The sequence below is a fragment of the Saccopteryx leptura genome, chromosome 6, assembly GCF_036850995.1.
Source record: "Saccopteryx leptura isolate mSacLep1 chromosome 6, mSacLep1_pri_phased_curated, whole genome shotgun sequence".
NCBI lineage: Eukaryota > Metazoa > Chordata > Mammalia > Chiroptera > Emballonuridae > Saccopteryx > Saccopteryx leptura.
This window is the reverse complement of record NC_089508.1, coordinates 147,231,542-147,303,630: the sequence shown is the minus strand read 5'-3', so window position 1 is coordinate 147,303,630 and position 72,089 is coordinate 147,231,542. Positions and strand designations below refer to the sequence as shown.

Below are 72,089 nucleotides of genomic sequence, written 5' to 3'. Positions count from 1 at the left end.
TGGAGTATTCTCACAGCATTGCATCAGCCACAGCTGCTAGGAATGCGCTCTGCACTCCACCCACATCTTCCCCTTCTTTTTAAATTAAGGCCAATTGGACTTGATGAATGACAGCTTGCTGTTGTTGTAGCTTCTGAATGCTACACATTATGCAACAGAACCCTAGTAGAACTAAAACAACTATAATATCTATTATACTATCTGCTAATTGATTAGCTGGATTAAACAATGAAGCAAGCTTCTGTAATATTTGACTAGTTAGGAAATAGAACAGGGGTCTTAAACAGGGGATTCCTCTTAGGGGGTTGGGATGTCATTTCCATCCCATTGTGTTACAGAGACCTTCTAGGTGCCATTAAACACAGTTCCATTTTGATTGTAAAAAATGGATGTAGGTCCATGCACGCCCCCTTCCCACAAAGGTCCCAGCATCCAAACATGAAACAGATGGCTTGCTGCGGGCTGCGTACTGCATATGGTTGCATTCTGTCTCTCAGCCTCCAGTGCCAAACTCTGAGGTTGATGGTCTGCGCATCTGGGCCAGAGGCAATGCGGCAGTTTCTCCAGGGAATTCCTTCTCTCGGGAGTGTTCTTAGATGTTCATCATATAGGAATGGGCAAAGAGGTGACCCTGGGAAGGCAAGGTTAGCGGGGCAGGCCCAGCTGTTGGTAGCTAGGGGGAGGAGGGCTTGTAGGCCAAGTACTGAGGCCTTGGTTGGAATACCATTTTCAGCAAAGTGCCCTGTAGTATGATTTTGAAGGAGGATCCACCCCTCCAAGGGGACAGTGTTATTCAGAGTAAACTTAAGTATGGCTCAATGAGGTTACCCCATATAGTGCCATTCCACTGTTGGGATTCCTGGCCACTATTGTCACAAGGGAGACTAAGGGAGCAGTTACTGGAACATACTGCTGAAAACTGTAGGCTATTAACTTCAACAGGCATAATTATGCCAGGGTGGGGAACAGTCACCCAAACGTGAGGATCTCCTCATGCCTGGGAGTTCGCTGTGATAATGGCACACATGAGGAGGAACAGAGTAAGGACCTCCTTCAGGCAGCTGTTCAAGGCTGAGGCTGGCTATCTCCTGAACTGGAGGGTTCGCAGGTGTTGGAGGCATCATCGGTGGGGTCATCTTGGGACACTGGGAGTGGCCGTACATTTCTTCCTGGGATCCAAATTGGATGTGAGCTATTTTATGGAAAAACACAAGCATAACCTCTCCCTTGTGTTAGAAGGGCATGCAGTCCCTGCCACTGAGCTGTGGCTGGGTCCTTCCAGCATACTAATGGGAATGGGTTGGTTGGTTATGATGGCCTCCCCAATGTTTATAAGCAGGTGCTACTCCTTCAGAATATAAAGTTAAATAATTGAGAGTGAATACAGCACTGAGGAGCACTTCTTCGGGTGAGGCCTGGGGCATATCCCCCCTTTCTTTTTGAATTTGAAGCTTAATGTCTCTGTGTCACCGTTCTACAATAGTTTGTCCTTGGGGATTATAAGGAATGCCAAGGTGGTGTGTGATTTGCCATTGGGAACAAAAGGCTTTAAACTGGCTGCTGGTATAACAGGGCCCATTGTCAGTTTTAATTTCCCAAGGTACACCAAGGCAAAGCATGGCCTGTTGAAGGGCACAAATTGCATGCATGTGTAGTTTTTTCTCCTTCTAGGGCCGTGGCCGAGATGGTTCCGGAGGTGTCTACTGCTACGTATACGTAGCGAAGTTTGCCAAATTGGGGGACATGCATAACGTCTATTTGTCACACAGCATTAGGCTGTAAGCCTCGAGGATTGACACTCTGTGGTTGTAGGGGTCCTAAGGGTAGTAAGGGCCTGCACTGTTTACATACGTGAACAAGGTGTTTGCAGGTTGCGTGAGTGAGATGGGGAGAGATTTGAGAGAATGGGCAGACATATGAAACCGGGCATGAAGTTGTCTGGCTTGCTCAATAGGGGAGACTGTTTAAACTAGATGATCAACTTGTGTGTTGCCTGCCGCTAGGGGGCCAGGCAAGCCAGAATGGAAGCAAAGATGCTGAATATACCAAGGGTGCTGACGCTCCTCTAATTGTTCTTTAAGCTGGCTGAGAGCCCTATCTAGTAATGTCTGCTTGGGCTGGAAGGTGGAATGGGCAAGGCCTTTGACTGTTTGTACTGCAAAAGCACTATCTGAAAAAAAATGTTAAGGGGGCCATGTTGCCAAAGGTGTAGCACATAGTAAATGGCTAGTAGTCCACCTACTTGTACAGATCCCTCATAAATAAATTTGTGGAATTTAGTGCCTTCTGTTTGTGCTTTGAACACTATTCCACAATAGGACCGGCTGGCATCTGTAAATGCAAGCATGCTGTGCGGAAGAGGGGTAGATGCTGGATACAAATGAGGGGTGGTTTGTAGGGGGATTCTTTGTAGGGTCTGTAAGAGTCGATCATTGAGGAGGTGATTGTCTACTTGTCCAGTATAGTTAGCTAAGAGTGTCTGCATTTCTAAATCATTGGCTAAGAGAAATTGTATATGGTTGAGAGGAATTGGCAGAATAAGTACCTCAGGCTCTTGGCCATACAAGGTGACACAAGCTCGCCACAGCTTCCGGCCAAGAATGCAGATTGCAGTCTTGCTGGGGGTGATTTTAGATAGCTGACTATACCCCTTAATGTACCCAATAAAGGAATTTGTTTTGAAACAGGACATCAGTAGGAGTGCCTTTTGTGGCTAAGACAATAGCTGAGATTGGCTGATCAGGTTCTAATCTAGCTGTCAACACAGAGCCAATATCAGTGTTGATATTCACTATAACCTATTTTGCTGCTGTAGTTAGACGGCGGACACTAGTAGGCTCTATGTCGCCCTCAAGGAGGGAGAATAGGGGGTCTAATTTGGCAGTGGAAATAGATAGGTATCCACATATCCAGTTTATTTGGCCGCATAGCTCTTGTAATTCATGTAAAGAGCATTGCTGAGGGACTGTGAGCATAGGAGAAATAGGTGTTATTTCTTCCCCTATGTAGTACCCTAAGAAAGTAAAAGGCAGCAAGGTCTGTGCTTTCTCTGGTGCTACAGAAAGCCCAATGGCATTCAGATTAGTTAAGAGCTGCTGGTAACATTCTTCTAAGATTGTAGGATCGACATGAGCTATTAATATGTCATCCATATAATGGTAGATGAGGCACCATTCCTGTAGTGGTTGCGTTGCCGTGCTTACATAGTACTGGCAAATGGTGGGGCTATTCTTCATGCCTTGTGGTAGGATTGCCCATTGATACCTTTGAGCTGGAAGGGCATGATTAAAAGCAAAATAAGGCTTGTCCTCCGGATGGAGGGGGATTGAGAAAAAACAATCTTTGATGTCTAGAATTTTAATATGGGCAGCCCGTGGCACCGCAGAGGGATGTGGCAAGCCTGGTTGTAAAATGCCCATCTTTTGCCATGAGCTTGTTAATAGCCCTTAAATCATGAAGGAATCTCCATTTTCTGGATGCCTTTTTCTGAATTACAAAAACAGGCAAATTATGAGGACTAGTGGAAGGCTCAATATGTTTGGCTTCTAAGTGTTGCTGAACTAGTTTGTGTAATTCTTTTAATTTAGAGGCTGTTAATGGCCACTGCTCAACCCAAATTTGTTGATCAGTATCCCATGTAAGTTTGATGAGTTCCAGAGTTTTTAATTGAGCAGTGGCCTTTAGAATTGGGGGGGGGGGGGGAGGCTGGCTGGTAATAGAGACACGGAGTAAAGACAGCACATCCCATCCCCAAACTCTATGTGGCAATTCAGTCATAAATAAAGAACTGAAAACTCCAGTCTCCCCATCAGGATCTGTCCAGTGGAGTGGCTGGATGGCTTGTTGGGCCGGTCATACTCCACTAACTCCTTGTACTAAAGGAGTGGCCCAGCCTTCCTTTTAATCTTCCTCTCTGATTACAGAAACATCAGCACCAGAATCTATGAGCCCGAGAATGGGATGACCATCTACTCACAGGGTTAGAAAGGCCTTATTCTGGGTTAAGGGTAAGGTCCGATAGACTCCTGTGTGGAGATGCTCTCTTATGGGCAGGGCTGAGAGCTGACCTGCTTCCTGTTTAAAGGCTCTAGAGGCTTTTCACCTGCGGTGGTGGTTGAGCGACAATCTTGCTTCCAGTGAAGTCCCTTTCTACAACAGGGGCACACAGAAGGTGGCTTTTTTTTATTATTATTCATTTTAGAGAAGAGAGACAGAGAGAGAGAGAAGGGGAAGAGAAGCAGGAAGCATCAACTCCCATATGTGCCTTGACTGGGCAAGCCCAGGGTTTTGAACCTGCGACCTCAGCATTCCAGGTCGATGCTTGATCCACTGTGCCACCACAGGTCAGGCCCAGAAGGTGGCTTTTTATCATTCTTTCCTTTCCGGTTAGGGCACTGCTGTGCAAAATGTCCCGTGCCCTTGCATTCAAAGCAGACTCCTTCTGTCAGTTTGCTTCCCTGGTGGGAGACACTTAACTGGGCTGCAAGAGCTGTAACGAGGGCCACCGCTGAGTTGCTGCCTGCATCTCGGCAGGCGAGGACCCAATCATCTAGGACTAGGGGCACAGCTCTAATTGGCCCTATTGCCTGTCTACACTCTCCATTGGCACCTTCCCACACCAATTTTTTTAGTTAGAGCATCGACCGCATCAGTATGCGTAACTTTACGTTTTACAGCTTCTTGGACTCTTCCTAGAAAATATGAAAAAGGTTCATTGGGACCTGAAGCAATTTGGAAAGCTTTAAGGACCTTCCATGAGCATTAGTTTGGGTAAAGGCTCTAGTGGCACATAGGCGCACTTGATCAAAATACTGAGGGGGTCCGGTAGCCCGTACAGCAGGGGAGGCAAATTGCCCTTCTCCTTTGAGGGCTTCCGGGGGGAGGTTAATACCAGCCCTTTGATTTCTTTCACCTATTATTTCACATTGCTCGTTGTATAAAGCTTTCCATTGAATTAAGTCTCCCATGGTAAGGACTGCTCGGGCTAATGTTTTCCAATCATGGGGACAATTTAAATCAATACTGATATTTTCAAGTAATTGCTGAACATAGGGGGAATGAAGGCCATCTTCCTGGATAGCTTTTCTGAGAGTAATGACTGTTCTTTGGTCATGTGGATACCAAGCTTGTGGTCGTGCGGCGGTAGGGTTAATATTGACCGGAAAAAGGTGAGGGGCTCTAGTCCTGATGCTGCACGGGAAATATCTCTTTGCTGACACATGGGGGTGTATAGGCTGGCCCACGGGTCTGCAGCAGGAACACATGTTGGAGTTAAAGCTGGGGTAGAAAATGGCATCTGAGAGGCTGGGGTGGGGCATTGAGCCCTGGCAGGGAATGCAGAAGTAGCAACTTTTGCTCCTTCGGGTGGCGGAGCTGATGGCGTGGTTTCTAATGTATCTAGTTTCGTTTCTGCATGCTCGGCTGTAAGTCCATCAAACTCGGTGGCCCAACCCTTTTCTTCCTCTACAGGGGGAGGCAAATATGGAGGTAGGGGTTCCTCTGAAAGAGGAGTAGCCCATAGGACCTTAGGGACCGGCGGAGGGTACCCAGCAGGAGCACCAGTCAAGCATGCGTGTATTGCCAATAAGGCAGGAGTGAGGCCAAGAGGGAAGGCTTGCCCCCCCCCCCCACCATGCACCTCGGCCAAATGAATGCATCGGAGAGCTCGGGCCTTAGTATCCAAGTCCCAGAGGGGCATGTCTTCAATTCAAAGATTGAGACCAGAGAGAATCTCCCAGTAGGTACAGAGATCCTCTTCACAAACTTTGACTTACCTATTCTGCAGTAGGGCATGCAGGGCTCAAGCCTGCAGGGCTCGAGAGTGAGGGAGGTTTCCCATTGCAGAGAGTCACTCACCCGTCCCTTGGATGCCAGTTAGGTCCCTGCCCCATGTTGGGCACCAGTTGTGGACAAGTCCTGCTGGGGGTGATGACAACGGAGACGCAAAGACCTGACTCCGGGGACCAGGTTCAGTGATGCAGATCCACTTTATTCAGGAAGTAGGCTAGCTTATATACACAGGTTCAGCCTATAGGGTGTTACAACGTGTTCCTCAAAGCCAATGGCTGAAAAGATCAGGGAGCTGCATGGTTGGCACTGAGTCACTTCCTTATAGCGGGTGAGCTCCCTTCCTGGGTATGCCCAGGAGGGTTCTGGGAGCTGGAGTATTCTCACAGCATTGCATCAGCCACAGCTGCTAGGAATGCGCTCTGCACTCCACCCACAGTTTCATTGCTTCCCCAAAGCAGAACATAAGATAAAGAATTGGATTCTGGTAGTTTGAGAGGTGATTCTAATCAGAGTGAGAAAATAAGTCAGAGAAGGGAAAACATTGAATTAAATGTATATAAATGAGTTGAAAACCCCCTCATAAATTATGTATAATATTTCAAAGATCTGTCCCTCCAAAGGAAGGGGAAACTGCCGTTCATTGGTTAAAAAATATTTTTTGAGAATTAGATCTGGGATGTCTTGCGGGTGGGCTGAGAAAAACCTTGTGGCATAAGAGAAAGCTCTCAAAGAAGCAAAGTAAAGAATGATATGGGAGGCTGACTGTAAATAGATACTGTCTACCACAGATACATGGGGAAATTTGAAGTGAGCTCAGGGAATACAAGGTTGGGCATTAACAGCATCTGCTAAAAACATTTGAGTTCATAATGATAATTGTAGTAAAAAACCAAAACCCACCTCATTGGTTACCTTTTGAGGAACCAGTTCATAATTTCAAAAACTGGTACAGAAATGGAAAGATTCAAGTATTTATCATGATTTTTCTATGTGATGTATACCAAATTATTGTCACATCGTCGTGGAAAGGATGATTCTTAAATAGATATATCTTGGGTAATAAATGGTACACAAATAACTAGAATTTCAATAATTTTAACTCCAGTTGATTAACTGATCTTGGCAAAAATCATAAATGTGAGCCATCATCACAAAAATAGACAGCAAAATATTACGTACCTCTTTATGGAGGTATGTAAATCCACCAATAGTGTTACCCAAAATATTAAACCAAAATTTAATCAAGCCTCTAGATTTAACCTTTATATAAACCTCTAGATTTAACCTTCATATAGTACAAGGGAACTAACAACCTTAGGGAGATAATCAATAAACTCCAGGATGTGGGAGTGTCCAGGACAAAGGAGAAAGTTCATTCAACATAATAAGTTCAGTGAAAGGGGGAAAAAAGAGATTGGGGGGGGGGGAACTCCAGAGAGTAAGATAGACCTAAGAGACATATCAACCAATTGTAATTTATGAACCTTATTTAAATGATGACTTCAATAGATTTTATTTTAAAAACTGAGATACTGTTGAAACATAACATTGTATTAGTTTTAGGTGTACAGCATAATGATTTGATATATATGTATATATTGTAAGATAATTATTACAATAAGTTAACATCCATCACCATACATAGACACAATTTTTTATTCTCATAAGAACTTTTAAGATTTACTCAGTTAACAACTTTCAAATATAAAATGTAGTATTGTTAATTATAGTTACATGCTGTACATTAGTTAAATGTCCAGGACTCATTTATCTTATAACTGGAAGTTTGTACATTTTGACCACATTTACTCATTTTGTCCACTTCCCACCCCTTGACTTTTGGGGCACCATCAATCTCTGTATCTTTGAGTTCATTTTTTATTTTTAAGATTCTCCATATAAGTGATATTACACTGTTTGTATGTCTCCTTTGGGAAAACGTCTACTCAGCTCAGATCCTCTCCTCATTTTTTAATTAGTTGTGTTTTTTTTTGTTTGTGTGTTTTTTGTTTGTTTTTTTGCTATTGAGTTGCAATGAGTTCTTTATATATTTTGGATATTGACCCATTATCAGATACATAATTTGCAGATATCTTTTTCCATTCTGTAGGTTGCCTGTTTATTTTGTTGTTGGTTATCTTTGCTGTGCAGAACCTTTTTAGTTTGATGTAGTCCCACTTGTTGATTTTTGTTTTGTTGCTGTTTTGCTTTTTGTTACCTTTGCTTTTGGTGTCAAATCTAATAATCATTGCTAAGGCAAATGTCAAGGAGCTTATGTTTTTTTCTAAGAGTTTTATAGTTTCAGGTCTTATGTTCAAAGCTTTAATCTATTCTGAGTTGATTTTTGTGTATAGTATAAAACAGTAGTCCAGTTTTATTTTTTTGCATGTGGTGATGAAGTTTTCCCAACACAACTCATTGAAGAGAATATTCTTTCCCCCTCTAGTGTTCTTGGTTCCTTTGTTATAAATTAATTGGCCATATCTGTATGAGTTTATATCTGTATTCTCTATTGTATTCTGTTGACTTGTGTTATGTTTTTATGCCAGTACCATCTTGTTTGATTATTATAACTTTATAGTATAGTTTGAAATCAGAAAGTATGGTGCCTTTAGCTTTGTTTTTTTTCCCCAAGAATTCTTTGACTATTCAGAGTCATTCATGGTTCTATACAACTTTAAGATTGTTATATTTCTGTGAAAAATGACATTGAAATTTTGGTAGAATTGCATTGAATCTGTAGATTGCTCTGAATAGTATGGCCATTTTAATATTAATTTTTCAAATTCATGAGCATGAAATATTTTAATTTATGTGTGTCTTCTTTGTGTGTGCATGTTTGCTGTGTGTGTGTTTCTTTAGTTTCTTTCATTAATGTCTTATAGTTTTCAGTGTACAGGTCTTTCACCTTCTTGTTTAAATTTATTCCTGGGTGTTTCACACTTTTTGATGTGATTATAAATGAGATTCTTTTCTTACTTTCTCTTTTGATAGTTCATTATTAGTGTATAGAAATGGAACTGGCCCTGGCTGGTTGGTTCAGTGGTAGAGCATTGGCCCAGTGTGTGGATGTCCCAGGTTTGATTCCTGGTCAGAGCACACAGGAGAAGTGACTATCTGCTTCTCCACCCCTCCCACTCTCCTTTCTCTCTCTCTCTCTCTCTTTCCTCCCACAGCCATGGCTCGGTTGGAGCAAGTTGGCCCCAGGCACTGAGGATGGCCCCATGGCCTCACCTCAGGTGCTAAAGTAGTTAGGTTGCTGAGCAAGGGAACAATGGCCCCAGATGGGCAGAGCATTACCCCATTGGGGGTTTTCCGGGTGGATCATGGTCAGGGCACATGAAGAAGTCTATCTCTCTGCCTCCCACTTTTCACTTAAGAAAAATTAAAAAAAAAGAAAAAAAGAAATGCAACTGATTTTTGTATATTGATTTTTATACTTTGCAACTTTTCTTAACTTATTGGTTTTAACCATCTTTTTGGTGGAGTTTTTTAGATTTTTACTTAAAATATCATGTCATCTACAAATAGTGACAGTTTACCTCTTGCTTTCCAGTGTGGATGCCTTTTACTTCCTTTTCTTGCCTAATTTCTCTGGTTAAACTTCCATCATATGATGAGTAAAAGTGATGAGAATGGGTATCTTTGTCTTTTTCTGGTCTTAGAGGAAAAACTTTCAGTTGTTTTCTTTTTTAGCATTGAGTACCATATTTCTCTATGTTTAAAATGCATCGTTTTTCAAAAAATTTGGGGTCTAAAAACTGGGTGAGTCTTACACAGTGGTTGTAGATTTTTTTACTTGCATTTCCCACTTTTTCACTCTTGTTTTTGTGCTCATTGTTGAAGACAGTGATTAGTCATCAGACACAAACAAAGACAAGCTAATGGATGGGAGTTTTGATGGTGATGAGTTGTATGAATTTTATGATGAATAAAACTTGAGTTCAATAACTTTATGTAATACAATTTTTTTTCAAATTTCGGGCCCCAAAATTAAGTTATGTCTTATACATGGGAGCATCTTATACATGGGGAAATACAGTATAATGTTAGGTATGGACTTACCATAAATGACTTTTATTATGTTGAGCTATGTTCTTTCTAACTCACATTTGTTAAGAGGTTTTTTTTTAATCCTGAAAAGATGTTGTTAGATGTTTTCTCTGCATCTATTGAGAGGATCATATGATTTTTATTTTTTATTTTGCTAATATATATGTATATAAAAATATATTTACATTGATTAATTTGTGGCTATTGATCCATCCCTGTATCCCTGGAATAAATCCCACTTGATCATGGTGTGTGATCCTTTTAATATATTGTTGAATTCAGTTTATTAATGTTTTGCTGAGGATTTTTGCATTTATATTCATCAGGGACATTGGCTTATACTCTTCTTGTTGTATCCTTATCTGGTTTTGGCATCAAGGTAATTCTAGCCTCTTAAAATGCATTTAGAAATACTCCCACCTCTTCTATATTTTAAAGAGTTTAATAAGGATTGGTATTAATTCTTTTTTAAATGTTTAGCAGAATTCACCAATGAAGCCATCTGGTATTAGCCCTTTGTTTGTGGTGAGATTTTTGATTACTGATTCAATCTCCTTATCAGTAATTGGTTTATTAATATTTTCTATGTCTTCGTGATTCAGTTTTGGTAGGTTGTATAGTTCTGAGAACTTATTCACTTATTTTAGGTTGCCTAATTTGTTGGCATAGAATTGTTTATAGTAGTGTCTTATGATCTTTTGTATTTGTGTATCAGTTGTAATGCTCCCTCTTTCATTTCTGATTTTATTTATTTCAGTCCTCTATTGGTGAGTCTGGCTGCAGGTGTGTCTGTTTTGTTAGCTTTTAAAAAAATCAGCTCTTTTTAAAATCAATCTTTTCTATTGTGATTTTAGTCTCTATTTCATTTATTTCTAATCTTTATTATTTCCTTCTTTCTGTTAGCTTTGGGTTTAGTTTGTTCTTTCTCCTTTATGTGGGCATTTATCTCTATGCCCTTCCCTTTTAGAACTCTTTTGTTGCATCCTATAAGTTTTGATATGTTGTATTTCCATTTTCATTTGTCTCTACATATTCTTTGATTTCTCCTTTGACACACTGGTTGTTCAGGAATATTTCCAATTTTCTTCTTACAGCTGATTTACTTTTATACCACTGTGCTCAGAAAAGATGTCTGATGTGTTTCAATCTTTTAAAATTTATTAAGACTTTTGTGGCCTAACATATGATCTATCCTGGAGAATGTTCTAAGTGTGCTTCTAACAAACTTTAAAGAATTATGAAACAACTGAAGAAATTTGCATACTGGCTAGATATTTGAAGATATTACAGTTATTATTTTTTAGGTATGAGGAAATATACTATAACAAAATTTGAGTTTTATTTAGAGTGGGTGAGAATAAATTCCTTCTCACCTCTGATATTTTATCATAGGAGTTAGCTCACTGGTAATGTTGAAAAGTTGGAATGGATGCTACTACCCCCGATAAACAAATGCACATAGACAGATGGGTTATTTAAATGTCAAAAATTTTTGATATGGAGGTAACTCTGAATACAGACATATTAATATTCAGATCTGTGATAAGGTCAGAAAACAAAAAAGGAACCATCAACTATACTGTTAAACATTGATATTTTTCTCATATTATTCTGAAAAACAGAGAAAGGCTGAGAAACTAGTTCCTTTTAGTCTATTTAATTCAAGACAAACATACTGGTTCAAATGAATTGAAAAGGCCTGATTTGTTCTTTTTGCTAAAGCTCCTTTGAACAAAGGTGTGAATTCATACAACTAGAAGAACTGAAAACACATGTTTTCTAAATTTCTAATGATCATTCCTAGTACGGGTCTCTTAGGGAGTGTCAAGTATAACCTTTCTCTCCGAATACCTTAGATAATCACGTGTGTGCCATATATCTCTATATATCTACATTCTTTTCTACATTATCTTTAAACCAATGGATATAGAGAAATTTTTTAAAGTGAGATTGGATCCATATATGCTGATTTGGCACCTGTGCAGTTAGATAGCTCAGTTATTTCTGCGCTATCTAGTCTGAGGAAGGACACAGTCCAACCAAAGAAATTTCCTTGGATCTGTTGGGCAAAGCCCCCTTCACCAGGTGTGGGTGCTGAATGTTTTGCAGGGTGTAGCCTAGGCCCATTACTCCATTTCCCGTGGTTCCATGTACATCAGGAACCTCTGAGGAAAGCTCAAAGAGGCCTCCAGGGAGAGAAGTCCATCTCTGGTTCTTTTCATGGTTTTGCTCGTGGCAGTTTTTGGGTTGCAGATTTGTTAGTGTGCCTTCACCTCCCTCTTTAGGTTCTTTGAAGTCTTTTCTCCGACTACCTCAGCTGGCCGAGGGGGTGGCAGTCTGCATTGCTTGTTATTTTCCCACTTGGAGGCTTTGTACCTATGCTTTCTTAGTTTCAGCTCTTGTCCCAAAGCTACAGGCAGTCATTTTGATGAGGCCGATACAGTCCTTCCCAGCTTTACCATGTCCTCAGTGAACAGACTACATCAGCTGTGGAAGAACCTAAAAATAGCTGGAAATGCTCTGGCTAGTCTTGCTCAAGTAGATGGGTCAGAGGAGGCTCTAGAAAAGAGAACCACGGAACCTGACGTAGAACTTCCAGGACTGCTAGCAATCGTTTACCCAAGCCTGTGTGTGATTTTGGCAGAAGAGCAATAGATTCCACATTCATACCCACTCATACTGCGTTCCTGTTGCACACTCAGTGACCAAGCACTGCAGAACCTCATGGAAAAAAAAAGTGTTAAACTGAGGCTGACAAACAGTGGCTTCTCAGAAGGGCCCCCGGGTCAAGGCATGTATGAGAAAGCAATCAATGAACAACTAAGGAGACTATGGAGCTGTACTGAAGAATTGATGCTTCTCTCTCCCTTCCTATCTGTCTGTCCCTATCTGTCCTTCTCTGTCTCTGTCACAAAAAAAGAAAAAAGCAGGTGTGTTTGGCTCCAGGTAATGATTAGGTCTTAGGGTGCAGTTAAACAATCTGGTACAGTTCCTGCCTCACAGCACTGTGTCTAGTGGTAGAAACACAGAACAACTTGCCAAAGAAATTGTTTTACCCATTGAGTTCTATTCTTTACTTGTCAAGATTTAAAGTGTCCCTGGGCATAATATAGGATTGAAATAGCTTTTTAAACTATTTCTGATATATACATTGATTATTTTGCTATGTTTCTACTTTCAAAACCAGCGTAGAGGGGAAGGAATGAGTTATTTCTCTCTTTTTATATATACACACATGCACACACACATTTACATATACACTGCTAAGTAAGTTGTGTTTTAGTTATGTGGTTCTCAGTTTTATCAATGGACCAGGGCCTTCAATAGCAGAACTTTTGCTCTCTTCACCCATCTCCAAAGATGGAAAAACTAATTTCCTGAGGATTCTGGGCACAGGACTGTTTTGACTTACAAAACCAAGACTTTATAATTCCATTGATACAAATGTCATTAAAATCCAAAATTAAAGGATAGAAATGGAACACAGTTGTGCATAAAAGGAAAAACGCAACGTGATCAAAAGGAATTGACTGCAAAATTTAAAGTTCCACATATTAAAAGATCAAGAGCAAAATAAATTTTTCTGTAGATTTTAAAATTTGTAGAATATCCAGTATCTATTCAATACACTTTTCTCAATTTTTAGACTCTTAATAAAACAAGATTTTTAATTCTAAAAAAAATAATGCTTATTTCTTGGTGCCAGTAATAATACTTGCCCCTTGCAGAATACACAAAAACTTTTTGTACGTGAAAATGGTTGCTAGGTGCCTCTTTAGAGATGTTTTTTCAGGTTATCATTAGTGCAGAGGAGAGGAAAGAACGTTTTGGCGTATTAACAGATTTGCAAAGCCTGAAAACAATATAAACTGTACCTTTTCCCTGATTAAAGTCATTCTTCTCTTTGCTCACTGTAGGGAAAACAGCGCCCTTTCCTCCCTCAGGCAGGCTGGTGCGAGAACAAGTCCCATCAGCCTCTCGGAACCATTGTTGGGCATCTTTGCCCGCGCCTTGCTCTCCAAGCAGTAGGGAGAGCACTACTGATGATTCTGAGGGGAGGGAATATGGTATGCAGCACTGAGGGATAAAGTCCTTTGTCAGTGTTTGGACAGTGGTTTATACAAAGCACTGGTTCTCAACCAGAGATGACAGTCTGTTGAAATTTTTTGTAGCATATAGAGGGTGAGATTTTGGATTGTAAACAGGTATGAGGGCTTGATGCCATGACAGCTTTTTGGCAACTGTTCTTAATTTGGTGTGTCCTTGCAGTGCCCTAGTGGTATGGGATGGGTTACTTACTGATGGTCCCTTCTCATCCTGAGTGTAGCCCTTCAGGGGCCTGGTTTATCAGAGGATTTTTTATTTGTTTACCAGGTCTTGTCAGGCTCTAAAAATTGAAGGTCAGAGTCCCCAGGTTTGGTAAATGCCAAGACAAAAGGCTTCAGTGACTGGTTCTCACTTCAGAGCCCCATTTTCACTTGGATTTTGACCTGGTTATTCTTAATGTCCTGTTAGTTCAATACTTTTTAGTTAAAAAAAAAATTACCCATTAATTCTTGTTGTTTTTAGTGGGAATGTGGTCAGAATTATCTAGGCTGCTTACAGTTCTGGAAATACAACCTTCTAGTTATAAAAATAGAGAAAGCTTTTGTCAAAAGTTTGGTATTGCAGCCCTGGCCAATTAGCTCAGTGGTAGAGCGTTGGCCTGGCATGTAGAAGTCCCAGGTTCAATTCCCGGCCAGGGCACACAGAAGCGTCCATCTGCTTCTCCACCCTTCCCCCTCTGCTTTCTTTCTCTTTCTCTTCTCCTCCTGCAGCCAAGGCTCCACTGGAGCAAAGTTGGCCCGGGTGCTGAGGATGGCTCCATGGTCTCCGCCTCAGGTGCTAGAATGGTGCTGGTTGCAACAGAGCATCGCCACCTAGTGGGCTTGCTGGGTGGATTCTGGTTGGGTGCATGTGGGAGTCTTGTCTGCCTCCCCGCTTCTCAATTCAGAAAAATATATTTAAAAAAAGAAATTTAGTATCGCTAGATTGCATAGAGGAGTCCTGGAGTTTCTTCTTAACCTTCCCACAGCACATGGCCAAACTTCATTTTACTTCCTAAGCTTCTGATTCTCCGACTTAAAATAGCCACCTATTTTGGAATCCATACCAGTGAAGTTCATAGAACCCTTTGAGGAATGAACTAAAATTATTTCTTTGTCTTATTTCAAAAACAATTTAAGGTAATTAGAAATCTTCAAATTCCCAAAGCACTACCAGAAGTTCAAACGGACGGAAGGGCACTTGGGAGCACGGTCCCTGAATTCTAATCTCTGCTTTGCAGTTAACTGCAGTTCTTGACCTGGTCTCAGGAACAACCCCTTAAGTTATATGCAAATTGTTTTATTTGTAAATGGGAATTTTTCTGTGAACAGAGTCCATAGCTGTAAGCAAATCCTTAAGAGGAACTGAACTGCATACAAGGTGATCTTAGGCAGGGAATTCACCCTCTTTCCACTTTAGTTTCCTAGTCTAGATTTTGAAGAAACCCTACTTCATGAATTTACTGGAAAGATTTTTCAAAAAGACAGTATGTGAACATGCTTTGAAAGTTATCTCTAAAAAATAGTAAATGTTCCACAATTTTGAAATACTTACTAAAATATTCAAGGTATATTATAGAAGGTATCAAAACACTGTGAAGTGTTTATCTTTTTATTTTATTTGTATTTTTCTGAAGTTGGAAACGGGGAGGCAGTCAGACAGACTCCCGCATGCGCCCGACTGGGATCCACCTGGCATGCCCACCAGGGGGCGATGCTCTGCCCATCTGGGACGTTGCTCTGTTGTGACCAGAGCCATTCTAGTGCCTGAGGCAGAGGCCATGGAGCCATCCTCAGAACCTGGGCCAACTTTGCTCCAATGGAGCCACAGCTGCAGGAGGGGAAGAGAGAGACAGAGAGGAAGGAGAGGGGGAGGAGTGGAGAAGCAGATGGGCGCTTCTCCTGTGTGCCCTGGCCGGGAATTGAACCCGGGACTCCTGCACGCCAGGCCAATGCTCTACCACTGAGCCAACCGGCCAGGGCCTAAAGTGTTTATCTTAATGACATTTATTCACTAAATATTTGACTATCTGTGCTGAGTGCAGGAGGCATAGACGAATACACCATCCTGTGTCCCCTACAAGGGGACTCATGGATTGTGACTGGAGACAAGAGGAAGGGCATGTTGGGTGGGGATAGCTGTGAGCCTGCAGAATGCTTCTTAGATGGGTCACTTACTGCCTATAGTGAGCTGGCCAAAGGCAGGCATCCTGAGGGGTAAGCAAAAGCAAAGACAGAGAAATGGAGAAAATGGTGTAACAGGTCTATGTGCATGTGTATGGGTGAGGCAGAGCAAGTCAGTGTTGCTGGCACAGAAAATGACATGAGGCTCTCTGTGCAGCATGGGCCAGATCCAGGCAAGTTTTGTCAGGTAGGCTGGATCCTGAGCATTAACCAGTAGGCTAAGAGGAGCACCATGGGCTTTAAGTAGGGGACTGAAATTGTTAGACTTTATTACAATACTCTGGTAGTGGAATGAGAAGAAGGGGCTGAGGATAGAAAACCTAGTTATTTTTTATATAGTTTCAGAAAGAGATTTGTGAGCCTGAAATGGGAATTGGAGAGAAGATAGATTACACAGTATTCAGTAATTAGGTAAGTCAATGGGACTGTGAGGTTGATCACATGTGTGGGGAAGAGGGAAGTCTCACTTCAGTGGTTGGTTGAACACCACCCAAATGAGGCAGGCAAACAGGAGAAATAATGACTGACATTTGGACTTCTTGCATTTGTGTAGATTTCTGGATAGAAATGCATCATAGACAGGTAGGGAAATTCAGATTTCTGGGCTAGAGATATGAATGCATGAAGGCTATAGTAGATAAGTGAGAGCTGAGATCAGCCAAGGTAAATACAAGGATAAATGGAACATGCCAACATTTAAAAGGTAAGTGTGTGAAGAATCCTAGAGTAGGGATTCACAATGTTACAACATAGCAAACAAAGCAGTTTCCAGGAGGAAGATACAGGAGAATTCCTCCTGGGAGAACAACTCAGCATATTCATTTGGCAATAAGTCATTGTTTTGTTTAATGAGGGATGAGAACCAAAACAGGAAGTGAGGCCATAAACAGAGGAAATGTACTCAGTTCAAGAAGTCTGAACATGAATGCAAGAAGGGAGTCGGAGAGCTGGTGTTATTAAAGGAGACACTTTTTTTTTTTTAAAGGACAGGAGAAACAGTAACATGTTTGTTTATTGGCTGAGGAAGGAGGAATGGAAAGGGAAAGGTTGAAGGTTGAGAATTGGTTTTTCTCAGACTCAGAATTCTTGTAGAAGTCTTCAGCCTACTCAGGAAGACCTAATCAGAATTCAACTTTTGGCCACTTCATCAGGAGAGCATTTATGCACAGGAGCTAATTCATCTAAATAAAAACTGTTCAAATGTCCTCCCTCCCCTTAGATTCAAAGAGGTTATATAGCTCAGTAGCCAATTTCAAAATTAAAAATTTAATAACAGTGGGTCAAGATAACTTTTAAATTGAATTGTTTCTAACCAAAAAATGAGTCTTTTCTCTGGGCTGAACATAAATTAATATAAACCAATGTTGTATTTTTCTGCAGATTATGTTATAAACAGGTAGATAAGTTGATTGGCAAGCTACACTACTCACCAGGGGAGCAACAAGAGTTCTAGGAAGCAGGAAAAGCCTCAGGTCTCCTATGATATACCAACTAAGTCACTGCATACCTGTGAGGTGAGTGCTCAGTCAGCCCACGTGACTGCAAACTCCTGATTTTCACGTTAGTTACAAACATTTTGGTGAACTTGGTAACTTGAATGATTCTAAATTCCTAAGAACATTTCTCTTTGCTGGAATAATAACTATTTTAATAAGTTTTAATGGAATAAAGAACTTTGAACCAAATAAAAATGAGTTGTCTCTGGAGAACAAATGGAGGAACTTTTGAAAAAAAATAAAATAATTATGAAGAATATGAATACATGGGAGTGGTGACTGATTTTCATTGGCTGAAGAATGCTTTGGCTGGTGTCTTTAAAAAATAAAATGTAAATCTTTTTTTTTAAACTTTTTTTTTGTATTTTTCTGAAGCTAGAAACGGGGAGAGACAGACAGACTCCCGCATGCGCCTGACCGGGATCCACCCGGCACGCCCACCAGGGGGCGATGCTCTGCCCCTCCGGGGCTAAAATGTAAATCTTAAAACATTCAAAACGACCCCCAAATTTAAAAGTATTTCAAGGCTTTAACATTTAGGCCAGTATCATTAAAAGGGGTGTTTTTAGCTAGCTAATGAAACCAAGACATTTTTGATCTAGCTAGATTACTCCTTCCCTTCATCTATTTAGTCATCCAATACTGCTTGAGTGCGTGGTAAAGGGCACCGAACCCCTGGCGACTGCACACGAGCACTTTCCATCAGCTTCTACCTGTCCTGACGCTTGGCCGCTCCAAAGGGCGAGCTCCTTTTGCAGGCTACCTGGGTCAGTCCTCACTGCCTGATGCCTTTGAGGTCCGTGGCCCCACTTGTTGCTGGTTCCAGATCCCTTTCACCATTCACTGCTTTAGCACCCAACTGTTTTCCTCTCCACTACTTCTGCAATCTTCCTGGACGTTTTATCGTCTACCTGTACAACCCTCTGCTCTTTTCAGGTCTCGTGATCTTGTCTTCAATGACCTTTACTTCATTTAGCCACTGCAAGATCACACCTTGGACTTGCTCCTCTCATATCCCTAAATCTATGCATCCACGTGGGGTCTCAGTCTAGTGTTTCATGTCCTAAACCTGCTTGTTCAGCTCCCAACAGGTCAGAGCTGTCATCAGACTGTCCACTGGTCTCCAGCTTCCCAATGCTTCATGCTGCCTTCACATCTTCACCTATACAATTTAGGTATTGTAGAATTGTTACTTCCACAACTCAATTATTTCAATAACTATTCAATTATTGTCTTTTTCTTCCAAACTTATCTAGTAAAACCCTACGTACTTCCATTTTGTGTCTGTACCCAAGCATCACAGAGCTACTAGGAAGGGAAGGGAAACAATCATAATATGCAAATTTTCACTATAAATTCTCAATCCAAGGACTTGGGCCGTCCACACTATTCTGTAGTCCTGCTATACCTCTAGTTCCTTTATTCTCCCCAAGAATGGTTTTAGAACCTCAACTGAAAAAACTCCAGTCCCCTCTGGTCTCTGACTTCAGAGAAAACCTGTCTATATACCAATCCTCTCTTCCTTTCTTCTAGAATAAAAGCACCCCCTTCCACTTAAGGGCCAATCCCTCCACCAGTACTTTGGCCCCCACCCCCCTCCACCTTCTCTGGAACCCAGTACCACCACTGACCTCTTTTATCTTCAGCTTCTTCCTCTTTCCTGGGTCCTTTTCAGAAACAAAGCAATAACTAAAAATGGAAAGGCAGACACAGTTGCTTCATTCTCTCCTCACATCAAAAACTCAGTTGTGAAAGGTAGCTTCTTTCTGACATCTGCCTCCTCTGTACCAGGAAATCTGAGCCAATTGTTTCCAGATTAAATCCAATAGATGCTTTTAACTCCTCACTCTACTTGATTTCTTCACAGCATTCACCACTTGAGCAGAAACACTCTTCCTTTGGCTTTCAAGTCTTTATTCCTCCCACTTTCCTTCCACCTCTTGAGCTACCGCTTGCCAATCTGCCTGCTCAGCTTTGGCCATCTAACTTTAGTGATCCTCTGGTTTTGCCCTAGGTCCTCTTTTCTTTAATCTAAAGCAGAAATTGGCATTTTTTTTTTTTTCTTTAGAGAACCATACAGTAAATTTTTTTAGGCTTTGCAAGCCATAATGCCTCTGTCACAACTATTCAACTCTTCCACTGTAGCATAAAAGCAGTCGTAGACAGTAATTAAACTATGGGCACAGCTGTGTTTTAATAAAACTTTATTTACAAAAATAGATGCTGGGCTAGATCTGGCCTGTGGCTTGCCACGCCATGCTCTATACTCTCCTTGGAAAAATATCCTCTTCCGTCTCCAGTTGCAAGCTATAATCAAATTCACATCTTGAGACCCTCTGTCCCCAAATGTCTCTCCAGCTACCTAATCCACATTTAAATGTCTCAAAGGCATCTCAATCTAATTAGAAATTGTGCTTTCTCCCCAAAGCTGTTCTCTCGCAGGAAGAAGAAAAGCCATCCACATAGCAGCATAAAGAAAACAGGAGTCACCTTCGATGCCTCTCCCTCTCATTCTCTAATTCTTTGAACTGAAGGAATACCTAAAAAGGCAAGTCTGGAAATATGCCATTATTGGGAAGCACACAAATTTACCATTTCACTAATATAGCTAAACTTTATTTCCATGTTTATTAAATGTTAATCTTTGATGTTAATACATATTAGAATTAATTTAACATACATCTTTGGAGAAAAACTGACATTCTCCACTGAATGGGTTAAAAAGAAATGTAAAACTATAAAATACTTGTTTAAGTGTTGGATTCTAAATTATGGCAAACAGAATAATACCTTGCCATTTTTCTTTTTCTAATTTTCCAAATTATAAAATATTTTTCACAACACTTTATTTCAAGAAAGGAAATAAGGGATAATCACTAAAACTATTTTAAGCATAGAGTACAAACAAAGAATCTTAACGTAAACTCCTATCTCCCATTTAAAATACATATACTTCATGAATCGAGAGGGATTACCTGACATCAACTGTGAATCTAATGATTTAAGGAAACCCACACATGCTGTTTGCTTTAGTCTGGAATAGTTAGGCTGATCTAAGTGTGATACAGCAGAGTTCTAGTTGATATCTAGGTTAACCACTGCTACTCAGATGGTGATGGCTTAATACTAAATGCTTAGTGATGGAAATTCAGGATTAATCAGTTCCAAGTGGCTAAGAGCTAATAGAATTAATCATTCCACCCAGCAACCTATGGCCAGTCTAAATGTACAGATTTTAGCATTCACTAAAAGTTTTAAAATAAAACTTCTCTAGATACTCTGAAACTGTTGAAATTCACAGTACACAAAGAATACTATCTGCAGTATAATTCCAGTGTTTAAACAAAATTAAACTCACGGGTGGTATCACTGTGACTAGTGGTAATAGCTTCTTTTAATTCTAAATCCCTTAGCACACTTTGTGAAAAGATGTATTCTTTTTAATAGTATACATCTTTACTTAGACATATTTAAAAGTACTAGCTTAAAATTATTTCCTACCAGAAATTACATGAAAACTTTTACTAAAAGTAAATAATGCTTATTATTCTCTTTAAACAAGTTTTAGAATCATCTGCAAAAACTTATATGTATTCTTTTTAATGGTGCTTATAAAAGACATTTAATAAAGGTAATTCACCACCCATTAGATTATTCTGATAAAATACTTTCTCATGTAACTGTTCAGAAAAGGTAATTTATGGCTTTTCAATTTTTAAAGTTTCACATTGTCATGTTTTTAAAGCTTTTCTAAAACAGTCTTCCCAGATCAAATTCTTAAATGAGAAAAGAAAGGACAAAAGAGAGACGAACACTTTTATCAGCTTAGCTTCTTCCCTTCCCTAAAAATCAACATTTCTCTTAAAATTCAAGCCATGCTCCTAAAGGGTAGATAATAAACATTCCAGGTGTTCTAGGCCATGTGGTCAGTGTTGCAACCACTCAGTTTCTGTTGCTGTATGAGAAAAAAGGCTAGTGATGAGATGTTATTAAAAGAAAAAAAAAAAGGCAAAGCAGTGCAAATTTGGCCTGTGGGCCATAGTTGTCTAAGCTCTGTCTTAGAGGAACAGACATAAATATAAAAGAATAATCTATAAAACCTAAAAAACAAAGTCTCCTGTTAGATGTGATGACTGAATCAGAATTTGGCAGTTAATCTAATCACTCTAGAACATTTTGATGTTGGCTACTTTGAATTTAGCCAACTTTCTACTTTTGGTTAATATTCTTCTATTTAAACTCATGTCATGCTTTTCATGGGGGATAATTCATCTTCATTTAAGAACCTGCTGTAATATTATTTATTAAGAGATTCAGTTTAAAATTAATAAATGATGTCCATTCAATTTAATATTCAATTTAATTTGTTAAAAACTTAATAGAAAATATAACAGAATCAAAAAATTTAAAATAAGTACACTCACTACCCATTCCAGTATTAAGTCATATCAACTATAGAATAGGAAAAATAAATTCAGAAGTGTAATTACTTTAAAATACACTCCTTCCACTTTTGTCAGTATTTTACATTTGTGTATACATTCTATAGTGGAAGCAGAAATTCTTTCTAAAAGCATTATTTCCTTAAAATCTCGAGGTGCATATTATAGCCACAGGCAACATCTGACATATAAAACTGCAGTACAGGCCTTTCAAATTTGGCATTTCACAGGTACAATACAATGATCAACGTATATAATCACTGCACTGTGTTGAGACATTCCAGTAAGAACCGTTCCTTTCTTTAATGTAGAATGATTACATCATATTCTACAAGGGGCAGTGACGTTAGTGATTCTATAGGATGTATCCCGACATATTTTCAAATTGTACAACACAAACAGCTTTGTTAAGGCCGTGTTTTATTTGCTGATTAATGGACAAAAGGCAATGTAATTTATTTTCAAGTATCTTCTTGAAAGTCTGTGCTCATAAAAATCATGAAAAGTTGGAAAGACTGTTAAGTCACTGAAACTTTAAATATATTGTACACAATCTTGTTTGTACAAAAATACAAGTTAAATATAAACATAAAGCAATCATGATAATTTTATGTAAATCTGTTTTGTGATCTTTAATTATATATAAAAGTTTTTCAGTTCTGTTGAGAAAGATCAATACCAGATTAAATTACTACCTATTGGCAAAGGGCCCTAAAAAGCTTTCTTTAGCAATTAATTTTTTACATGGTCAAGTGTGTTTCTTAATTTGAGATCACCTAAACTCTGGAAAAAAGGAAAAATGAAAGGGTAGTATGTCCATAAACCAACAAATAATTTGGCTGTATGTATCATAAAACAAAGAAACCCACACATCTGTACACAAACATTATGAATCACACACTCCCACACAGTGTATACACATGTGCACGCACACACACAGGCAAGCACACCCAATCACAGAACAAAGCTTAGTGAGGCGCTGCTTCCAGTTCAATATCCAGCTTTGCATTTTTTCTTACTTCGTCAAATGAATAGCTTTTTGTCACTTTCCCGTTCTTGAAGACAGTATGGAGAAGATCCTGCAAATATATAACACACATTTAATGATTAGACTATGAAGCAAAATACATAAACAATCCTTGATGAATTAGACTGACTTGTCAAATACAGAGATGATGAAATGAAATGGTTTTTATATAAAAAGAATGCTGCTGGTGGAGCAGGCAGTGAACAAGGCACTATCTAAAATGGCTACGTAGAAATATTTAACTTTCATGAACTGAAACGATCTATTTTTACATTCTTAAAATGGTTTTCCTTACAGGATAAACCGCCTTTCTGTTTGTCAGGTGGAAGACACACTGTCCAGACTATGGCAGTCGCTAATAGTCACCTGACAGTGAGATGAAGAAAACCTGCCGGCCTTCCCTATTCCCAGCCAGCAGACTCAACACTAGTTAAATGCAATACCTGGAATTTCATAAATTTGCTGGTGACCGAGTTTTTGCCTTAAAATAAGCAAAACAAACAAAAACCCCCAAACAAAACCCAAATCCAAACAAATAAAAATAATTATTGATTTATTACCTAATGCACAGTGACTTTAAAGAACTTTGTGTATACCCAAGGTCACTGATACACATAATCCACCTGATTCCTATATGGGTAGCAAAGGTAAATTAAGAAATTAGAACTAAATTCCCTTTTGGGTCTAAGAAATTACCTGCCTCTAATTTCTCTTTGAAAAAATCCGTAAGTAACCTACCATGTCTAAATTTTTCATCTAGTCTAAAGATTGTGACTAGATATCTAATATTTCTATCATTGTGTTGTTTAAAATCACATGCTCTAGAGGTAGCATTTTCTTTCATAAAGTTAAATATAATCAAGGAATGGTGGATCCTAGTCTTAAATCAAAATACTTTATTATAAATTAACCAATGCCTTAAATAGTCTAGAATATCATTCACATACTCTTAAAATAAATACCTTTTTAAAACTAGTATTTATGACTATGTCTAAAGTAATTCAGCAAAGTCCTGGTAGCTATAAGAGTTACGTGAAGGCTACTCAAAGAAACTGCATTAACAGGTTATATACAGGAATCTAATTTGAAAAGTTTGTTTAGAAATTTTTCATTAAAGGTAACAAAAAAATGTTATTTCATGAATTCCGGTTTAAAATCTTAAAAAAGAACATAATAAAAGTAACAAGCAGAATATCTGATATGGTATAACAAATCTAAGGTAATAAATGAGTATTTATGTTTAGTATCAACTTCTCAGAGAATATAAATATTCATAAGTAGTTTCTCTCTAAAAATGAGTTTTGTTCAATCCAGTGCAGTGGTTCTCAACCTGTGGGTCGCGACCCTGCGGGGGTGGTACGACCAAAACACAGGGGTCGCCTAAAGCCATCGGAAAATACATATTTATTATACAATACATTTTAAAATAAAATATGTATTTTCCGATGGCTTTAGGCGACCCCTGTGTTTTGGTCGTTCAACCCCCGCCGGGGTTGCGACCCACACACAGGTTGAGAACCGCTGATCCAGTGACTTAAAAAATAAAAATTTTATAACTTTTGATTTCATAATTGTAAATGTATTTTTGATGTTAATGACCACTAAGATCAGTGGTTTCCAACCTTTTTACACTTGGGGACCAGTGAAAATAGAATTATTTCAGGGACCGCTAAGGCAGAAATCACCCTGAGCATAAGTGAACTAATTCAATTCAGTTCACTTATGAACTAATGAAGATTACAGGCCCAATGATCTTGAATTAAGATCATTGGGCCTGTAATCTTCATACAATATCAGGGTGGTTGACTCTTTTGTGGATCAGCACAAAATTCCTGGTGGACTGGTGGTTGAAAAACACTGCATAAGATCATATGAACTACTCTAGCATACTATGAATTTTTCCAATTTAGCTGACTTGAATCAAAAGACTTGGTTAAGTCCAGTGTTGGGCAAATGAGTTTGTAAAATTTGTGGGTTTTTATAATTTTTTTTTAAATTTATTCATTTTAGAAAGGAGAGAGAGAGGGAGAGAGAGAGAAGAGAGAGAAGGGGGAGGAGCAGGAAGCATCAACTCCCATATGTGCCTTGACGAGGCAAACCCAGGGTTTTGGACCGGCAACCTCAGCATTTCCAGGTCGACGCTTTATCCACTGCGCCACCACAGGTCAGGCACAAAATTTGTGTTTTTTGAGTTTGCTCACTTTTATTGTTAAAAATGGCACTGGTCTGTGAAATTGCTAATTACCTTCCTGCTTGGGAAGGGCCATTGTTATGTTAATATCTGCTGGAGGAGGGGTTTTTGTGCCAAAAAGTTTTAAAAAGAAAGGAGGAGGAGGAAGAAAGGAAGCCAAGAGGGCAGGGTGCTGAAGGAGAAGCCAGTTTGTGCAGAGAGGAGAAGGGAGAAGGTGTGCAGATGGGGAACCAGAGGTGACTGAGACTGGTGGGGGCCTTTGATTCTAGGAAAAACTGGAGAAAATTCTCCTGGTTGTGGAACCTGAGAATGTGTCAGGGTTTTGGAGCCCTGTGTGTGTTTATTCGCCAGCCAGTGCGAGGCTAGAATAAAGGAATGGCCCACCATTTTTGGCTCCACTGTTTCTTTGCCATCTGCCAGAATCCAATGGGAAACTGCATGTGCATGGCCTTGACAGCCACGGCTGTTGGCCATACATCCAGGTTTCATCATTTGTTTGTTATGTGATCTGAATCAAGTCACAATGGGAAAATGCCTGTGTGTCTTATGGAGTGAAAAATATGGTATTTTATTAAATATTTTAACACACCGTTTGGTTCAGAATATTTTTTTTCTTATTGTCCTCCTTAAAACCCTAGGTGTGTCTTATGATCAAGTGCGTCTTATGGAGCAAAAAATACGGTAGATACATAAAGAAGGCACTAAAACAGGAATAAGTTAAAGGACTTACCCCAAGGCCATTGGTTACAACATGGCAGTAACCATTTTATACCTTACATGATTAACATAACATAATTTGCCTTTTAGCCCATAGAGTTGCTGTGAGAATCAAACGAGACTAAAGAAAACCATCTAAATTAATTTCTATTGCTTTATGAACAGAACTATCTTAAACAGCATTTTAGAATTTGGAAAGCCTTTGTTTTATCTATTAAAATTACCAAATTTACTATAATATAAATAACTATGAGAAGTATAAGAACAGCATCCTTTAAGTATTCATCTTCAGAAACAATCATTCTGAAAATAATTTAAAATTAAAATACAACATAAAAGCCTCCATTCTTAATTTGGAGAGCCAAGCAACTACGGTTAAAAAAAAAGGGGGGGGGGCAAAACAAACCCAATCAGCATAGATACATACATGACCATATTCTTCAAGATCTCCTTTTCCTTCCTCAACTGTGACAAAGTTCCCTGCTGGTGTCCTATGTAAAGATAATCGGCCCTTTTTGGACCTTTTGTTGGGATCAGCAACCGGGTCCTTGAAGACATTAATCTGGAATCCAAATTTAGAAAGAGAAAAAGACTAATTGTCAGAAATGGCCATTCAACTCCTATTAAAAAACAACAAAAAAAACTATACATATAATTTATATATAAATTTTAAGGCAGTTTATAGGTATAATGAAACCATTCCACACTGGGCTTTTAGAAACATAACTCTGGCCTGTTTTAGAGGACAGAGTTAGTCCTTTGTTAGGAAAAAACAAAATCTAAATCATGGCTATCCTTTCTTACCACCGAAGAATACTAAATACTCCTTCTGTAGGAAGTATTTGAGGTTAACATGTGATCCTTAAGGTTATCCCTTTTATATTATAAATTGTCTTTAAACTGATCTAAGTATAGCACAGGCATGATACTGAAAAACAAATCTATGTCAATTGAATGATATAATCTGTGGCTGCAAAAGTAGGATTTTACTAAGGTAAAGACTTTCCTTTCAAAACCTTCCCATTTTCTTACTTTTTACTTGATCACGTTGTTACTATCAGAAGCAAAAAAGACCTACAGAACCTAAGAGCTGAATGTTTGTTTCAGGATCAGAAGGTAAGAGGCAAAACAGTAAGTGACTAGTGATAGCTTTGAAAGGAGAAGCCAATGGGTCAACCCCAGAGCTCTCCAAAGAAAAGATGAGGTGGATAAAGCAGGGGACCAAACCACAGACTCTCAAGAGCGTATGAAGAGATGGGGGATTGCTGCTCAGCTGCCTAGCAGCTTGGGTTCCCCTATTCTAAGGGTACTAGAACAGGATTCTGGTATCACAATTCCAATCCCATACTCCACCTTCCTAACTATGGTCAACTTTTTGATCCAAAGTTATATACCAAAGCAGTGGAAAAGGACTGACCTGCATTGTCTCCTAATCTCTCATCTTATTTTTCCTAGTCTCCTAAACCAAGTTAATTACCTCATGTTTCTTTTCTTTCCTTTTTTTTTGAGTCAAGGTCAGTGATACCTGACAATGTATTAGTGATTCAGGACCATATTATCCTTCGATTCTTGCATTCAATAACTGCATTCTACCTATTGTATTTTTCACTCCATAAGATGCACTTTCCCCCCCCCAAAAGTGGAGGGGAAAATGCCTGTGTGTCTTATGGAGCGAAAAATATGGTATTTTATTAAATATTTTAACACACTGTTTGGTTCAGAATATTATTTTTATTATTGTCCTCCTTAAAACCCCAGGTGTGTCTTATGATCAAGTGCGTCTTATGGAGCGAAAAATACGGTAGATACATAAAGAAGGTACTAAAACAGGAGTAAGTTAAAGGACTTACCCCAAGGCCATTGGTTACAACATAACTACACTTGAAGGAACAATTCAGGAGATCTCTTGTTAATTTCTGTAGCAAAGCTCCACCAGAGCCAAAGGAAATATTTTCAATACTCCATTTTTTTTGTTTCATGCCTTCTACAATCTAGAAGGTTAAAAACAAACAAACAAAAAACCTAAGTAATCTGGAAGAAAAAGGAGGTAATTTTCCATGGGCCATACTGATGAATAAACCATTCTAGAGTTGTCATATAACATAGTAATTGATGAGATAAAAATAAGGCCTATACAAAGGTAAATCCCACAAAAAAAGGTGACATGAGGCTTAAGTGTGGAGGAAAGAAATTTCATTCATAGTCTCTGAATTTACATTGTTATCAGCATTGCAATTGTGGTTAGGGTTGGAGAAATAAAGGAAAAGAGAAAGAGTGAAAATAATTGGCTATAAATATCTAAGGCTACTTGGGTAACTTCTCTTATCTGCTTCCTACAGTTGCTGCACAGAGGCCTGGAGCACAAGCAATGGCACCTAGATGTTTGCCCCAAAGGACTACACTCTGGGAATGACTCTAATCACTCCCCATACATAACAATGCCTGTATCACATGTCATAATGCATATCATATTTAATGGGGCATTTAAAAAAAATTAACAGATATTGGTGGCAAAACAATAAAAAATACTCTCTCCTACATATCAGTTCAGCCAATGGCAGAGTGATTTTATTCTCGCTAGAACTCCAGTACCATAAACAAAATTATGAATAGACTGGGCATTAACATTTGTCATTGGATCATTTTTGGCAGAATGATCACCTACAAGTCAGCTAAAGAGACCTGTGTGAACATATAGTTCAGGCAGCAAAAATAGTTTTTCAAGGGGTTAAAATTTAAAAGTTATATATAGTATGCAGGCGATGTTTTTTGAGTTGTACAGTTAAAACCTATACCCCAATAAATTCAAATTAAAAAGCTGCATTAGTTTATTAAGCTTAATTATTGTCATTTATATTTCTTTTTCTAAGTAGGAATTATCCACTTAGGATTTGTCTTATTTAACATATTCAATCACTTTTATGATAGAAGATTACAAGTGAAATCAAATTTAGTAACCATTCCTTTAATTTCATGAGAACAGACTAAAGGAAGTATTGGAAAGTCTGATTCCATTTTATTGAAACAGAACTTTAAGAAGTGATTAGAAAACCATAAGCATTAACAATTGTATGTAAATCATTAATATAAATTCACCATACTCCCCTCAAATATTAAGCATCTTGATCTGACATCTATCATTTTCAACAATGAACAATAAAAATATATAAAGTCCAATGATATTCATCTTTTAATAATCTCACATTTATAAAGGCAACTTTCTTCTTAAATCCAAACCATCTAAATTTACTACTATATGGAAGAATCAAGATGAAAACACACAATTTATTTTAAAGTGATGTTATTATACCTAAATGAAAAGTATCCAAAGGGCTTGAATTCAGATTATTCATTGAAATGATTGTGAACTAAAACAACAATAAAAACCTTATAAAATAATATGAAATGTAAAGCATTCCAAAAGAGTGAATTTCAATATGGAAGAAATGCATAGAGTAAAAAAAAAAGAGGAGGAAAAGAAAGGAAAACATATAGATGGAGGATAAGGTGGTTTTAGTCAAAAAGAAAAAAAAAAAAAAGGAAACCGTTTTAGACCTGTCACAGGATTTTAAATATGCCTCAGAAGTATAAGAAGGAGGAAATTACAAAGAACAGTAATCACGTAACGTCATAGTTCTGTATTTCTGGCCCAGTTTAAGATATTCTTCCTATAGTTGCACCAAAAGTTACAAAATACAGACAATTTAAAGTTTAAATAAACTCTTGTGTTAGAAGTACAGGAAATTACAGAATTAGGGAAAAAACTACTTAAAAATATTTACACATATCAGAAGGAAGTCTGACTTGACAAAACGTAACTGTTAAACAGACATTACTTTTCATTTTCTTATTTTTTTTTGCCCAAGGTATCTAACTGAAGTAAGTCATGTTATGCAATTTAATAGCATTTAAATTATGATTTTTGTTATCACAACCATATATCTGACTCATGCATTATGATCTATGTGTTTTCACAATACATTATATTTAAATAAAAAAATTAATGTGTTCCTCTAATTAAAATTTACATACATTTTCTATTTAGTCTCTGGACAAAGCTGTGAGGGTCAGGAGAAATTTCCTAGAAAGGTAGAGAAAAGGGTTCTAGGGAAAGAATAGGATAGCTAACGGAAAGAAAAGTGTTTAAAAATACATGTTACTTTATTGCAAAGAAATCTTCTCACCAATTTTGACAATTTGTTATCATTTTAACATTATTAGCGACACTCCAATGGACATGTTTCCATGATAATCGAGATGACTGAATCCTAACTGAAACATATACAAATAGAAAGACAATCTGTGTTTTGTCCAACACAAAAGAGGTCTGTGCCTCTTTCTGTAAAGAAGCAGACTGATTCTGGTGCACACAAAGGAGAGCAGGCTCCCACTGTGAACTTCCTGGGGATGGCTCAGGGAAGACTGACTGAATAGCAACCCAAAAAGTTAGGCTAACAGTCAATGAAAAAGTCAGTTGTTTGAAATAAAATATATTTTTCATTCTGTCAAAATTAAGTCACCTAAAAAAATATATACATATACAAACAAAGCAAAACCATTGTATAAATTCTCCTTTCTGCATCTAAAAACTTATTTTGACCCACCTCCAATATGAAGAAAGTAGGTCACCCTTTTGGTAAATTAACACATGAGGACATCTGTATTTCACAATGACCTGACTGAACAAGCCAACTTAAAAAGCTCACCTCTGGAAGACGGCAGGGCAGACATCAGTGGGAAAAGCATGGAGCTAATGGTAATTTTTGGAAATTGGTACAGTACCCTGCCCACATGTCTTCATCTGAAAGGGGGAAAGGAGGGTACCTGCTAAACTGTCTAAATGTAGAATGGGTAATAGTTCTTAGCTGATGCCAGGAAAAGAAACCTTTAATTCAGCTGAGCTAAGGAGACCCCAGCAGTTACATGTGCCAGCTGAGACTCCAGTAACCAGGTCCTCCTCCTCCTCCTCCTTACTCCACTTTTCTTTTATTCTTCTTTTGCTTCCACATGAAAGCCCCTAACGTCCCAACACCAAATGTCTTAGAGGAGTCTGGGGGAGTTTACACTTTTCTCAGGCAAGCACTTTGGGAGATTTGGTGGAAGAAGCTTCATTTCTGTTACTGCAAGAAACCTATTCCAGGCATCTCGTTTTGCAACTCTAAATCCACACCACCACAGAAGTACTGTTTGTTATAATCAGGAGCTCTACCTCTTTTTTTTTTTTTTTTAAGATTTATTGATTTTAGAGAGGGGGGTGAGAGAGAGAGAAAGAAACAGGGGGTGGTGAGGGGAGAGTAGGCAGCATCGACTCATTGTTGCTTCTAGTACAGTATGTGCCTTGACCGGGCAAGCCTGGGGTTTCAAACCTGCAACCTCAGCATTCCAGGTCAATGCTTTATCCACTGCGCCACCACAGCTCAGGCAGTAGTTCTTACTTTTAAATAAGTCTTTGGAAAATAAACTATATTTTGGGTACTGATCTTACTCTAACCACACCAAACTCTTCAAATAGAAGAATTTTTGGTAAGCTGTGTTAAACAAGTGGACACCTCCAGAGACTGATATATGTAATCATTGTTAGTGGTTTATAAAGCAGACAGTCCACACTATGAAATCAGCAATATCCTTAACTTTTAAGAAGTATACTTTATGAAATTACATCTCTTCAGGAGCTTACTTGAGAATAAAAGAGGCAAAAGTTTTAATATAATACTTAACACTATTTGGCTAAATCTAACAAAAATAGCGATGATAGTCCAGGCTTTATTTTGAAGAACAATTTTATAATTCTGAAAAAGCACATATTAATACCATTTGAGTTTCACATAATGACAGCATGTGATACTCCATTCTATTAAAATTGAAATCTATGTGAGCAGTGTCAAGACTTTTTGTTTTAGACACAAGGAATGTTTCTTGACTGGCATTTTCTTGTTTCACAGTGATATTTCCTTAGACTTACCATTCAGGGTGGCTAGTGAAGACAATGTACATGTGATCTGGTTGGTACTTCTATACTTTAAGTTAGTATTATTTACAAATCTTAAGCAATTAACAGAAAATACATATACCATTATAAACGCGAAAAGAATCACAACTGTGCTAAATGTGTTGTTTATGAAAGTAATAAAAAGGAGCTTAATTATGATTACCTTATTAGAACATTTCATACAAACACATACCTCTTGTAAAGTATTAATATCTACTCCATCCCCTTGAATAACTCGAAGATAAGGTGGTAACAACTTGTAGCCCTTTGAGTTCTCAGTAACAGGGAACTTCTTACCTAAAATATCCAAAACCTGTATAGAAAAAGACACACCCAATACAAAATAACTAAAACTGAAAAAAAAAATTGTAAAAACTTTCCAAAGTTAAAAAAATAACTTTACTGGATAATCTTGAGAATATATAATTTAATTAATTTACTTAAAGAACTTTACAACACTATATACAAATCTTCTAAAATTAAGTCTCAATTTCTTCTTTTAATGTTAGAAACAGACATGCTATTTTCTATCAAGTTATTTTATACCATAAATGGCTCAATACACAAGATTTTCCCCTTATATCTTTGAAATTATATAGTCAGGAAAAAAAGAAAAACCCTTTAACATTAGGAGCTTAAAACAGTAAATGTAATAATAGTTTAAAAAGGTATAGAAAGTATCATTGAACAAACTCATATTATACCTTTGATTTGGATTTATTCTGCTTGTGCCCAACAGTTTGGTTTAGTTTTGATAAGACAAATATAAATCCATTGGAATTACAAAGTTCAGAGAAATGTGATATGCAGGCAAAGTTAGAATGAGCTCCCAGTTTAAAATGACACCCATTTTTTAAGCCAAACTGCGTAATATGTAAATCATACCCCTCATTAACTACTAAAGGTTTTGTTACAGCCAGAATACCTAAACATTGACTTAAACTTTCTCAAAAAGTTTGGTCAGAGATTCAAAAGATCAATCAGATAATTTTTCTCCCAACAATCACTCCCTTTTCCTAAATAAAGTGATTTAAGAGTGACAATGAGAAAATTCCATATGGATGACTCCATTTATTCTTAAAACTAGGTCTATACATTTTTTGTTAGGTAACAGGAAAAACATGAAACAAGTTTGCTAAAATCAAATCCGTTAATACTGCTGGCTAAGATAAGACTTTAAAGTTGGCCTACTACTTAATAGGACAGGAAAAGATTTCCTTGATTCCATATTCCCTTTTGTTAAGGGGTAATTTATCCTCTAATCATTAGCTGGGAAACTGCAGTCAAGTGAGAAGGTGACAATGGCTTATTTTACATGTTGTTTGACCTTGAGCAGTTACTTTTAGCCTATTTAAGTCTGTTTCTTTATCTGTAAGAGAGAATGTAATATTTATCACAAGATCTTTACAGATTAAACGACACAGCTTAATTAATGCAGTATTTTTCTAGGAGTAAGGATCCAATATCCTGCTCTTGTTTAGTGCTTTTCAGAAGGCAAACCAAGTACTGAGTACTAAAGACAAGCCAACATTGTTACACCGATGATCAAAGTATCTTTAAAGAACCATTACTTGAAAAGTATTTTTTCCCCCACATCACCTTGCACATATTTTTTTTTTGCACTAAGAACTTCAAAGGTATAGCAATGACTGTGATAAAGGAAAAGAAACAAGCCATAAACTCAGTAACCAGATCACAGAATTCATTAAAATGGCAATAGTATTAATTACTTTTGAAAGTAAGCAGAAAATATTCAATAGTACTTAACTGTCTATTTAACAGAACATATAAATAACCCATAACTCGGGTCTCTTTTCTGTTATTAATGTGTGACCTTGGGCAAATCTATTACTCTCTCTGGGCTGCAACTCTACAATAAGGGGGTCTGGTCCAGAGCTCTGAAATGGTATGTGTATAAATAAAATTAAAAGTAGTGTTGATGGAGCTGGTTGATAGGCATTTTAATAAGCAAGTTACATATTAAAATTTACCTTTAATACAGTGTCAAGAGGATTTCCAGAATCAGGTCTGATTATTAGTGGTGCCTCTGTACTTCTTGATACTATTAAATGTCTTAGATCTTCACCCCATATTTTTTCACACGCATTATAAATATCATAGCTATCGCTGACCACTGATACAGGCACTGATGAAAACTGTGTTACTATATGTTCAAAAGCATCTTTTTCATGGTCTTTCCCCCAAGCTGTTATGGTACTAGAAAACAAAATAAGAATACAGATTTACTTAGGCGGCTATATTACCTGTTCCTGAATCATATCTCATGTTTACTATACTGTATCATCAACATGCAGAGAAAGTGAGTGATTTAGTTTAATGAATGCACATCAGAATGTTAGTTGAATGACTGGATCAAGCTACCCCTTGAATAATTTTTTTTAAAGACTGAAAGTAGTATTATTCCTCTCCAATAGTTACTTTAGATTTTACGTCATATTCAATTTTTGGGGGGTATTTCTGAACCCGCCCAATCAAACTCAATAAGATAAAAAGCAATTACTGAATGCATTCCACTTGTTATGCTGAGAAGTGAGAAAGAAGGACGAAGACTCTCATTATCTGGTGGGCAATGGAAGCACCTGGCTCCCTCCTGTGAATTTTCAAAACCATGTATGGATAATAGTAAGCATACATTTGATACTTTTTTACCTTTCAAAATCTTACACTTAAAGGCAATTACTTAAACTATACCATAGAAACATATAGTCAACTAGCTCTTTGCCTGTTCTATCTTCAAATGGCCAGTAACAGTCATTTACTTCATTTATAGATTAATATATGCCCCAAGGAATAAGAATTTTAATATTCAGTTTGAGCAAAACATAATTTAGATGGAAAATAAAAGTGTGAGAGGTTTATTTTTTTTTTTTTGTATTGTTTATGTATAGCAATATGGTTTTTATTTATTTATTTATTTATTTATTTATTTATTTTTAAATAAATTTTTATTAATGGTAATGGGATGACATTAATAAATCAGGGCACATATATTCAAAGAAAACATGTCTAGGTTATTCTGTCATTAAATTATGTTGCATACCCCTCACCCAAAGTCAGATTGTCCTTCGCCACCCTCTATCTAGTTCTCTGTGCCCCTCCCCTTCCCCCTAACTCTCTCCCTCCCTCCCTCCCATGTCCTCCCTCCCCCCACCCCTGGTAACCACCACACTCTTGTCCATGTCTCTTAGTCTCGTTTTTATGTTCCACCAATGTATGGAATCATATAGTTCTTGTTTTTTTCTGATTTACTTATTTCACTCCGTATAATGTTATCAAGTTCCCACCATTTTGAGGCAAGAATATTTAGTGGTTTTTACAACATCCTCAATAATGGTTCTTCTTATTGACCAGATTAATAACACACAACTTAAGCAGTTGTTGGTTTACTAATACTGGGGTGGACAAAAGTAGGTTAATAATAATAAATAACACAATAAATAAATAAGTACAGAAATAAACTGTTTTGTATATTCACAACTGTATACCTACTTCTTCCCACTCCTGTACACAATTTTTAAAATTCTTAAACAGAATAAATTTATAAATTGCCATTTCTTCATGACAAGCAATTTTTCTTTCTTCTCTAATTTTCTAGCCTGTGCCTCTACCCCATGTTCATAAGTAAAGAAAAGCAGACAACCCATTTACTACAGAACCCCATGCAGTGACAAGTTTACTCAAAGCTGCTTGAGGAGTCATACTAATTTATGTTTGTAACTTCTTTTATTTTTCCTTTTTTCTCAAGGACTTGAAAAAACAATTTTCCCATGCTGTCAATGGGATGCTGGGGACAGCAGAGCATGCTCCCTTCAGGGATATAAAGACTTGACCACCCAGAGAGACTACTCTTGTCTGAAATGAAAAGAGAGTACAGTGAACACTCTTCTAAACAACCATGGAGGCTGACACAGCAAGCATCTGCAGCTAAGGGAAGATCAAGAATACTACTGTCCTCCTTAGAAGGCAGACGATTAAGACCAAAGAATAGCAATACTGGAGAGCTTTGTAACTGAAGAAGGAACTCCTGCAGTGAGAGCTCACTGCTTCTGCATCTAGCGCTGTGAGGTGGTTATCACGTCCAGCAAGCGTAACTGCTCATTTTTAGCCTTTATCTTATTTGCTTTCTCTATGGTATTTGAACTTTCCTGAAGTTTTCTTTCCCATGACTTTACAATGACACCTCCTGTGTTTGAAAAATTTTCCCCAACACCTATATGGCTTCTTTTCAGTCTCCCCCAACTGCTACATTCTCTCTGCTCCCTTCAATCTGATTGAAGGCTCTGACCCATCTTCCTGTATATACCTCTGTGCGTGAAAAACATTAAGCTTTTAAAAAATACCCTTGTGGTTAGGGTTTCCAGGTTTTGCTTCTGTACTCCAGATGAACTCTCAGGTAGGAAGATGAACACCCTCATTTCCTCATCCCACATACATTTCCTATAGCACTCTCTACATAATCCAAGTGTCACATCTGCTCTCCTAGTATGGTATTTGGTAAATAAAGATCATAAATATTTATTCAATGAATTCTACTCATGCTAATATTCCAATTTCCAGTACCAAATCAGATAACTTTTCCAAGTTTAAGGGAAAAGACATGTAACTGAATATTTTAAAATCCAGATTCATGTTCCTTAAGAAAATATGACAATGGCAGTGCTGTACAATTGAGAGTTCTCATTTTAAAGTTATTTCAAATGTTAGCTCATTTATTCTCAATGACCTTCTGGTGTTAAAGATGTAAAATTTTAGCTCCTCCATTTGTTTCGTTGGCTGGAAGAACTGAAAAACAGAGAGATAAGTGACTTGCCCAAGGTCACCCAGGATGTCAGCTGTAAAGTTCGAGTCACTATACTAAACTGCTGTTTATAAGACTTTTCTAATATTTAAGGATATCCGAAATATTCTTCTATACTGAGGAGTCAAACACTTACAAACATCTTAAATATTACATGACTCTAGAACTAAAATGGATTTTCACCGATCTAACATGGAAGCCCAAAAGAAACTATATTTATTCTCAGATTTATAGTACCATACTCATGATGTTATTACTTTGAAATAAGAGTCGAATACAAGGATACTACATTAAGTTTCAAAAGATGTATATACATCTAAGTCTAAAATAAAAATACTGTAACCCTAAGACCATTATCTGTTGATCAATTTTCTCAGTTTCACTAGGTTTAAATGTAGTATTCAGAGTAAGACCATATTGATACAGCAACCCTAATAAATTTTAGTTGAATCTACTCTCTCCTATGCCCCAATTCAAATCAAGTGCTAGCAATTTCATCTCCCAAGCCACTGCTCGTTTATCTGCTTCTTTCCAGGCACTTAGCCACCTGGTTTTGAACCTTGTCATCTCTCAAAACTCTGCAATGGCTTCCTATAAAGCCTCCACTTTCTCATTTCTCTTTTAATTCAGAAGATATCCTACTGTCAAAATAACGTTTCTGAAATTATTTCTCTGACATTGCTTCTTAGCTCAAAAATTTGAATGCCCACTCCCATTGGAAAGTGGAATTAGAATAATCTGGCATGAAGCTGTGGGCCTTCCCTCGCCTGACTTCCAGCTTACGCTATTTTCCCTGTTTTACCTGACTCCCTAAGCACATTCAGTCTCCTCTTCCATTCTTGCTCTGCCTGACACATGGTGGCATGCATTAACTGTGGTCCACAGAGTATGAATGACCCTGTGGCTGCCATTAAATTTTACCATTCCTTCAAAAAGTCAAGAGTTCACATACCATCTGTATAAAATCTTTCTTGATCCTGCCAGTGGAATGCATTCCTTCCTTCCTTCCCTTGTCCTTGTACCACTAGAGTACTATAATTGCACCTCTTTAAAAGTACTTAATCAACAGAGCAGAATGTTGCCAGTGTACTATTTCACCATGAAGATAGGCTCAGTTTTTTATCTTTCTAACCCTTGTAGTACTCAGTAGATTTCTTTTCTTTTTTTTTTCTCTTTTTTTTACAGAGACAGAGTCAGAGAGAGGGATAGATAGGGACAGACAGGAATGGAGAGAGATGAGAAGCATCAATCATTAATTTTTCGTTGCGACACCTTAGTTGTTCATTGATTGCTTTCTCATATGTGCCTTGACCGTGGGCTACAGCAGACAGAGTAACCCCTCGCTCAAGCCAGCGATCTTGGGTCCAAGCTGGTGAGCTTTGTTCAAACCAGATGAACTCATGCTCAAGCTGGTGACCTCGGGGTCTCGAACCTGGGTCCTCCACATCCCAGTCTGACGCTCTATCCACTGCGCCACCAGCTGGTCAGGCTCAGTAGATTTCTTAAATAAAAGCTTAGCTTCTGAATCATATAAAACAAGTGCTTAATAAATATAATTCATTTTTTTAAAAAAGCTCAGCTTTGTCTGACCTGTGGTGGTGCAGTGGATGGGACGTTGACATGGAATGCTGAGGTCACCGGTTCAAAACTCTGGCTTGCCGGGTCAAGGCACATATGAGAAGCCACTGCTTCTTGCTGCCCCCCTCCCCCCATCCTGTCTCTCTCTAAAATCAATAAATAAAATCAATAAGTAAATAAAAAGCTCAGCTTTATTCTAAACTCACTACTGGTTTTGGAACCCTACAATATTTAAGTATAAATAACACTTAGTAAAGAACCACCCCAAACAGTAAATAAATGTTGTAAGAATGAGAAAAGGTTTGGCATATGTTAACTCTAGAATCAGAGCAGCTGCTACCTAGATCAGGGGTCCCCAAACTTTTTACACAGGGGGCCAGTTCACTGTCCCACAGACCATTGGAGGGCCAGACTATAAAAAAAACTATGAACAAATCCCTATGCACACTGCACAGATCTTATTTTAAAGTAAAAAAACAAAACGGGAACAAATACAATATTTAAAATAAAGAACAAGTAAATTTAAATCAACCAACTGACCAGTATTTCAATGGGAACTATGCTCCTCTCACTGACCACCAATGAAAGAGGTGCCCCTTCCGGAAGTGCAGCAGGGGCCGGATAAATGGCCTCAGGGGGCCGCATGTGGCCCGCGGGCCGTAGTTTGGGGATCCCTGACCTAGATTATAACTGCCTTCTAGTCAACGTGAGGTGGTATAGTGATCAGATAAGGGAACATAAGAAGAGTCCGAACACTCTTCCTTTCCTCAAAAGGGCTTACTGGCTCACCTACAGCTAAGGCAGGGGTCGGGAACCTATGGCTTGCGAGACAGATGTGGCTCTTTTGATGGCTGCATTTGGCTCACAGACAAATCTTTAATAAAAAAATAATGTTAAAAATATAAAACATTCTCATGTATTACAATCCATTCATTTCCTACCACTCATGTTCATGGTTGCGGGTGGCTGGAGCCAATCACAGCTGTCCTCCAGGAAAACACCAAATTTTTATTGGATATTGCCTAAGGTACACGGGTCGTTGTATGGCTCTCACGGAATTACATTTTAAAATATGTGGCATTCATGGCTCTCTCAGCCAAAAAGGTTCCCGACCCCTGAGCTAAGGGCACTGGGTCCAGATGACAATTTGCAAAGAAAAGATAGGTGAGGTTGTGCAGAAGAGCAAGGAAAGGAGAAATAGTGACCAGGTTTTCTAGATTTAATTTAACACATAAAATCTATCTGCATTTGGCAATAGAACAGTTATAAAAGTCCTTTGAAAAAACCTATATGGCAATACACTAGTGGAAAAAAAGTTCTTAAATTGTTTATTGGGATGGTTAAAAGTTCTCTTTCTCTGATCCTAATCTTTATACAAAGTATACATAATGAATTTGTATTAAATTCATGGAGATTTACTGGAGTACATGGCTCTGCAGTTCAGCAAAACACCACTGAATTAACAAACTAAGAGAGAACAAACTTACTAATTACAGAAAACATTACATTCAGGTAACGAGAGAATGAAAACAGAACTTTACCTGTGTTCTGCTGCTGGGACAGAATAGCCTGGAACAGGATCTTTTGTTCCATAGTATTTTTTAATTAAAGCAATTCCTGCTACTGTATCTGTTCCTTTGAAGTTAACCAAATGAGCAGAAGCTCCTATGCCAGCAGTCTGGAAAATAAACCATAAACCAAAATATAAAAAAGAAAAAGACCCATACTTGAGGTACAGGGCATAGCTCCCAAAGAATTATTAGCATCCGATACTCTCACAGATATTTAACTATTATCAGAGATAATAGGTCCTATGACAAAGATCCAGTTTTTCTTAAGTATTTGAGGATTCAACTCTTACTTCCTTAATAGTGACCCACCTCCTTTTCCCAACATCCTGTTTTCCCTTCTTTTGTCTAATGCATTTCTGTAGCACAATCTGCCATCTGCTATATTATTATGTCTATCTGTCCATAAGTCTACCCACCCATTCAGCTAATACATCAAAGCTAGAAACAGTTGTTGAAGGCTATATTCCATGTCCTTTGAATGGAGGCTAACACACAGTAGGTACTTACCGTTGACTAAATCTCTGGAATTTCAAATTGTGCCCTATGTAAGACCAATTATCAATACCTTAACTTCCCAGAAAGTCTGTGATAGTCATCTACTGACAATTTACATTTTATTCAATGAGGATCATTTCAGAGCTTCTTACCTCTTGGGAAGAGACTCCTCTGTAGCCAAAATCATGCAACTTGTATTCCAGACCATCTAAGTTACCAGATGTTTCTAACAAATATTTGGCCAATATTTTCTTCTGCTCTCTAGAATTTGTGGCCACAGTGATTGGATACCAGGACTGAACAAGAATAGTCTGTAGTAATAAAATTAACCACAAATATTAATACATAAAAATACTGGGTCCTTTCTGCGGAAAATTCTAGTTTTCTCTGGAGTTATGTTCTGACTTCCATACTACAAGAACAGCACTTAGTTCAACTGTATAACAGGAAGCCAGCACGTGCATTCCAGAAACAGTGCACAGCTCGACTCTCATATCAGCAATACAAAGGAAAAGCACACCAGGCCTTTAATAGTTGTGAGCGTCACATTTCTATCAAAGCTCCAAAGAAGCACATATAGGTACCAGAAAAACCGTCTGTGATGAAGGACCAACTTTTAAAAATACTTTCAATCTGTCATGGATCCATAGTTTTATGAATACACACATACTTGGATGGTGATGTAATTACCATAAAAAGTTTCTAAATGCTTATCCTTGGTTTCTGTATTTAATGTGAACCTGCATCAAATAGTTCATGGACCAACTGTGGTCCATGGACAACACCTTGAAGAATATGGATCTAGCGTTATTAATTTACTCCTCTAGGTAGACGTGGGCCTAATTTTTCCTTGGATATAGTATGACTATTGGTAGGTTATATACTTGTGGTATTTTTGCTTAGCACTAGAGAATGCTACTTATTGAGTTATGCTTCATGTCCTTGGCTTTTATCAAAAGTCATTATAAGAAGTCACATGAAACATTTCTGCATTATGTTGTAAAACTCTAAGGCCAATATTTTATAACTTATTATCTATTTAAGTTCCCAAATGAGGACATGAAAAAACTATTAGGTTCCTATTTTTCTGATAAGATCTATATCTTGCTTTCCTTTTATCCTTGGCTGCCAAAGTAAGTCTGATGCTTAATCATGGCAACCATGTTAATTATTATGGCTTGGGAATTCAGTCCTTCTTCATAATAGGATAATTTTCTATTTTATAGCCTTTTATTAGAAACAGCCTCAAATTTGTTTTAGAAAGACCTGACAACAATGTCTGAGCTCACTCAAAAAGTTATTTAATGTATAAATTAAATCTTACAAAACTATCTTTTACTGAATACTAATTAAGTGATAAATAAGATGTAAAAAAACAAAATTAGTTAACCTTGGACTTCCTAACTAGGTCACCTACAAAGAAAAACAAACAACTGTAGTATTAGACTCCCATGACTAATTAAATATAGCCCCAAATCTTTGTAGCTTCTTTCATCAAGAGATAATCTATTTCTTCATCCCTTGACTCTGTGACTCTTGTGATTTGTTTTTAACTAACAGAATGTGGTGGAATTATTCCATACGTAAGTGGGACATGAAAACGAGACTAAGAGACATTGACAAGAGTGTGGTGGTTGGGGGGGGGGAAGAGGGAGAGGAGGAGGGGGAGGGGGAGGGGCACAAAGAAAACTAGATAGAAGGTGACAGAGGACAATCTGACTTTGGGTGATGGGTATGCAACATAATTGATTGACAAGATAACCTGGACATGTTTACTTTGAACATATGTACCCTGATTTATTGATGTCACCCTAGTAAAATTAATAAAAAAAATAATTAAAAAAATATCCCCCCCAAAAAAAATGTGGTGGAAACCATACTGTATGACTTTCAAGTGGTCTCGAGTTCTCTTTCTCTGAGATCCTTGAGACTAGTGTTGTGAAGGAGTTAAGTTATTGAGGGTCCCTACTATCTCAGTGAGGCCCCAGACATAGGTATGTGGCCCCACTTTAGACTGTCATGACCTAGCTGAACCCTCAGCTGAATTCAGATACAAAAATCCAAGCAATACCAACAGGGAACCATCTAGCCGGCCACAGACTCATGAGAAATAATAGCTATTTTATTTGGGGGTAATTTGTTAAATAATAGAAAACTAAGGCAATTACTAACTTAACCCTTTCAGTTGTATGAACGTTCATGTACATCCTCACTCAAAGGGTTAACAAAAAACTCATTCTTTTGCATGTGGCTTTCCAGTTTTCCCAGCACCATTTGTTGAAGAGGCTTTCTTTTCTCCATTGTGTGTTGTTGGCCCCTTTATCAAAAATTATTTGATCATATACATTGTGGTTTTATTTCTGGGCTTTCTATTCTGTTCCATTGGTCTGAGTGTCTATTTTTCATGCCAATACCATGCTGTTTTATCGTGACTCTATAATATAATTTGAAATCAGGTATTGTAATGCCCTCAGCTTCGTTTTTTTGTGTGTGGGTGGAGCGCAGAGCGCACTCCTAGCAGCTGTGGCTGATGCAATGCTGTGAGAATACTCCAGCTCCCAGAACCCTCCTGGGCATACCCAGGAAGGAAGCTCACCCACTATAAGGAAGTGACTTAGCGCCAACCACGCAGCTCCCTGATCTTTTCAGCCATTGGCTTTGAGGAACATGCTGTAACACCCTATAGGCTGCACCTGTGTATATAAGCTAGCCTACTTCCTGAATAAAGTGGATCTGCGTCACTGAACCTGGTCTCCGGAGTCGGGTCTTTGTGTCTCTGTTGTCCTCACCCCCAGCAGGACTTGTCCACAACTGGTGCCCAACATGGGGCAGGGACCTAACCGGCATCCAAGGGACGGGTGAGTGACCCTCTGCAATGGGAAACCTCCCTCACTCTCAAGCCCTGCAGGCTTGAGCCCTGCACGCCCTATTGCACAGTAGGCGAGTTGAAGTTTGTGAAAAGGATCTTTGTACCTACTGGGAGATTCTCTCTGGTCTCAATCCCTGGATTGAAGACCCGCCCCTCTGGGACCCGGATACTTGGGCCTGAGTTCTCCGATGTGTTCATCGTTTGGCTGAGGTGCATGGGGGGCAAGCCTTCCCTCTTGGCCTCACTCCTGCCTTATTGGCAATACATGCCTGCTTGACCGGTGCTCCTGCTGGGGACCCTCCACCGGTCCCTAAGGTCCTGCAGGCTACTCCTCTTTCAGAGGAACCCCTACCTCCCTATTTGCCCCCCTCCACTGAGGAGGAAAGTAGTTTAGCCTCCGAGTTTGTGGCTGAGTGTGCAGAAACGAAACCAACCGCATTGCTAACTGCGCCATCAGCTCTGTCGCTGGAAAAAGCCAAGTCGCTACTCCCGCATTCCCTGCCGGAGCTCAATGCCCCACTCCAGCCTCTCAGACGCCATTTTCTCCAACATATGTTCCTGCTGCAGACCCATGGGCCAGCCTATATGCCCGCATATGTCTTTTTTCTTTCTGTTTGTCTGTCTTGTCTATTTTTCTGTATCTCTCTCTCTCCCCCGCCCCTCTCTCTGAAATGATGCTGGAAGGGCCCAGCCACCGCACAGTGGCAGGGATCACACTCTTCTAACGCAAGGGAGAGGTTATGCTTGTGTTTTTCAGCCAATTTGGATCCCAGGAACCCCCCAACCTGCTTGACAGGGTTTCTTGGGCACCCACTAAGTGGTTCAGTCTTCACCCATCCAAAGCCACAGCCCTGGCCTCCTCCACACCAACTACACCTGAGGGGAGGAGGTCCTCAGCACTCCAGAAGAAGACCTCAAGGCCGGCATGCACGCCCCATCACCTGGGGGGGGGGGGGGAATGTAGAGGCTTTGGCGGGAGGGCCCAGAGAATTGCCCCTGACGGGCCCCCAGGCCCTGGTGCTCTGCTCTTGCTTATGTGTGCTATAGTAACCGCTGACTCCCAGAAGCAGGCAGCGGCAGCCCGGGCTTGAGCCCAGCAGCTCGAGCTGGTGTTTGCAGTTCTTTGGAGGATGAAAAGAATTGGGCCGGAGTCATGATTCACAAACTCCAGGAGGTAAACGGTGGCAGCTGCAGAGGGAGGATGAACGGAAGCCAGGCTTGCATCGCTGAGTGGCCACTGGAATGGCAAGGAGTGCTGGCTTAGCCGCTGGTGGGTTCGCTGACATTTTGGGACATAGGGTGAATGCCATCATGCTCTCCAGAGCAGAGATGGAAATGCTGACTGCCATTGCCCTGTGCTCCTCCTTGGGACAGTGTAAGACCTGCCAGGATGGCAGGAATGAGGGGGGTGGTGAGACCTCATGTGCATGGACTGATTTCCTGGACTACGACCTGAGTTAGCACTGGCTCCTTTGTTGGATGGACTTACGGATTTTGGACAATGTGAAATACCCTGATGGGGTGGGGGGTGGCTTTGCTGGAAGTACTCCCCTGTCCCGGGAAGTTTTTCCCATGGCTAGAAAGAAGGTCGAGGACATTCTGCACTTTTGGCAAAGTGCTTAGAGACTGGTGAAATGTACCTTTGTAATTGTTGAAATTGTATGATTTGTAATGTTGCTGTAATTTGTGTAATGTGCTTTGCAATCATATGCAGTATGTAGCCCATGGCAAGCCATCCATTCTGTGTTTGGACACTGGGACCTTTGTGGGAAGGGGGCATACATGGACCTATGTCCATTTTTTTACAGTCAAAATGGAACTGTGTTTAACGGCACCTAGAAGGTCTCTGTAACACAATGGGATGGAAATGACATCCCGACCCCTAGGAGGAATCCTCTGTTTAAGACCCTCGTTCTATTTCCTAAATAGTCAAACATTACAGAAGCTTGCCTCATTGTTTAATCCAGCTAATCTATTAGCATATAGTATAATAGGTATTATAGTTGTTTTAGCTCTACTAGGGTTCCGTTGCATAATGCATAGTATTCAGAAGCTACAATAGCAAGCTGTCATTCATCAAGTCCAATTGGCCTTAATTAAAAGAGAAGGGGGAGATGTGGGTGGAGTGCAGAGCACATTCCTAGCAGCTGTGGCTGATGCAATGCTGTGAGAATACCCCAGCTCCCAGAACCCTCCTGGGCATACCCAGGAAGGAAGCTCGCCCGCTATAAGGAAGTGACTTAGCGCCAACCACGCAGCTCCCTGATCTTTTCAGCCATTGGCTTTGAGGAACACGCTGTAACATCGTATAGGCTGAACCTGTGTATATAAGCTAGCCTACTTCCTGAATAAAGTGGATCTGCGTCACTGAACCTGGTCCCCGGAATCGGGTCTTTGTGTCTCCATCATCCTCACCCCCTGCAGGACTTGTCCACACTTTTTCCTTAGGATTGCTCTGGCTATTCAGGGTTTTTTATAGTTCCATATAAACCTAATGATTTTTTGTTCCATTTCTTTAAAAAATGACATTGGAATTTTGATGAGAATTGCATTAAATTTGTATATTGCTTTGGGTAATATAGTCATTTTGATTATATTTATTCTTCCTATCCAAAAACAAGAAATATTTTTCCATTTCATTATATCTTTTTTGATTTCCCTTAACAATGCTTTATAGTTTTCATTATATAGGTCCTTTACATTCTTTGTTATGTTTATTCCTAGGTATTATATTTTTTTGTTGCAACCATGAAGGGGATTGTTTTTTTGAGCTCGTTTTCTGATGTTTCATTGTTGGCCTATAGGAAGGCAATAGACTTTTGTATAATTTTGTATCCTGCGACCTTACTGTGTTGGTTTATTGTTTCTAGTAGTCTTTTTGTGGAGTCTTTGAAACTTGACTACAGTTTGTCCCCTTGTACTAAAATTAATTCAAAATGGATCAAAGACCTAAATATAAGATCTGAAATAGTAAAGTACATAGAAGAAGACATAAGTACTAAACTCAGGGACCTTGCTTACAAAGAGCACTTTATGAATTTGACTCCAAAGGCAAGGGAAGTGAAGGCAAAGATAAATGAATGGGACCACATCAGACTAAGAAGCTTTTGCACAGCAAAAGAAACTGACAACAAAACAGACAGCCAACTAAATGGGAGATGATATTTTCAAACAATAGCACAGATAAGGGCCTAATATCCAAAACATACAAAGAACTCATAAAACTCAACCACAAACAAGCAAACAATCCAATAAAAAAATGGGAAGAGGACATGAACAGACACTTCTCCCAGGAAGAAATACAAATGGCCAACAGATATATAAAAAGATGCTCATCTTCATTAGCTATTAGAGAATTGCAAATCAAAACTACAATGAGATATCACCTCACACCTGTTAGATTAGCTTGTATCAATAAGACAGGTACAGGTAACAAGTGTTGGAGAGGCTGTGGAGAAAATGGAACCCTCATTCACTGTTGGTGGGAATGTAAAGTAATACAACCTTTATGGAAGAAAGTATGGTGGTTCCTCAAAAAATTAAAAATAGAACTAACATATGACCCAGCAATCCCTCTACTGAAAATATATCCCCATAACTCAAAAACACTGGTACATAAAGACACATGCAGCCCCATGTTCATCACAGCATTGTTCACAGTGGCCAAGACATGGAAACAACCAACAAGCCCTTCAATAGATGACTGGATAAAGAAGATGTGGTACATATTTACTATGGAATACTACTCAGCCATAAGAAATGATGATATCGGATCACTTACAACAACATGGATGGACCTTGATAACAGTATACTGGTGAAATAAGTAAATCAGAAAAAACTAAGAACTATATGATTCCATACACATAGGTGGGACATAGAAATGAGACTCAGGGACATGGACAAGAGTGTGGTGGTTAGAGGTGGGGGAGGGAAAGGTAGGCGGTGAGGGGAGTGGAGGGGCACAAAGGAAACCAGATAGAAGGTGATGGAAGACTATATGACTTTGGGTGATGGGTATGCAACAGAATCAAATGTCAAAATAACCTGGAGATGTTTTCTCTGAACCTATGTACCCTGATTGATTAATGTCACCCCATTAAAATTAATATAAAAAACAAAAACAAAAAAAAGGTAATAAAGTCTCGAAAAAAACAAGGAAAAAAAAGGGAGAAAAATAACTCATTACTCAAAGGGTTAAACTCCATAATCAATCACCTCTAACCTCTAACCACTGTTTCTGCAATTACTCTTTGGATTCTACTGCCAGTGCCCAGTATTATCCTACCTTTAAATTACAGTGTCTCTGACCTACTCTTCATACCACTGTTATCATTCCAAAGTAAGTGCTTTATTTTAGCCCATGTCATTCCTTAACATATGCTTTAATGACTATCTACTGTCCATAGGGGGAAACAGCCAATTCCTATAGGAATTTGAGGCTTCCTATAACCTGGTCTTGTTCACCATCTAAGGCTGGTCCTCTCCTACTGTATCTCCGACTCTTATGCTGCAGCCCACTTCGGGCTCTTTGCCATTCTGAGACAACTGTGTTATTCTCTCAACTCTTCCTCTCCCTTATTAAAACTTATTTATTTTTTTCCACTTCAGATTCCTTAGAACTACTTGTTTTTCTCTACCAATTTAACATTCTTACTTATGTTAGTGGTTAAGAATAAATTGCTCCTCCCTCAAAGATCCTTAAATAAGAGATATCTAACTCTTAATTTCTGTGCCCAGCATTTATTGTACATAACTGGAACTCAACCAATGTTCATTTGCTGAATCTAATTCAAACAATTCTCACATTTTAGTTTAACTGAGACTGACATTATCTAGGAGTACAAGAAAGAGAAAATATAATGTGAACAACTCTAGTTGAGTTATAAAGGTAGAGAATTGACCTTACCCCTTGAAAAATGCCAGGGAAGGAAGGAAATAACTATTAGATACAGTGACCCTTCACATCACCATTTCCTTTCCACAGTTCAACAAAATCAGCTTAAGTTATACTCTTAATAAAATCAGACCCTTTTACAAAGATTACTGTAGGTGTAAGCAAGGGTAAAAAAGGCAGTTTTAGTTTAGGCTAATCGAAGGTCTAATAAGGTAGGCCTTGTTGGAAACTTTTCCAAAACAGCAATCTGCCTGCACAAATCAAGATTAAATTTTTAGCTGAAAACTAAGACTAAAGTAAATAACCTGCAAATTTCATCGAAGATGTGTTTAATGTTATTGTTCTGGATAAAGAATTTTAAAGAATAAAAATGGTGTGGTATAGCAGGAGGACTGGACCTACTCTGTTAACTACAGCCCATTCAGCTTTCAGGGCTCAATTTCCCTATCTGTAAAATGAGGGCAGCATTTGATTTAATGTTATGGTTTTTAAACTCATCTTTTCTTTTAAAGGTCTGAGATACCACTGCAGAACCTTAGGCTCTTAAATATATTTTGAAATTTGATTTGAGGACTAAAATGCCCTTTAGCACTAACCTTGAAATTGTTAAGGCAATTCAATTATTTTAGTGGGTCTTAAAGGTCAGTACATAGTGAATAACAGTATATAATTAATAACTATGAAAGAATATTAATAACTCTGCATATACACTGGGAGAGAAAATAGAAAGGAGCACTATTTAGTACTATCATTAAAATACTTTAAATCAAGATCTGCCCAAAGAAAATCTTCAAGTGTGTAAATAACAAACGTACTGAATTTGGTACCACATTTCCCATGCAAGGCGGTCAACTGGACTGGGAACGGCTAGGTTGGGTGAACCTCCGATCCCACACAAACACCCTGGGCTTGCCAAGTCAAGGCACATATGAGAAGCCACTGCTTCTTGCTGTCCCCCTCCCCCCATCCTCTCTCTCTTTAAAATCAATAAATAAAATCAATAAGTAAATAAATCTTAAAAAAAAGTTATTATGAAGAAGTCAAGTCTCTTCCAGAGACCTGGTATTGAGAGTAAATACATTGTTTTATAAAACATGGATTGATCAGAAACTACAAAAAGGGATCAAAAGACCATACATTTTTTGTGCCTAAATAAAAACACCTGAGATTATTTAGAATGATATATATATACGTAGAAGACAAACAATATAAATTGCTTCACTTTATAAGTAAACAAAACCAAAAACTATATGTACTTTTTATCTTCTTCAAAACCTAAGTATCATATTGAATTTTATATTTAATATTTTAAAGTAAAAAATATTTACATATTTTCTAACAAATGATTGCTCTACGATATCCATATATAAAAATTTTTTACTTTATGGTTTTTTAGTAAAATAAACCAAATAAGAATGATAATTAAAACAAATATTTTTTCTTTTTTTGTATTTTTCTGAAGTGAGAAGTTGAGAGGCAAAGAGACAGACTCCTGCACAAGCTTGACCAGGATCCACCCGGCATGCTCACTAGGGGGTGATGCTCTGCTCATCTGGGGCATTGCTCTGTTGCAACCAGAGCCATTCTAGTGCCTGACGCAGAAGTCATGCAGCTAAGCCTCCGCGCCCGGGCCAACTTTGCTCCAATAGAGCCTTGGCTATGGGAGGGGAAGAGAGAAATAGAGAAAGAAGAGGGGGAAGGGTGGAGAAGCAGATGGGTACTTCTCCTGTGTGCCCTGGCCGGGAATCAAACTCAGGACTTCCATACACCGGGCCGACGCTCTATCACTGAGCCAGCTGGCCGGGGCCACATTTTTTAAGGCTAGTGTTTTTCACTGTCTGAAGAGAATAAATAAAACATACAGGAAGCAAGGTGGACTGGGAACTAGTTATGTCCATAAATATCTGCTTATGGAAGTTCAATAAGACACAAGGGAAGAGTATGTATTGACTAAATTGTCAGAAAACTAAAAAGAAAAAAGTGAAAAAGTATCTAAAGAAAATGACTATCACAATAAGATTTATCAATTTAGGATCTTTTGGCATGAGACTAGATTATGTGGTTAAGAATGCCTCTACTCTTGTGTTTTTATAATACCATCCCCTTATAATCAAATATTTGCCAGTACAAATACTACATTTATGCAAAAACTAAAAAGGATACATTTTCTTTTACTTTGAGTTTACAAAGTTTTGTTTTGTTTTTTCAAGATTTTATTTATTTATTTTAAAGAGGACAGGAAAGAGAGGGAAAAGCAGGAAGCATCAACTCCCATATGTGCCTTGACCAGGGAAACCAGGGTTTTGAACTTGCAACCTCAGCGTTCAAAGTGGACATTTTATCCACTGTGCCATCACAGGTCAGGCAATACAGAGTTTTAAGACATAACAGTGAACTATTTAAAATATGCATTTTAGTTAACTGTACATTTTTTCTGAGTCTATTATTAGTTGATGGCTCATTAAGAGTCTGATATGAAAGTTTTAAATTTCCTGTCAGCTTAAGAAAACTGAATTTTGAACATACTATTATTGGACCTTTTACTTTTTCTTAATCTTTCCTAGTCTTTATAAATGAATCTCAAGTGTATTATTTTATAACAGTAAGTTAGTTTAACCAATAAACTAATAAGATAAAAAGTCAGTTCTAACCACTAAGTAAACACATCCCAAAGAGAAGCACACTGTAGAACTGTGGTATTTTTAACAGTCCCTTTCCAGAGTATATCCTCTTAAAGATGAAAAATAAATCAAGCTGTTACCGCTTCTTGGCCTTTTGGATAACAGCAAAAGTAAATTAAGCTGTTGAGAAGTGAAGCAGGTTATTAATAACAAAATTATATGCAAGTGAAAAAAATATAATCGCTTGGCTATACATGCAAAAAGAACAAATAAAAAGCCTTATAATATAAACTGAGTGTCTATGATGTAGCCTCCTTTTTGGCTTAGAAATTAAACAAAGTAATCAGCAAGTCTTAAATGTATTTAGATGACAAATATCAGGAGTTAAAGCCTAGGCCCTTAACTAAGAATAAAGAAAGCAGTTATTAAAAACTTGAACAAAATTCCTGTAATCTAATTGGAAGAGAATATTCAAAAATTGCCTTTTTTTTTTTTTTTAGCACACGAGAGAGAGACAGAGAGATGAGAAGCATCAACTCATGGTTATGGAACTTCAGTTCTTCATTGATTGCCTTGACCAGGGCCTCCAGCTGTGCCAGTGACCACTTGCTCAGAGCAGCAACTTTGGACTCAAGCCACAGATCTTTGGCTTTAAACCAGTGACCTCTGGGTTCAGGCCAGCGACCTTGGGATCATGATGATGATATCATACTCAAGCCTGTGAGTTTGCGCTCAAGTCAGCGATCTTGGGGTTTCAAACCTGGGTCCTCAGAGTCCCAGGTCAATGCCCTATCCATTGTGCCACCCCTGGTCAGGCCCAAAAACTGTCTTAAATTACTAAAAATGCAGCTGTGCTGCTTTTGTCACACAAGATGGAAGCCAACTGACCTCTATCTGTAATATTTCTTAATAATTTGGTTTAAATAAAATCTCAGAACATTTGATTTCACTGGAAGAAACCATAAAGATTTTTTTTTTTTTTTTTTTACTAAAACCATAAAGATTATTTAGTCCAACTGTCATTTTATGAATGAGGAAACTGAGGACTGAAAAGGTTTATTAAACTGTAGGAGATAACATCACTTTATTAGAAGCATTTTTTAAACTAGAATCCCAGTTGAATGGTTTCTATTAGTCGTTAATATTAAAAAGGAATATTAAATTAATATTAATAATAAGAGTTAAAAAACAATTCACCTCAATCCAATTTGTAAGCCAGTAGCACTCCGGGTCTGTGTTCTCCACCGTGAAGAGAACGTTTCCTCTGGGAATGACGGAGCCCTCGGGGACAGCTTTCACCTCGATTGGAAGATGTCCATCATATTTCTAGTAAGAGACAATAATGAATTTATGTCATTCAACAGAGGCTATGCAGTTATCGGTTTTTATAAGATTCTTTATATTTTATAGAAGCTAAACTTACTGTGATAGAAACTACAACTACAGATGTTATTATAATGTTAGTAAATATAGTTAGAATATCCTTATCCTCCTGAAATAAAATGAGCTACAACTTAGGCACGGATATCAATTTTTAAATTTCATGTTGTCAAAGTGCTTCTGCTACAAACATTTATCATTAAAAGCTTTGGTAATTTCAAACTATTCCAAAAGTATTCCAAAAACACTATCTTTCTTCTAAGTAGGTCATTATCAGAAAAGAAATGCTAAAGATTGCAAGGTAAGAGACTGCTGTTAAAGAGCAAAACAAAGTAAACAAACAAACAAAAAAAAAGAAAGAAAGAGATCCCTGACAGTAGAAGAACCTTAAATATGGTTTCTCTTTATTCTGGTGTAGAGTTGAAACCACTTTGGTAGTAGATAAACCAATCACAGTAAGTATACTTTCTAGAGCTTAGGCAGTAAGTATCAAAAGGGTTACAGTCTCTCGAAAATTAGGCTAAGAATATATTTGTTAATGGTATGTTACTAGATATTTAATTATGCTTTTTTTTTTTTAAGCAAGAGAGAGGGCGGAGGGAGAGAGATAGAGACAGACAGGAAGGGAGAGAATGTGGCATCTCAGTTGTTCATTGATTGCTTTCTCATGTCTCTACTTTTAAAGCTAAAAGTTGTGGCTAACTTTTGTCTAGGAAGGCAAGCTATTTCAGAAATTTTAATAGTTTATTTATGTGATTTGGAGCAAGGTAACTAGATAAAAGAACTGTTTAAGGCCTCATGATATAACAGAAAGAATACAGTAATGCCTTAGAAATCCTGGCTTGAACTCAAAAGCAGGTAAAAGACCTTGTAGAAGTCATGTCTAGGTCTCAGACTCTGCCTGCAAAATGAGATTAGACAAGATTATCTCTAGAGAACCTAAGAATCTCTCAGATTGTCTGAACATAAAATCAAAAGATTTATCACCCTGGCCACGGGAAATTATATTAATAAGCATAGCACCTAACTTATCTACTCTATTACCACTGTCCTCACAAAAACCAAATGGTGTAAGTGCAGGAGTTACCAATAGATTTTACTTAAGATATGAAAAAACTACAGTACAGAGTCTTTATCTGACTTCTTCAAAGACCCATAACTACCAAAAGTAAAACTCAGTAATACTAGATAGGCAGTTAAAATATTTCTAATTATTTTGTGTTTAATAGTCTAGGATGAAAAAGATATTCGTTTTTAAGATATAAATTAATTAACTAATACTTAACATGACAAGATGCCAATAGATCCCATGCTCAATCTATCTTTGCAACAAAGAAAACCATTAGACAACATTCAATTCTTTAATTTATTCCCATGTCTTTGGATGCCTGAAGTTTAAGCAATGGTTCAAACATGCTAGATAGGAATATTACAGAACAACAAAGAATAAAAATGAGCTTCATGGATCTTCAAGGATCTGCACCAAACCATTCTAACTATTTAGTTAGGGAAATTTCCTATAATTATTGTGTAGTGAGACTCAGCATCTATTTTCTTAGATAACCCATAGTCAAGAAAATAGACCTAAATTCTGAAATTGCTAAATAACCATGCCTTTTATTAATTGTAGCATATTTTCAAAGAAAGGTTTAAATTACCTTTCTTGAAAAAAATGCTAGTTATTTAAATTATAATTCATTTATAACAAATTAGATCTTCAGTAGATTCTAGACACTAATGATTTGTCACCAGAAAAAAATGTAAATGTTACCCTTTTCACAAGAATGTCTAAAATAGCCCATACTTAGGTTATAGGCAGAAAAGAGTTTTAATTATAGTCTAACCTTCTACTCAAATTCCTTTGTAAGCAAAACAAAAATAGTAGGCCAAAATATGAAACCAGTTTTTACCTCCAGAATATAATTCCACCCCTTTTCGTTAAAGACGTCATCTTGGAAATGCTCTCTGTATACCTCTTTGGCTTCCTGGATCTTCTCTTTGGTCACTACTTTACCTAAAAGGATAAATGTCTCCTGTTTACATTTTGAAAGGCATTCTGTGAACTGCTGAGTTGTCATGGAGTTAATGTCTCTAGATATTTCACCCATTCTATGAATACAAAAGCATAACTGAAGAGGTTAAATGACTCACTCAGAGTCAACAGCAAAGGTGGAAAATGAATTTGCACTTTTAATCAATTCAGTCTAAGCATTTCTTATTGGAAAAGTAAATGTGCAACAGAAGTTATAACATGGTACTTCCTTTAAATCACAATAATAAATTAACTTTTAAGAAGATATCTTTTCTATCTCTATTAATTTCTATACCCTTCAAATTTGAGAGAGTACGCCTTGGATATACTTGATTTTTCAAAGTAAACATTCTCATTTATTCATAAAAAGTATCTTCAGGGCTGATAACCCAATAATTTTCACAACTACCACCTTTTTGTACCTTGAATATACTTCCAGTTAATTTTATCTATAAAATGATGATAAAAATAGCAAAGTATCTACTTATGAGTGGTTGTGAGGACTAAAGGAGTTACAATATATGAAGCACTTAGAATGATGCTGGCTTATAATAAGCAATCAATATAATTTAGCTCTAGTTAATAACTAACATGAAGTTTCTAAGCTGTAGAACTGAAGTAAGGTCACCAGGAAACACATTTAGAACACCCCAGGAGCCTGGCTGCACAGAAGTACTGTTGATGCCAAGTAGGTTTTCCGTGGTGTGACACGTGTGAAACACCTGATCTTAAAATTGCCAAGATTCAGAAATAGGTTATTACAGAAAATTCAAATTAATCTGTATTCAATTCTAAGAATATTTTTATTTGAAAAGGTTAAAGAAATTTTCCAAAATATATACAACCTTTGGGAACTGTTTTACCTCCTAGAAATGGACTTCCAAGTAAAAAAGCAAATAAATAAATAAATAAATAAAAATTATTTGGGCGTTTTTATGCTTTAAAATATATTTGAGACTAAGTTCATAGTTAGAGGTAGTTTTAAAAAATAGCCCTTTAAGGTAAAACTGACTAGCACAGAAATGCTACCATAATTCAAAAAGAGTACCCCGGTCAATAATAAATCTTTTTAAAATTTTTATTAATTTTAATTTATTGTATTAACATGGATTCAAGTGTCCCACTCAATATAACTTCCTCAACTCCCCACCTGTGTCCCCCATTACAGCCCCTTTGCCACCCTCCCCCTAGCTCCCTTCTCCCTTCCCTCTGGGATTTGCTGTCCTGTTATCTGCATCTATATGTTATGTATATATATATAATTTCACTAATCACTTCACCTTCTCTGATCCCAACCCCTCTTACCCCTTATTTCTGACAGTTTGTCTGTCCCTCTGCTTCCTGTGACCCCACCTCTGCCTCTATTCTGTTCCTCAGTTTACTGTGTTCATTAGATTCCACATGTAATTGAGATCTTATATTTGTCTTTCTCTGCCTGGCTTATTTCACTTAGCATAATAATCCTCAGGTCCATCCACGCCATAGCAAAAGGTAAGAGTTCCTTCTTTTTCACAGCTGCATTCCATTGTGTATAATATGTACCACAGGTTTTTGAATTAATGACTAAAGTCTATTAATAAACCAGATTAGCCTCAGAAAATTAGTGAGTTTTCTAAACTTATTCTCAAACTTATTAGATTCAGAAAAACCTCATACTGAAGGTGGTGAATCAAGAGTATACACAAAATTTTAAGATTTAATCTATTCAAATTAAGATTTTAAAAATTCCAAAAGAACTTCTAAAGTAGTTAAAGTAATTAAATACCAAAACTAGACAATTCAAAATGTTACTTTGGATAACAGAATATATTATAGGAGAAAAATTATAAAGTTAGATAAAAGCAATGTACTAGAACAAATAATACCTTTTAAGTACTTATTAAGAATGTACTGCAACCCATAAAATACTGTTTCTTCATATTTCACCTTCCTTATTTTGGAGTTTTCTGTCTTCTTTTCACGGCATTCAAAGTAGGAATAAACTTTGCTTGTGTTGGGTGGGTATTGTTTATAGTGAGTAACCTATATAAAAGAGAAATACTTGAGTTAAAAAACACCAAAATAAACTACAAATCACAACAGAAAGGGCTTGAAATTATTTAAAACCAAAGAAACTACACTTATTTGCAATTGATCAGCTTCTTTTCCTGGCTATAAAAAGTAAGAAATATACTTATGAAGATACTTTTTTTTTTTTTTTTAAGTGAGAGAGACAGCGGGGTTGGGGGCAGATAGGGACAGACAGAAAGGGAAAAAGATGAGAAGCATCAATTCTTCATTGCAGCACCTTAGTTGTTCATTGATTGCTTTCTTATATGTGCCTTGATGGGAGGGGGAGGTCTGGATCCCTTGCTCAAGCCAGCGACCCTGGGCTTCAAGTCAGCAACCAGGGGGTCATGTCTGTGATCCTAGGGTCAAGCTGGTAAGCCTGTGCTCAAGTCAGTGACCTTGGGGTTTCAGACCTGGGTCCTCTGAGTCCCAGGCCAATGCTCTATCCACTCAACCACTGCCTGGATCAGGCAGAAGATACTTTTAATAGTTCAGTATCTTAAATTCAGTACCACAGGAGAGTGTTAAATTTTATAAACAAGCAGACTAAACTTAACAAATTATAAGGCCTGTAAATTGCATACCTAGAACAAAGGTACAAAGACAGGCATCTTATTTGATCTTAGAGAATAGCTCTTCACCCAGGGGAGAGATGGGGCTGCCAGGGTGGGGGCAGGGGGAGCGTGTGCACATGATATAAAAGAATGAGCTGAAAGCAGACTTTGGTACTTTTGAAATGTGGTATGTTTGATAACTCAATAGTCAGTGATTTGCCAGGACTCTATCTGTATAATGATGCGGAGAGAATGGTCTCTTCTAGTCTTCATAATGACACTGAAAACCTGAATAACAGCAAAAGCAGCAGCAGTAGCAGCAAAAAAATTTACTGTTTTGTAATCTTTGCTTTTGCTCAAATAAATGGGAAATCAATGACTAACAATGCAACAGCAAATCCATATACATTTAAAAATATGAAAAGGTATTATCACAAATTTCTTTCCCATAAATCTGGGTAAGAGTGTTGAAATTTTATGTCTTTAAGAAAAATAAAGTGAGTGCTCATTATAATTTGAATTTCATTGTATTTTAATGTAATTAAAACATTTTACCAATAAAACTAACTTGAAAAAAAATTTATTTATTTGCCCAGTGGAAAGTGTACGAATGATGCCTTAATTGGGTGGTGAATCAGGGTAATAGTGGAACAAATCTCTGCAGACAAGAGTTTCATGAACGACCACTGCGAACATTAACAATTTTTCTTGTTTAGCTCTGATCTCAAGTTTAGGAAAAACAATGCTTTCCATGTTTTGTCTATACAATCTTAATCCCAATAAAATTTGGTTTTAATCTAAAGAATCTTTAGAGCTTAACCCAATCCTAAAACAAATGTATTCTGTACAGAGAGCAAAAGAATCACAAATGTTTAAAATATTCTGCTCACAAAAATTAGGGGATATTTTATAGCTTCATATTCATTTTGAAATATCCCCTAATTTTTGTGAGCAGTATATTCTGTTTTCCTTCCCAATAGAAGCAACTTGCAACTCTACGGATACCACTGTAAGCCCAGAGCCATTATATCAATTAGGCAAAAACAACATATATATAAGTAGTTGAAAAAGTAATCATTTATTACTAGGGTATCTATCATTCAGTTAATTTTCTTTATCTATAAAATGATGATAAAAGTAGTAAAGTACCTACTTATGAGTGGTTGTGTACTTACAGTGACTCTTACCCAAATTTATGGGAAAGAAATTTGTGATAATACCTTTTCATATTTTTAAATGTATATGGATTTGCTGTTGCATTGTTAGTCATTGATTTCCCATTTATTTGAGCAAAAGCAAAGATTACAAAACAGTAGAAGACTAGAAGAGACCATTCTCTCCGCATCATTATACAGATAGAGTCCTGGCAAATCACTGACTATTGAGTTATCAAACATACCACATTTCAAAAGTACTAAATTCAAAAGTACTAAATAAATGACTTACAATACATGAGGCACTTAGAATGATGCTCGCTTATAATAAGCAATCAATATAATTTAGCTGGTACTTGAGTACTACCTAAAAACACTCAGGATGTATATAAAAATGAAAATGTCCAGTTTACAATCTAAACAATTCCAACTACATTAATGGGAATAAGCAATGAAATAGAAGAAAGGTCAATTATGATGAAGTAAAATTTAATAAGTGTCTGGATTGCATCACGCAAGTTTATAAAAGTCGTATTCATGGTTGTGACTCTCCATAGTTAGTTTAACCTTCTTTACAGTTCAGATACTTAATGGTGAATCTTTATAAATTTACTCTTCCTATATCAGATTTAAAAGTATTAAAACACACCTGAATCGTTTCAGCTTCTGAGTAGACCAAGCAGTCAAAATCTAAATGGAAATATCCCTAAACCATGTAGCGCCATCTTGGTCTAAAAGTACAGTAAAAGTTTGCTCAATCGATTTTACAAATACAGTTCCAGTTCTGTATAATAATTAACATGTTCTGATTTTAAAGCTTTACTTTACCTATGTTCTTTAATTATGGTGTACTTAAAACCTGTGCATAAATTTAGCTAAACAATCTAAGTCATGTAGGTAAGCTCTCAGGCAATTAACCAGGAAATATAATTCACTACTAACCACCTACAATCCCCAATACGTCTACAGAATAAAAGAGTATGTTCATTTATATTAGCATATAACATTATTTGAAGGGAAAACATTTTGTACAAAGCTTCTTAGTAAATATAGTATTATTCTACAACTACAACCAACAGATGACTTATAGTAATTCTAGTTTTGCTAAGTTTTCTGTCACTTTCATTTTACTTTCTGCTAAATTGGTCACTCTGAACCCCATGGAACCTTCATCAGAAATTGGGATGATATAGCAGAAATTGAAATCAATAATTGTTATTTTATAAATAGTTCATTCATCCACAAATATACAGGATGAGTCAAAAGTAGGTTTATGGTTGTTCAAAAGGAAAACAATACAATAATTAAATATACGTAATACAAAAACAAACTGAGTTTCTTGTACTCACAAGTGTACACCTACTTTTGCCCCACCCTGAGTTATGCTATACCTATGTATCACACACTGTTTCAGATGCTAAGGACAGGGGAATAAATAGACGAAAGTGGTTTCTATCCTCATAGGGCTATTAGAGGCTGAAAGTCAGAAAATAATAAATGAACAAAATAATCTCAGATCTAGACGGCTGCTATGAAAAAATTAAAAGAAAAGAATGGGCTAGAGTGCGCAGAGACTACTTTTACACAGGAGGTTAGGAAGGCTCTTTGAATGGTGACATGTGAGCAAGAGCTAAATGAAAAGGAGATAGAAAATGACTCAAGAGACAGAAAAGAATTGTTAGAGTGGTTAGTGATTAGAGAATGGAGAGGAGGAGGAGGTACATGGTACAGGTCAGAGAGGGATGCAGACATAAAATCAGGGAAGACTTTCAGGCCACAAGGAGCTTGAATTTGGATCAAGTGTGATGGAAAGCCATTACCATGTTTTACGCTGGAGTGATTTCACATTTTACAGGTATCAGCATGGCAGTGAGGTGAAGTTGGATTACAGGGTAACCAAAGTGGGAGAAGGCTTATCAGATAAAGAGGCTATTGCCAAAGACTAGGTTAGGTGAAAGAACTGGCTCAGTACCTTCAGAGGTAAAGGAGAATTAGGCTGCCAGGTTAGAGCTGGAGGGAAAGGAGGGAGAAGGTTTAAGGATGTCTCCTTGATTGCTGGCTTGAGCAACTGTGTAAATAATGGTGCCATTTACTGAGTTGGGGAAGGCCTTGAAAGGAATGGGTAAGGAAATTGAGAACTCGGTTTTAAATGTTAATATAGATTAACAAAAGGTTTTATAGTATTCAAAATTAAAGTGAACTACAAAAAGGGAGATCAAATCATATCTTTTAAAGCACTGTTTTGATCTCTATCACTAGAAAAAGTGGCTCCACAATAAATTTAAGATTATTTACTAACGAAAAGAAACAAATTTCTCAAAATATGCTTAGCACATCTTTTCCCAAAAAGGTTTCTTAAACTGGTACGACCTTCCTACAGCTACTAGAGCCCTGCCAGTAGATAAATGTACTGTGGTCAAGAACACAAGCACACAGGAGAATGCAGCTCTTTTAATACACCTTAATTTCAGTTTTGTGATTGATTTACCTCATGAAAAGATAAGCTTCTAAAAATTGTAACCCCAAGTATGACATATAAAGAAAAGTATGAGGCCTGACCAGGCAGTGGTGCAGTGCTAGATACAGCATTGACCTGGGACCCGGAAGTCCCAGGTTTGAAACCCCAAGGTCACGGGCTTGAGTTTGGACTCACCAGCTTGAGCATGGGCTCACCAATTTGAGTGCAGGATCACAGGCATGACTCCATGGTCTCTGGCTTGAGCCCAAAGTTTGCTGGCTTGAGCCCCAGGTTGCTGGCTTAAGCAAGAGGTCACTGGCTCATCTAGAGCACCCCACCACCACCACTGCCCCCTGCAAGGCACGTATAAAAAAATAATCAATGGCCTGGCCAGTTGGCCCAGCCTGTGGAAGTCCCCCAGGTTCGATTCCCGGCCAGGGCACACAGGAGAAGGGCCCATCTGCTTCTCCACCCCTCCCCCTCTCCTTTCTCTCTTTCTCTCTCTTCCCCTCCCGTAGCCAAGGCTCCATTGGAGCAAAGCTGACCCGGGTGCTGAGGTTGGCTCCATGGCCTCTGCTTCAGGTGTTAGAATGGCTCTGACTGCAGCGGAGCAATGTGCCCCAGATGGGCAGAGCATCGCCCCCTGGTGGCAAGCAGGTGGATCCTGGTCTGGGGCATGTGGGGGGTCTGTCTGCCTCTCCCCTCAGAAAAATACAATAAAAAAAAAGAAAAAAAAAAGAAAAAAAGAAGCAATCAATGAATGACTGAAGTCCCACAACATTGAGTTGATGCTTTTTATCTCTCCGTTCCTGTTTGTCCCTATATATCTCTCTCTTGCTAAAAAATAATAAATAAATAGAAGTATGAGAAATATTTCAGTGCTAGCAAAGTCTAATTTTCTTCTAAGCTTCTCTAGATTTCCCATAAGGTTGATTTGTTATCTCTCCACGAGCTTTCCTGCCACAATGGGATCATATAACCAAAGGCAACCACTACTAACCTATTTTTCCAGTCGTGATTTTATTTTTAACTTCTAACAATTAAGCACAAACCAACATATTAACAATGTCATGTGCATAAAAGAGCACATGGGGTAACATATCCAAGGCCACAGAGTAAGTTATGTTATCAGCATGATATCTAAGGGCACTCAAAATAGGACCCTTAGCCTTACTGTGGCTAAGACTTTCTGCCTCTTCAAAGCTAATGTGTAAGAAACATAACTGAATTTTTTCTTCTTTTCAACATTACTTAAGATTTGTCAAGCCCTGGAAATACTTCTATTTCCTCAGAAAAGAATTCATTGCTATTTGGCTTTTGAAGCAGTAACTTCAGAAACATGGCTGATGAATTTTTGGATTATATTATTTTGGGGAAGGGGAGAAACAGGAATACCAGCTTTAATTATTATACTGCTTCTTCCCCTAAACCTCCTGAGCCAGAGTTCCTGGCAACTTATACCCTTTCCCCCAACCCTTTAAAAACAGATTTCATCAACGGACAAAGACAGACGACACCAGTTTCCAGTATTTTTGTTTTGCAATATAGCATACAATTATTATTCACCTAAGTTAATTTTCCTATTAAATATTTTCATGATTTGTATACAAGATTTACTTTTGCAGCCTAAAATTTTCCTATAACATAATAAAAACTTATTGGAAAAATTGCATCATCAGAATGCACAGGTGGTCTCTGGCATACAAACTGCAGCAGCAGTCCCCAGCCCCTCACAAGGCTCAGGCTGCCAGGAGAGCCACTGTGCTAATACTCAAGTGTCCACTCAAAACAGTGAAAGGGAAGCAACTATGACAAATAGGAACAGCTCAGAAGACGTTAGGTGGCTAAAGTCTGGGTAGAACTAACTTGGCCTTTAGGTGACTTTCATCCATTCCCAAATCTTTTCCTCCAAAAAGCCCAAGCTGCCTTCAGAGTCTAATCACCACACATAAATTATACAGCCTTTCATAAATTCTCTAAAATCAACTTTCACCCATCCAAGATTGAAAGAGACATCTCTTATCTTTTAAATTACGTAACAGGTCTCCAATATTTATTAAACGAATGATGAAAATATGCTGAGTTCTATATAACCTGTTTACAAATGACCTTTTGAGAAGAAACTCACACTGGGCAGCATAGTTCATAACTACTGCATCATACGGTCTAAACTGTAAAGCTGCTTAGGGAATTACTTTTGTGCACTATATATTTTTCTCAACTACAGCTCAATAGGCAACATCTCCCATTGTAATCTGCTAACAAGCAGAATGTTCAGACATGTTAAAACTATTGTCTGCTAGAGTTTGTTATAAACATTTATTACACAGAAGGGAAAGGTTTGACCTGTGGTAGCTGAGTGCATAAAGCATTGACCTGGAATGCTGGGGTTGCCAGTTTGAAACCAGGGCTTGCCCAGTCAAGGCACATATGAGAGGCCAGGACGAGCTGATGCTTCTCTCCCTGCCCCCCTGCCTTTCTTCTCTTATCTCTCTTGCTCTCTAAAATAAAATTTTTTTTTTTTCAAAAGGGGAAAGGAAGGATTGAATAGAAACACATCTTTTAATGACCCACAGTCATTTAAAAACAGATCTATGGCTATACAGAGATAAGTGGGAAAATAAAAAAAGACCTATCTCCTTTATGAATGCTTTTTAAGCACTGCAATGACTAAGGGCAGCCCAAATGCACCCTTCCCTACCTGGCTTAGCACACTATAAATACAATCCAGTAGATAATTTTGTTCTAAGCCATTTTGACAATGATTAACACCTAAGATTTGTCTTTATTTAAAACAAGAACCTAGAATGAAAACAGAACAACTACATTTACCTCTTGTCCTAGTTCTTCACTATGTATAATAAAATATGAGATTACAGAAATGAATATATATTTTAAATGTTCCTCTTTTGGTTCAAACTGTCCTGAATGAACCCTTTGGAGAGGATAAAGTAAAAACAAAACATCCAAATGTTGTCAAGTGCTTGAACACTACCTCATCTACTTGTAAAAAACTTTCATAGTCCTTAGACAACCAGTGATCTTTTTTCATTAGTTTTAGAAAGAAATCAACAATATTCTGCTCTCTTCCATCAACACATCAAAAGCCACTCTCTAACTAGCCAATAGTTTCTAAGTACAGATAAACATATGTAATATTCTCATGTGATTTTCAAATAAAGTTTCATTACTTTTAATCTCAATATGATCATTTCTGTCTCTTCTTCACCCAAGAAGATAAAAAGGCAAAAATGAAATGTAGGCTATAAGGACTACTAAAACTTAAAGACTAAAATGTGAGTGTAGAATACACAATCTATTTTCCTGGACTGCTATAAACCATTGGTATACCTCAGGGGTCGGGAACCTTTTTGGCTGAGAGAGCCATGAACGCCACATATTTTAAAACGTAATTCCATGAGAGCCGTACAACGACCCGTGTACTTTACGCATTATCCAATAAAAATTTGGTGTTGTCCTGGAGGACAGCTGTGATTGGCTCCAGCCACCCGCAACCATGAACATGAAATGAATGGATTGTAATACATGAGAATGTTTTATATTTTTTTTAACATTTTTAAAAAATTTTTATTTATTCATTTTAGAGAAGAGAGAGAGAGAGAGAGAGAGAAGGGGGGAGCAGGAAGCATCAACTCCCATATTTGCCTTAACCAGGCAAGCCCAGGGTTTCGAACCAGCGACCACAGCATTCCAGGTCGACGCTTGATCCACTGTGCCACCACAGGTCAGACTAGAATGTTTTATATTTTTAATGTTATTATTTTTTTTATTAAAGATTTGTCTGTGAGCCAGATGTAGACATCAAAGGAGCCACATCTGGCTTGTGAGCCATAGGTTCCCAACCCCTGGTATACCTGATTGAATCCTCTTGAGGAAATTTATTTTTTTGGGGGAAAAAAAGGACAAATGTTAATAAGATAAGAAATCTTCTAAAAGTTTTCATATTAGGCCCTAGCCAGTTAGCTCAGTTGGTTAAGAGTGTCCTCCTGAAACATCAAGGTAGCGGTTTGAACCCAGGTCAGGGCACACGATGGAAGCAGCCAGTGAGCGCACAACTGAGTGGAACAAATGAATGCTTTCCTAACTCTTTCTTCCTTCCTCTCTCTGTGTCACTGAAAATTAAAAAGAAATTAAGCCCTGGCCGGCTGGCTGGAGCATCCTTCCGGAGTGCAAAGGTTGTGGGTTCAATTCCTGTCAGGGCATATACAGGAACAGTTCAATGTTCCTATCTCTCTCTCTCCCTAAAAAAAAAAAAAAAAAAAAATTCATATTAGGAAGGGAATAAATATACCAGTCTGACTGGAAAATGGAGAAAAATGAACCTTATTAAGTAGATACAAATACTAATAGTGGAGTTAAGCATGCCCTGCTAGTAAATTAGAAAACTTTAAAGTTTCACTCTTCTAATCAAGGAAACTGTAGTTAAAGCAATTTTACATTCCTTCTGTATAATGGCTAGAGGAACTACAAGTAACTTATATATTGTTTTGTTTTTAAAAAACCAATCAACATCAGCTGACACTTCCTATTTCAATCAAATCATAAGTTACTACATAAAAATTTTTGAAAATTATTTTAAAGATTTAGTTAAGAAAAAACTATAGCCTGACCAGGCGGTGGCGCAGTGGAGAGAGCATTGGACTGGAACGCTGAGGACCCAGGTTTGAAACCCCGAGGTTGCCAGCCTGAGCACGAGTTTGGCTGGTTTGAGCACAGCTCACCAGCTTGAACCCAAGGTCGCTGGCTTGAGCAAGGGATCACTCAGTGTGCTGTAGTCCCCCAGTCAAAGCACATATAAGAAAGAAATCAATGAACAACTTAAGGTGCCGCAATGAAGAGTTGATGCTTCTCCTCTCTCTCCCTTCTTGTCTATCTGTCCCTATCTGTCCTCTCTGTCTCCGTCACACACACACACACAACCATGAAACCATTCTAAAAATCACTATTAAAGATACTCAAAACACTATGATTGAACTAAAAGAACGCAAGAAAAAGTTTTAGAGCCAAGGAAACCATACTTGATAATACCATGATCTTGCAATAATGTAGATTTCCACTTTAAAAATTCATTAAAACGACCACCTGTTAATAAAACTTGGTTTTACTTTAATAAACCATCTAAATTATTGTAAGTAGAATCTTAAGCCAATTGGAAAGAAATGGACAAAACAGAACTTAAGTAAAATGGAATCCTCCAAAGTAGTTTTAATAAAGAAATTTTAAAAAAGCAAAAGAAAAGTCGTAACAAAAACCAAAACCATGATTATGCTTCACCAATGTATTCCAAACCATAGTGTTGCTCAAGCAAAATTTATTTTGCCAAACTGGGGGTTCTGGTCTGGCGTTTCATCTTTTTAAGTGTGCTGGCTAATAAAGCTTAGTAAGGTATAGTCATATAATTTGGAAACTAGAGAAATGAACATCTGCCAGGTTTTTTCTAATCACTCTTTCCTTTACTAATATGTGTTTCAAACATAGTTAATGAGGCAGCTATACATGTAGCAGTCCAATACGCATATAATTTCTCCAGGTTTAAAACTACACAGTTCACTTAACTCCTCGCGTTTCACTTTCCATTTCTCAGAAATCCTCCAGTGGCCTCAGTGGAGTAAGGGCAGATCGGCCTTTGCTGGCAACCAGGGGTTAGGATTCACCATGAGTAATGAGCAGGAGCAAAGGAGGCTGAAGTAGAGCCCACTGGAGTGGGACGAGAACACCCAGCACGGCTACCAGGGACAGCTAAGTGTCCTCCGAACTCGGGCCACAGGAAGAGGAGCGCGGCTGTCCGCTCCGGCGCCGCTGCTGCGACCTGGCCCACACCTCCTTCGAGAAGGGACATTATCCGCCGAGCAGGGGCTGAGCGTCACCAACTCAGCTCCGTGGGGAAAACCCCACTTCTCAAATCCGCTCCTTCTCCCCACCGCCAAGCCCTAGGAGCTGTTACTTAACTGACCTGCTCCTCGGCCGAGCCCTCGTCCAGCCCGGCCCGAGGCCAAAAGGCCGCGCTCCCGGGGAAGGAGTGCTCTCGGCCGGTGACACCCCAGCCGGCCCGGGTCCGTCGCGCCGCCGGAGTCCCGGGGGGCGGGAGAGCCGCGATCGGCCACGCCGGCCGGGCCGTCCTCAGCCCCTCGCCTAGCCCCGGACCACGCATCGCCAGGCCCCGCCTCTCGCCGTCCATCCTGCATCCTCCACCCACCTCCTCCTCCTCCTCCTCCTCACTGCGACGCCGGCTTCACCTGCCCGCGCTGCTGCGCGCGCCTTCCCTCGGGGCTGCCCGGCGCCGAGACCCCGCGGCGGCCGCCCCCGCCCCGCAACCTCACGCTCGCCCGCAGCGCACCCTCTCCTCCTCCCTCACCTGCCCCCGCCCCGAGCCGCTACCTTGTAGGAGTCTGTGGCCAGGAGGATGTTGAATTCGGCTTCTGTGGCAGCAGTCATCTCGGGCCAGAGGGAGCCGCGTGCCGCAGGCTGCCCGGGGCCGCTGCGAGAGAAGAGAAAAATGGGCTTCACCGCACTCCGTTGCTTAAGTCACCGCTCGGTCGGAGGGGGAGGATCGGGGAGGGGGAAACAGGGCAGGAAGGAGGGGCCTGAGGAGGGCGGGCCGGGAGCCCTGACGCGGGGGGTGGAGGGGGGGTGCCCGGCCCGCGCGCACGCGGGTGCTCGGGCTGCCGCCGCTCCACGGCTCCGCGCCCCAGTCCCAGCGGAGACGCGAGGGGCGGGGCGAGGCCGCGCGTGCGCAGCGCGCAGGGGGCGAGGCGGTCGGGGAGGACGTAAGGTACGCGCTCTTTCTCGGAGACGTCCACATTGGCAGCCGCAGGCTTGGGGCCGCCCTGGCCGGTGACCCCGGCCCGCCCTGGTTTCGTTTCCCAGTACCGCCCCACGGGGCCGGGAAGGGGGCGTTCCTAGCCTCGCCATTCCCGCAGTCACCGGTTCGCCCGCTCACGGGCACCTTCCCGTCCTACCCAGTCCTGGCCCGCTTTCCAAGTGCTCCCGAAGTCACGCCACCTGGCTGGAGGCCGCGGAGCCTCCTCCTGCCCGTCTCCCCGCCCCCGCCCCCCGCAGCCACTCACCTTTGTCTCCGGCTTGGCTTAGGGATCGAGCCTTTTGCCTCCATCTCTCTTTTCCCTCCTGATCCTCCTAACCCTCGCTTTAAAGTCTGAGGAATAAGGTCTGCGGGGCCCCTTTAATCTGCACACCTACCCCGCTTTCCTACGGCTTTATGGCTGAGCTCTTTGATCCTTTAGGGATGTTTTGACTTGGGGGGGGGGGGAGAGCCCGCGCCGAAAGTCAGGGGTTGAATTCAGTCCTCATAAATAATGAGATGACAAGACCTACTTCAATCTGATATTGCCAAAAAGTAAACGGCAAGGAGCCAAGACAGTACGCGAAACTGACTTATGGTTATAGTCGTTAAATCTAGGGAAACTGCTTGGTAACCTCCAAATATAGAGGCAAGTGAAACGACGTCAGTTAACTTCTCCCAAATGCAGACCATCCATTTGCGCAGTTCTTGTACGTGGTTGCATTTTTGCGTAAAACTAAAATTCCCTTTATCCACGTGGTCAATAGCTGCTTTTTTTAATTTTAAGATTTAGGTTTTACAGGATACAAGTAGCTGGGGGGAAGAAATGGTTTGAGAAAACTGATACAGGACTTTATAGACTGTCCAAGTTAGTGCAACTCTCATTTTATGGAGGAAGTGGGGGACTGTGACTTGAGATTCATCACAAGAAAGCTGAGACCTCTTTATTTAAAAGTAACTTTGGTCCAGACTGTTTTGGAGTCTACAGATTCTTGACACTCCTCCATCTCTAGATAGAGTGATTACATACAGTCAAAATTCACAGTTGTGCGATAGCTCTAGGCACTCACTAAAGTAGTGAATAATACTAATACAGTTAGACTTATTTTCAGCAACAGGGTTTAAAACAAAAGGAGTTTGTATTTACGGGGAAATTACAAAACGTTAAAATAATTAAGTTATATTTTTAGGGGGGAGATTTTGTTAATTTAGTTCAAGCAGTGCAGTTCAGAGGAGAAAAGTTAACCTTCTTGCCCCTCTCAATTTAGTGTTTTCTTCATTCATTTAAAATTTCCATAATCTACTTTACTTAAATGACAAATTCTTTTTGCGTAGCTTCCTCGAATCCATGAATGTATAGCTGACCGTGGTTCTATGCTGTCTTAGAAGGGGGAATTCTGATTACAAAATGGGCTCTGTTTATGGTAGCATTTTTGTTTTTAAAAAGCAAGATAAGTTAGATCTTGCAGTATTTGAGTTTAATCTGAAGTTTTAAGGAGAGAATGGTTAATATCAGTGTAAGTAAAAATGTTAATATTACATTGACCTGTTAAATGAACAAATATGTACACATATTAGTGATTTAAATCCTCACAGCAATTTCCAGAGGAAAATGTAGTTATGTTACCAGTAAAAAATCACCCCTTACCTATGAGAAAATTAGGCACACCATATATGTTCAAGCTGGACCAATTTTGAATTACTCAGGGTTTAGAACTAGAACTATGACATTATCACCAAATACAAAGTCAAGATTTCATTTTGAAATAAACTCCCTTGAAAGAAAGTTGAACAGCTAGCATGTCTAGTAGCATGTAAAAAATGGGAGAAACTTTCTAATAGGTCCCCACAACATGAGAAAACCCGACTAGTACAAAGACTCAAATGGATCCCACCTTTTATTCAAAGATCTGGATTAATCTGTCTTTTGTACTAAACAGCCAATCAAGCACGGTGAATAAGGCCTCCAGCTCCTTGTTTATACCCCACAGAGTGCTATGAAAGGCCTGGATCTGTACATTTGATCAGGCAAACTGGGTGTTGCTATATCATTCTTGTTTCCACACACCCTTCCAGACAGCCTTCTGTACACTTTTGTGTTTCTAAGTTGCCTCAGAATTCCAGTTTGACCCAATTTGATCTCAGTAAAGAACACTGGAGAAATAGGAGTGGGCTCACCCACCAGCAAATCTGGATGATGTTCCTATCCATCACCCTTCAAAACTTCCTCTAGCCTTATCAAGCAGCAACAATTGTCCCAAAGACAAACATAACAGAGGAACTTTTAATTAATAAATTTAGGCCTTCTTTTAATTCAAACTTCCACTGTATCTTGAGGACCTCCCAGAGTTCCAATTTCCTAAGGAAAGGGCTTCATCTACAGAAAAACAAAGTTCTTCATGGATAGGATTATCAGTACTTTTTAATAACTAGGTCTAGTGGGTCCTCTACAATCACACAGAGACAAACACAAAACTGCTGAGTCTTAGCCTGAAAGTATGGAAGAGACAGAGCAACTGTAACCCACATATGGGAAGAATTAGTACACAAATGTGGATTGTTTACAGGCATTGCATTCCAAAATGTCCCTGTTGTCAACTGAAAATATCAACCAGGTGTTTTGTCACGGAAAAGGATTTATTTGGGAAAAAGAACGGGGTTGCAACCCAGTGCATGCAGACATAGCAAGCCACGTGCACACTCTGGTCTGTGTGCCAAGATGGATGAGTATTTATATAAGGGAAAAGTAAGTTAAGTGAAGGGAAATTTACTACCACAGAGCTCTTCCTGTAGGGTTCTTGTGATTACATAGAGCAGGGGTCCCCAAACTTTTTACACAGAAGGCCATTTCACTGTCCCTCAGACCATTGAAGGGCCGGACTATAAAAAAAAAACTGAACAAATCCCTACGCACACACTGCACATATCTTATTTTAAAGTAAAATAACAAAACGGGAACAAATACAATATTTAAAATAAAGAACAAGTAAATTTAAATCAACAAACCAGTATTTCTATGGGAACTATGGGCCTGCTTTTGGTTAATGAGATGGTCAATGTGCTCCTCTCACTGACCACCAATGAAAGAGGTGCCCCTTCCGGAAGTGCGGCGGGGGTTGGATAAATGGCCTCAGGGGACCGCATGTGGCCCACGGGCCATAGTTTGGGGACCCCTGACATAGAGTATGAGAACTTCTATAAGGCCTAGCTTCTCCCATAGACCCATAGATTATGTTTTCTTAAAGTTCCAGTTAGTTTTTATCACTGTACACTTTCTATGGTAGCCTTGTGGTCTGTCTGTGCTACCTTCTTTTACCAACTATTTGCCTGGGTAATACGGGCTTCATCATCTTTCTCATGTTAAACTCTATTCAAATCTCATATCCTGCAGGAAGTGTTTGCAATCTATGTATGCTACATGGCAAATCTCAATTTTCCCATCTTTATTATTGTGTTTTTGGTTTCCATTATATCCAAACATAAATTTTTCTAATCCCAACCAAATAAAATGGGGAATAAAAGTAGAAAGCAAAAAGGAAAGATTTGAGTTCATCTTTAAGAGTAAATTAAATGTGGATGTACATGTTATGATGCTGTATGTGTAGATTCAGGTGTTATAATTATAAATTTTGCTGATGTCCACTTTGTTTAAGACTCAGTGGCCAAAATCAGTGACTGAGAGAATGAGACTGTTAGAAGTATGAAAGATTGTCAAGATCTTTTAATAAAGTGTTTTTCTAAGTAAGGCTTGCTTATTTGAAATGTGTATCAGTGACATTCAGATAAACATTTTTAACTTTTAATGAGTTTCAGAAGAATATAACTAGCACATAAAAGTTGGTTTTTCTTGGGAATTACTCCTTAGGATGAAGCCAAAGTAGGTAGGCACTCAAACTGGAACCATACTACTTTTCTTACCTTTTGAAACCTTTAAGTTATTTTCATAGCCTCAACATAAAACTGGTTTTCTTGAAGAACCTAAACATGAAAGGCTACATACTGTAATATTTAATTTATATAAAATTCTAGAAATTTTATAATGAAAGAAAGTGATTATCTAATCACTTATCTAAGTGATTGTCAGAGGTTGGTGGTAAGGCAAGCAGAGGGGCTTAGTAAATATTGGATGAATGGAGGAGCAACTTCTATCACCAACAAAAGCAGGATGAGCCTTGTGATTGATTGCATTGTTTGCCCGTATTCAAAGCCCCTCCCATTGATATTGTTCACCCATTCTCATCATTCCTTTCCTATGTCCCTGTTTTGTTGCACTCAAGCATGATCACAAAAGTTGCTTTAGCTGTGAAATATGAACTGATGTAATGTGCATCACTTCACAGCAAAAGTTTTAAGAGCTCATGCATGATTTGACATCCTCTCTTTTCCTTTGCCACAAAAAGCACAGTATTCCAGATAGGGGCTGATCCATATGCCTAAATCCTAAAATGTGGACAACACAGATCTGAAGCAGAGCCAACTTGCCATGGCGGTATTGTGTGAGTGAAAAGTAAACCTTTGCTGTAAGCCATGGAGATTTTGGAGGATGTTACCACAGCACAACCAGGTTTATCCTGACAGATGCAGTCTTCCCCTCACGTTTTCTTTTTTCCCCTCCAGGCTCAGGGAAAGAGTTATCCCTCTTTCTGCTCCAGGTTAATCTTTCTCACCTGGATCCATCCCACATTCTCTCCTACCCTTCCCTGCCTATTTCCTTAGGTCAGGGGTCTCAAACTCAACTCAGCATGTGGGCCGCAGAGCAAGATCACAGCCATTCGGCGGGCCACACTAGGTCTACAAAAGGCAACTATTACGCGCAACAC

At 38.6% G+C, this 72,089-nt stretch overlaps 1 protein-coding gene across 2 annotated transcripts; it reads right to left on the bottom strand.

Annotated features, from left to right (window-relative positions):
• Positions 1–20,211: 20,211 nt before the first annotated feature.
• On the bottom strand, positions 20,212–67,056 carry NAMPT (nicotinamide phosphoribosyltransferase). 2 transcript variants are annotated; one of them, XM_066388254.1, is made up of 11 exons: positions 66,849–67,056; positions 56,100–56,256; positions 54,113–54,216; positions 52,020–52,148; positions 40,590–40,748; positions 39,913–40,049; positions 33,966–34,191; positions 32,168–32,287; positions 27,836–27,976; positions 26,413–26,547; positions 20,212–23,129 (listed from the first exon to the last, which is right to left on the bottom strand). In XM_066388254.1, exons 1-11 carry the CDS (start codon positions 66,903–66,905, stop codon positions 23,019–23,021), a joined length of 1,476 nt encoding a protein of 491 aa, XP_066244351.1. In that variant the 5' UTR covers positions 66,906–67,056; the 3' UTR covers positions 20,212–23,018. The 2 variants fall into 2 exon arrangements, with proteins under 2 accessions (XP_066244351.1, XP_066244350.1); XM_066388253.1 differs by lacking the exon at positions 66,849–67,056 and adding an exon at positions 66,424–66,654.
• Between the last annotated feature and the right edge of the window lie 5,033 nt (positions 67,057–72,089).

Coding starts and splice junctions, on each gene's coding strand:
- NAMPT (XM_066388253.1), bottom strand. CDS start 66,648: ATGGACGGCGAGAGGCGGGGCCTGGCGATGCGTGGTCCGGGGCTAGGC. Junction 40,050..40,589: donor GAGGAGTCTCTTCCCAAGAG/GTAAGAAGCTCT, acceptor TTTATTTTCCAG/ACTGCTGGCATAGGAGCTTC. Junction 23,130..26,412: donor ATCTTGAAGAATATGGTCAT/GTATGTATCTAT, acceptor ATATATTTGCAG/GATCTTCTCCATACTGTCTT.